This window comes from Schistocerca cancellata, chromosome 1 (assembly GCF_023864275.1).
Source record: "Schistocerca cancellata isolate TAMUIC-IGC-003103 chromosome 1, iqSchCanc2.1, whole genome shotgun sequence".
In the NCBI taxonomy this organism is placed as follows: domain Eukaryota; kingdom Metazoa; phylum Arthropoda; class Insecta; order Orthoptera; family Acrididae; genus Schistocerca; species Schistocerca cancellata.
Genome location: NC_064626.1, coordinates 380,478,895 through 380,550,983, shown reverse-complemented (window position 1 = coordinate 380,550,983; position 72,089 = coordinate 380,478,895). Strand labels below are relative to the sequence as shown.

Here is a 72,089-nt window from a genome sequence, read left to right as displayed (position 1 = left end):
TTATACTCTGCAACAGATTGGTAGTATACTGCAGTGTGGTTGACACCGAGAATAGTCACAAAAGTGGTATTATATTCTGGCAGACTATGAGAAAATACATGAAATTTTCATAATTATGCTCCTTGATGGTTTCAGCAGAAAAATGTCATCAATATATCGTTTTCTGGCTTTTAAAATCGGATATTGGAGCTGAAATCGAAACTATTTCTCGAGTTCTTGCAATCCCAGAGTCTGGAGATGGTCGTAGCTCGCTGCAGAGACCACAGCAGCAAGCAGGCCAGACCAGCAACAGTACCATTAGCGGACGTCTTTCTGCTGGGTGAACGAGCTCAGCCTTTGTACACCAGTTCGGAGAGTGGTCCCCATCTGCATCAGGGCAGCATGTGCGTTGGGCAGTTGATTCGTGACTGTTGGCCATGGTGGATGACCGACAGACCTTGAGGGAATATCTAGTGCTGTAAGTACTATATGTGGTGCAAGTGCTTATATTTTCTGTGGTCTGTCAGTCTTCATGGTATATGTACGAGTGCCTGGTGGTCAATAGCTATATTCAGGACGCAGAAGTGATGATTTTGTATGGTGCAGGATACGAATTGTGTTTACCACAACGATATGGTATGATAGTACAGTCATTTGTGGTGATATAGCCAGGATGGAGATCGGTTTCACGCCGAAAAATTGAAGCTTTCCTCGACAGTAGCAGAGCAGCGTCATTGACGCAGTGTCTATGGCGATAGTTTTCATTTTCCATGGTCTGTAGATCAATTCCTCAGGTCTTTATTTTCGGTGCAATATGACTGCTGTATATTTTTCCATCTGTTCAAAATAGTTTTCCACTGAAATTCTCATAATTAGTCTATCTATAGTTAGTGGCGGATAGTGCTCCCACACCAACAGCAGCAATTTGGCTGGTAAATTCAGTAAGAACCAATCAGAATGCTCTTTTCACAGGAAGTTCCATGACGTCCGAGAGTCACAAGACATCTTTTATAGGAGACGCAGGAGTCTCTGCAGTAAGTGCGTCTGGTTCATTCTGTCTGGGGCAGTGGAATAGGATAAAGCTGTCTCCCACACTGTATGCAGACTCTCACTCGACCTGCATTTGCGATAATATGCTAGGTGAATGGCGCTTGGGCACGCAATGTCCTGGTCCATCTGCACTGCGTTTGGTGCGAAGATGGGTTCAGCAGATTTTTTAACAAAGTAATTACATGCGGTGAGTTATGTCGATTTCGTGGCGGTATTCCTTGTGCGATTGGAAAAACCGACCTATTTAATTACTTCCTTTTGATGTATTTTACAAGATCTGTATCGTCAAAAGCTGCAGAGAATGGTGAGCTTTTCCTGACGAGTAAAAGAGAGATCCAACCCCTACAAATTGAAATTTATAAATAAACAATATAAAGGGTGAGTCACTAACTATTACGACCAAGAATTACTCTTAAAGTATGGCAGGAGCTGAAAAATTTGTGGGACAAAAGTTGCATGAGACAATGGCGAGCATAATATGACGTTGGTTTCTTTTTGTTGCTAGGTAGAGTCGCTTCAGAGACATGAAGGTCAACTTTGTTTTTTAAATGGGATGCTGTAGTTTGGTACTTATTTTCTGATAGCGGCTATCGAGACGAATTCTATGATGTGTAACACTAAGGTCTTTGAAGGTCAATGGGGGTCACAAAAGTGGCATGTACGTCCATTTACAGAAGGAGTTCGAAGTGACGAACTTTGGTATCAATGCAGTGTTGCAACCTTCTTATCATGGATTGAGTGGTATTCCTCATCACATTGGCACATATCGAAGCATACGCTCTGACAGTTCTCTCTCACATATCTTCAGATGTAGTTAGAACATCTTTATAAACAATATCTTTTACGAATCCCAACAAGAAAAAATCCAGAGGCGTCTAGTCTGGTGAAAGAGTCTGCCACGACACATCTCCTCCACGTCCAATCGACCGATTTGGGAATTATCTCTGCAACTCACTTCTAGTTACCAGCGAAAAATGTGCTGGATACCCATAGTGGTGATACCACATTCTGTTCCTTGTTTCTAAAGGTATTTCTTGGAATAACAGACCTAATGTTTCTTGCAGGAATGGATACGCCATATTCGGCGAATATTTACTATTTGCATGATATATGAGAGAGAATTGTCAGAGCATGTGCTTCAATAAGTGCCAAAGTGATAAGGAATACCGCTCAATCTATGATAAGAGTGTTGCAGCACTGCATTGATACCAAAAGTCATCACTTCGTACACCTTCTCTAAATGGACGTTCATGCCACCTTTGTGGCCTTCGTTGACCTTCAAAGACCTCACTGTTACACATCATTGGATTCGTCTCGATAGCTCCTATCAGAAAATAAGTACCAAACTATGGCATCATATTTAGAAAGCAAAATTGACCTTCATGTCTCTGAAGCGACCCCATATGGCAACAAAAAACCAACGTCATATTATGGCCAACATTGTCCCATGCAACAATTGACCCACAAATTTTTCAACTACTATCATACTTCTAGAGCTGTTTTAGGTGGGAATAGTTAGTGACTCACCCTGTATTATTATACATTCTGCAATGTAGTTGAATTTCCTATTGAGGGGTCCTTCCATTCCAGCACAGAGCAAGTCCTTTTCTCACCAATTTCCAAGTGAAGGAGAGAAGGGGAAGTGAGGAAGGGGTGGACTGGGGAGTCCCCTGGAGGGAAAAGAGGGTTATTAATTGATCAATTTAATTCGTTTGTCAATTAATTTGATATCAGAAGTGTGCTTGTATTGGCGACAGGGATGGGGAAGGTTGGAGATTTCCCAGAGGGGTGGGAGGAGGAGGGGGGTGGTGTTTCTCCTAAGGGTGAGCCAAAAATCACTTAGCATAACAATATGTCAAGGGGAGTGGGAGGGCGTCATAAATAAATCAAGTTTGACACTGAATTTATGTTTGTCCCTGACTGTATGCAACCCGCATTAACAAAGTGACATAGAATGAATGTTTCCCTACTGCTAGTGACTGTCTCTGTGTTGTGGCTGAACATAGCTGACGTCCTTGTGATGGTTGCCAGACAATGGAACAGCTAACTGGCCTCGTTTTGTTGGTTATTGAGCTCCTTCTGGAGGTAGGTGCCCTGCAGTTAGGCCATCAGCTGGTTCAGATTTCACCTCTGTGTGTCCGCTCTTGCCTCTCTCGTGTGTACCAATGACTGCAGTGCTGACCTATACACTCCACTTAGTTAGTTAGTTTTTCCATAGATAATGCGAACCATTTTTTTTCGAAACGATTTGAAAAGAGTGCTTTTACAGGGTGTGTATATGTTTAGTGTTAACATTAATGAACACATTATTATTTTTAATTGTACTCACACAGCTACATTACCAGTTTTTAAGTAAAAATTCATCAATGGAATAGAAAGAGATGGCCAGGAGAAATTATTTCAAATTAGATTTAAAACTCGCTTTGCTACCTGTCAGACAGGATACGATGAGAAATTTTTGAAGCTGCATATTTAACTCCTTTTGAGCCACTCACAGCTTTAACAATGGGTAATAAAGGTCTTTTTGACCTCTAGTATTATAGATGTGTAAATCACTGTTCTTCTCAAATTGTGATGGAATATTTAGGACGAATTTCATTAGTCATGTATGTGTTGTGTTGGTGCAGTTAAAATGCCTAGCTGCATAAAGAGGTACTTACATGTCACCCGTGGTTGAACACCACATATTATTCTTACTGCACGCTTTTGTGCAATAAATACTTTTTTTCTAAGTGACGAGTTACCCCAGAAAATTATTCCATGCGATATTACTGAGTGGAAATATGCGAAATATGTCAGGAGGCTGATTCGTTTGTTTCCAAGATTAGCAATTATATGAAGAGCAAAAGTAGCTGAACTTAACTGTTTGAGGAGCTCAGTTCAGTTTTTCGTCAATATGTATTTGGACCATTCTATCCTACTTACTGACTCCTGGTCCTGTGCTACATCAGTTGTTGGTGTGATTCTATTTGTTGTACAGAAATGAGTGTAATGCTTTATTTTCAAAATTTAGGTAGAGTTCCTTTTCAGGGAATCACTTAATAATTCTTTGGAAAATATCTAATGGAATTTGTTATAACACTAGTATCATCTGCAAAAAGTACCAGTTTTGCTTGTTTAATGTGAAGTGGAACCTCGTTCATATATATAAGCAATAGGAATGAACCAAAAATACAATCCTGTAGGACTCCGTTTGTGATTTTTTTCCCCAGTCACTAAAATTTTCTACCTTTTCGAGACTGTCTGAAATATTGAGCACAACATTTGTATTCTTTTTTTTAAGTATAGTTCCAAAAAACTTGAAAATTTTTCTAAGAGATTATCATGATCTACACATTCAAATGCTTTGGAAAGGTCACAAAAAACCAAATACAGATATACTATTATTTATGGCTTGTACTATTCGATGTGTGAATGTATAAATAAAATTCTCAGTTACGCAACCCTTCTGGAATCCAAACTGTGATATGCTAAGTAAATTTTTTGCACATTAGTGAGCAATTATTATTGAGTACACTACTTTTTCAAATATTTTGGAGAAAGATGTCAGTAAATAAACTAGATGGTAATTGTTAAAGAATGACTTATGACCTTCATTATGAAGTGGTTTAATTATTGCATATTTCAACATATCTGGAAAAATTCCCTGTGGCAGTGATGTATTTCCATATGTCGCTAAGAACATTACTTATTAAGTTGAATCAATATTTCAGAATTATGTTTGAAATTCCGTCAACCCCACATGAACTTTTGTTTTTCAGAATTTTTATAATCTTATTATTTCAGTGAAGGATGTTGGTGGTACTTCTAGCTCCTTAAAGTTTTGTGGAATGACTTTTTAATATGTTCTCTTGCTTTTTCAGCTGAACCATTTGCTCTTATATTTGCTGCTATGCTTAGAAAGTGGTTGTTAAAAGTATTTGCAACTTGTGAATTATCAGTCGCATCATTGTCATTTAGTTTAACTGTTGTGGAATCCTGTACTCTGACTGGGTGTCCTGTCTCTCGTTTCACAATGTCCCATGCAGTTTTAATCTTATTATATGCACACTTCTGGACATTTTAATGACTTTCCTTAAAATACTACTGTATTTTTGTGGTATGGAAGTAATAGTGGATCTTGAGTTACTCTGGCTTTTATATAAATTTACCTCTTTCTCTTACATGAAATTTTAATTCCTTTAGTCGTCCATGGCTTACTTGTCTTTTTTTATGTATCTTCTGGATAATTTTTTTAGGAAAGTAGCTTTCAATATTGACACAAATTAACTATCAAATAAATTCAATTTGACATTAGCATCTGTTACTACATTGGTTGTCCTCAAGAGCTCTCATTTGCACATTGGTACTATTCTACTGCTATACAGATTTCCTCATCGCAGAACTATGTAAATCCCCTTTAGGTAGTCTCTATGTTTGGTTTATACACTTTTCGCCACAAGTATTGATCTATAACTCATCATTGTATAATTTTAATGTTTGCTTTACATACATTGTGATTTCTATTAAGTTCTATGTAACTGTTTTATGACATACGTTACCTATGGTTACTTTTTCATACATCCTTTTTTGTTAATGTTAAACTCATATATTGGAACAAAATATTGTCATCCAATACAAGTTACTCTTTAATGGCACGTTTGGCCTCCTTCTTCTATCTGTGGATCTTCACGCTGCCTTCTTTCCTATTTTCATTCCATTAACCATCCTGTTATTCCTACCTTAACCTCCGTACTTTGTGTGGGACTGTCCGCTTTTTGGCGATTTCTTTCTGGTGCAGCTATCTCCTTCCTGTGAACATAATCAAAACAAAACATCAGTGAATTATACCGTCTTTTGCGATTGTATTGCCTGGTTTTACCTTTTAGTGTCGTGGATTAGTGGGATTCTCTTCTCGTAATTTATTCATTTCCATAAACAGCGGTCTATATGGCTTCCTTACATTTCACTATGGCTATCAGTAAGTCATGGACAGTGTATATACTTCTTCCATCTTCATTAGATATTTTCATCTCAGAACTGGGTAGGGCTACTCCTACTTACATGTAACAAAAAACAAACACATCCATATATTTAACTTACAAGAAATCGTCATCATATAGATTTTACTCCATTAGTCGAACATACATTCGTGCACACCACTTATAAGTCCACTTATTCTTTAATCCTTTACTTCTCTCGATTACTTTTAAGGCAAGACACTTGTTCACTATCTTCGACAATTATTGCAGTGCGACATACTCTCTGTAAACAATATCACTCCTTCAACCTTCCATATCAACAATTTACCACATGTACACTGGCCAAGGGCCACTCTGTTTACCCTTATTTATCAAGTTGTCACTCTCACATTGTTTGGACCTACATGATCACCTGTCACTCAGTATCCAAATGCTCTTCTTCTGTTTCACTTCCCAAAGCGACAGACCAACTTCCAGTCTACCTAAAGCTATTTGCATTCCTTTTACATCCACGTCCTCGACCTCCTCTCGACCCTCTTATAGGGTCTTATAATCCTCTTTGAAACATATCCTCACTTAACTCATATTTACCCTTCATTTCTATTATTCCTTCAATACTATCAGACCTCTGAACCACACACTGTATTCCCAAGTTAGTCTCCTGTTTCTCTAAGTCAACATTTACTTCTGCTCATATACTACCATTAATACGACCACATATTTTTTCAACTGATTCTTCTACTTTTGCCATTTAATGACAACATTTCTCATATCCCAAAGTCTTTGCTCCTTTTTTGTGTCATTCTCTAAACTGTGTTTTCCACCATATTTGCCAGTTTTGATCATCTCTACTTCCACGACATTGGCATGTATAATGTGCTGGATCTTCATTGGTCCATAACCCAGAGGAAATAATTAATGACAAACTGCCTTCTGTCTGCTTGATAGTCTATGCTACCATATTAAAAGCTTCTGCCCTATTTCATTGTTCTTTGTTTTCGCGTTTTTATCCATTCTTTCCTTCCACCTGGCCACCATTGTTCGTATTTTCTTCAGCGCCGATTCGATCACTTCTCTACGCCACTGGTATTGCCTGTTTGGGGACCCTTTCATTTGTGTGATATTTTCTGCTACTACCTAATTTCTTAGCACCATTACCCAAGTAAACTCTGTTGTGCTAAGAGTCAAATTGCTCATCACTTCCTGAAGGTCGTTAAGAAACACATCCCACAATGCACAATGTTTACTGCAGTATAATCGACAGACCATTCCCAGTACTCTCATAATGCTTTCAGAGTTATTTGAGGAAGGCTGGTATAGAAATACCAGTCGAATCCTATGTGTCTTCAATAGTGCTTTCCATCAGCGTTGACATAAATTAAGAACTGTTGTCCGAGATAAAGTTGTCCACTTGTCCAACTTGTTTCAGGTTTACCTTCTGGAATGTGTCCGAAACTTTCTGCAATGGCATCAAGATCATATATTTCAAAATCAGTTCTATCGTTATCAAAATATAATTGTAGCCCCTTCTCGTAAGTGACAACGGTCCCATTAAATCAGTTGCTGCTAGTTGTCTCAATCTATTTGGTAGGAACCGGCCGGTGTGGCCAAGCGGTTCTAGGCGCTTCAGTCCAGGTTAAAATTCTGATTCAGGCATGGATGTGTGTGATGTCCTTAGGTCAGTTAGGTTTAAGGAGTTCTAAGTTCTAGGGGACTGATGATCTCAGATGTTAAGTCCCATAGTGCTCAGAGCCATTTGGTAGGAAACAGCTGATCTTGGTTCAGTGTTGTCAGTGGTTTTGAGTTTTGGCATGGTTTCCAGGTGGTTAACACATTACATAATCTTGATATATAATGTGCATAACCCACATGAGTATACCATATTAATTTATATATGATTTGTTATTGTGTATACACTCTCCCCCCAAGTTCTGGCTCCAAAACGATATTCCTTTCTGCTGTATGTGAAACTGTTATCTGCTTCATCTAGTACAAACTTAACTGGTTTTCTTCTGTATCCTTGTCCTTGGTTTCTCTTAATCCTACCATGGACTGTGGATTGGCCACAATATTCAATACACCAGGCATATAGGTAACGGTGATTTGCTATTCTTACTGGTACAGCCATTGTAATAATGTTCGTGACTCAATCCACAAAATAAAAGTGACAGAGAAGCTAAAATGTGTTTTGAATTTTGAAGAATTGGGAAGTTTCTAATGTTGCATTCTGTCGAAGCTTAATTGTTTGGGATGGGTCTGTAGTGTTACATGCTGTTTAGACAAACGGGATTTCCCATCCCTGTTTATGACAAGGGAAGATAATCATGATAAAATAGTAAAGTAATATTAGGTAGGGAATAAGTCACGAAAACTGTGCACAGTAATCTCGTTTCATTCTAGGCCTCAGGAGAGATCACGTCCCTTGTGAATTCGGTGGACTGACGACCACCGGCTGTCCCACTTAAATTGTTTCTGTATTTCTCTTTTTAGTTTTTCCAGAGACAATTCGAGTAATCGGCAAGGCTCGACGACCTTTTATGTTTTGACGTCGCAGTTTGACGGCGTCTTAACTGTCAAAGATCAGACACCCTCTCAAAGAATGTCAACAGTAACGATCAAAGGAAGCTCTAAAAATGAAATGCCACTTGCTTCTTGTCGAGCCTTCAAGGCATATGTTGCTTTTAATTTGTATTGTATCTGCTCCAAGTTACGAAGTAATCGTGAACTGTACACTGACTAAAACAAATACAAGACAGTGAATGAAGAAATGTTGAAGTAACTACAAAATGGTTGGTTCAAATGGCTCTGAGCACTATGGGACTTAACATCTGAGGTCATCAGTCCCCTATAACTTAGAACTACTTAAACCTAACCTAACCTAAGGACATCACATACATACATCCCCGAGGCATGATTCGAACCTGCGACCGTAGCGGTCGTGCGGTTCATTATTGAAGCGCCTAGAACCGATCGGTCATACTGGCCGGCTGTTGAAGTCATTTCGTAATTAGAGTAGATATCGTTCTTTTCCTCTCACCAATAACAGCTGCAAAGGAGAAGAGCTGAGGTCTTTCTGGGGCTTCACACAGCTCTCCAAGACCTCCACATAAAGGTAAATAAACACACGACACTTTGGGTAACAGATCAAATGTGAGTGTTCTGACTCAGCTTCAAACCCGTGAGAAGATGGTCAAGAAAATTTCATTTTGGCATCTAGTGATCAGGACATGGAGCATTGGTGAGGCGGAAGGACATAAAAAGGCGTGAATCTTAAGTTTTCAAGATTTTGAAGATTAACAAGAAGATAGGTTATAGTGTTCCCAAGAGCAACAGAAAATAAACAGACTAAGAAGATATAAGTGGACATATTTAGCCTTATTGCTATTTCGAAATACTATGAGTAAAGTGAACCAATGTATTCTGAATAAGTAAAAAAATTTGAAAACAATAGTTGTTGACTAACTAATATATCAGCTGAAACAATTTCACGTGTTCCGAAAATAATGTCGACACGTGTAAATGTCGACACAATGTAAATTATTTTTGGCGGGTTCACGGAAGAAGATTTTTTCGGCGGATTTGGGGAAGAAGATTTCGAATCCTGACAATGGATGTGGCAGGTGATGCAGTGGTAGCAGAGCAACGCTGGAGGGGTGTTGCGATGCGCCACACTGCAGTCGAATCGCTTCTTTCGAGACATCGGCAGGGTCACGTGGCACAACACATTGTGGGGCATAGCATCATACACACTTCTGCGTCAGCTACACAATCTGAGGGTGTAGTTTGACAGAAAAGGTGAGCTATTAAAATTAAGAGCTATAAAAATTTTTGTGGAGATATTGTCACATTTTTTCTGTGTTATTATGTTAGTGTAAAAATGTGAGGTACCTTGCTGAATAGAAGATGATCAACAGAGAAGGGTATATTTGCATTATTTGTCGAGGCTTCTGACTGGCTACAAGCATTTATGTAGCAAATTAAGAATTTAAGCACAAAGTTAGAGTCCACAAAGGTAGAATTATCTAATACAGTATAAACAGTAAGCAACAAGTTAGATTCCACTAAGGAAGAGTTAACTAATACAGTAGAAACTAAGTTAATACATTTAGGAAACGCTTTGACAAAGTTACCTAGGAGTAGTAGTAGTAGTAGTAGTAGTAGTAATAGTAGTAGTAGTGGTGGTGGGCCAAAGACAGAATCACTCCACTCTGCACTGTTGCCAAATTTATTAAAGATGCGAGATCTAAGATGGCGGCCATAGATGTGGTAATGTTGCACGTCATGGTGGAAAGTTCAAATTTTGGCGGGAAAATAGGTCAATTGGGCTAATTCCACTAACCTAACTCCATTCCCCCTCCCCCTCTGCTCCCCTCCCCTCCCTGCCCATCTGGAAATTGGTGGGAAAGGTCAGGTCTATGCTGGGTTGCCAGATGGGATGAACTTAAGAATTTTGTATGTAATGCGGTATATTGTTCATTTAAAAAATTTCAGTTGTCATTGATCAAGCACTAGACTGTAGCTCCATCCAGTGTGTCCAACTTGCGGTCCAGAGGCCAACTGACATAGTTCACAACACCATGAGCAGAGGGCATTGTTGACCCTCCCCCTCCCCTCCCCTTCCCCTCCTCACCCCTCCACTTCACCTCTCCTCCCGTGACGTAAGCCAAGGTAGCGGCACAGGGATATAATTGTAGGACATTCGCACAGCCTGTGCTGAGTTTCCCATGAGGACAGACGTAATGCTTTACTGTGTACTATGTGTTCAACAGATGAGATGTCAGTGCTAGAGAAGGAAGAATTTAGTAGGTACACTAGCTGTAATCACGCACCTGAGAACTCATCCACCTGCAAAATGCTTGGAAAGCAATGATATTTGGTGAATGTATGAAGAAGACGAATATGCTTCTTCAAATCATGAGGATGCAGCAAGAAGGGGCAAAGTTACGCTTCACAGCTCATGCTGATAAATGCTTGTACTGTAGCTCTAAATCATTCGATAAAAGACCAGTCAGTCTTCTCAAGTGAAAGAGGCAAAACGTTCACCCATTTTGGCGCAAGGATCCATGTGTATAATTGAGGAAATCCTGGTGATGGGCAAGGATGAATTTCATAAGTGTACTACATGGAAGCACACAGCTAAGGACTGTACCCATAGCCTCCTACACAATGAGTGGAAAGAAAAGATAATGGATGAACATGTGGTGAATACTTTTCGGCAATTTGAGATGTAATTACACGTTTTATTCCGAAGAGTACCGCCACACTTGAACATTGACACTAAAAAGATCACAGCATACTTGTGAAACCTCTCAGGCTTCCTCCCTGAGACACTTTGGGGCGCTTTTTTGGGAAATACCACAGCTTTCACTTGTCTTTGAGCATAGGCTGCTTCAGAAATTATTAAATCCAATTGAATATGTCTCTAAATACACTTTCAAAAAGTCGCTGCATGGTAGTTTGCTTCAAGATGTGTCATAAATAAATCGTTAAACAATCTGCTGAGACATATTTCATAAATTGAATATACACTTGTGCAGTAGGAACTATTAATTAAAACTACAGAGCGAGACTGTTCTGCAATAAAACAGATTAGGTATAATCTTTAACGCCTCATTACATTTGCAAATGTTGCGTTAAACTATTTGTTTCAAATACATTCGCACACAAAACACTGCACTATCTTCCCAGGTGCACATGGAATGGAAATGCATTATATAAAAAGAAATGAATGCCAATACACTCGAAAATATATTGAGCGGGAATATTATTTATTAACTGAAACGAAAAGAAATGAGCGCAAATACACTACGTCGAAACTCTGAAGACGATCTTACATCACGTGAAAATATTGTTAAATACACTTTCTCAGTATTTTACACGAGGCATGCTCATAACAGAGGGATCTGACGACTGCGAGTGGGGGCACTCCAGCACAAATAACAGATCAATGGAACAAGTTGATATTTCCAAAACCTCACAAGCAAAAGCGCGCGAAATCCGTGGCCAGCAGACCAGCACCAACTTGTCCTGCTTGCTCAGACCAGCATTTATCAGCAGGTGGGATGATATGCAGCACTCCTATTGGCTCCTTGAAATGCTACACGGCAAAAGCAACACTAGTCGCCACATGAGAGACTGCAGCCACATTGAACTGCCAAAGTCATCCCAGCACTGCGTCTCTGAATCAAGCATCAAGCTACCAGCCCTCAGGCTAGCAGGTTAGGCCTGCAGCAGCAACAGCATCGATAGCCGTCGCCATAGCCAGGCTATTCCCACTGGCCTGACCTGGAAGCACCACCTCATCTTCCTTCTCAGCCTCGTCAGAATCATCGCCGGCAATGAAAGTTATTTGTGCCTCAGTACATACCCCTGTGCACCTCGCTGACTCCATTATCAACAGGATGGACATCATCACCCTCTAATAGTAGTATTGTTAGTAATAGGGATGATCCTGTTGATAGCAGCAGATCCCTCTCCGGTCCTTTTAGAGGACATCAGGTCAGTGACACCATACTGCAGGTTTTCTGGTTTCTAAGAGCGTGCCTTCCTGCCACGGAAACGGGGCTCCTCAAAGTAGTCAATAATCCACAGTATCTTACAATTAAATGCAGTGGGGTGCCTTCAAACTATCGCACCTGCCCCAAAGTTGCTCTGGTGCTGAAGGGACAAGTCTTCATTATCTTTTGGGGGAAATTATGCGGGACACAGTAATCACTGAGTGGTTTCGTGAATCCACCTTGAGTGCTATAATGGACTGGTTTCCTGAGATGGAAGTGAGAGATTCAGCTAAAGCACTCAGCCGAATACTACGTCTGGAGTCCACATGTCTATGATCTGGTAAATGGAAGTTCCAGCGCTCTAAGGATGTAGCTAATAAGATGGCATACATTAATGTCGAAAGCAGAAAGGATCAGGCTTCTTTTGCATGGTCAATCCTGGCTTGAGAGAGAAATTAGAATTAGAGGGATGATACTGATTGTCTTGGTACATACTATATAGGTGATAATATTAATTTATAACTTGAATGGTATCTAGTTCCCCATCAACATCGAGGACATATCTAAATTTGAAGCTCAGAATACCGGAATATCAGTTCATGTTTATGGTCTGGAGAAGAAAAGCAAGTGAGATGAGCAGGACAAGCACATTGTCGTTGGCCCCTCCAGTTCTCAAAATTTGCTGGTGAGCATAATATGCATGTAAACATGCTGCTCTTCTCTGATGGTGATAATTATCATTATGTTCGGATCAATGACATGTTCCAACTCCTTTCCGCCCAAGTGAGTAAGTGTTATAGTAAATGGAAATTTTGCTTAAGATGCCTCAATGCTTTTTCCCCAGACAAGTTATTAGCAATGCATCTAGTAGATTGCGCTTCCATGGTCCCAGTATGTGTTGCTATTCCACTGAGTAAAACAAATTCATAAAGTTTAAAAATGCTTATCATCAGGAGCGATGCCCATTTGTAGTGTATGACGACATTGAATGCCTCCTCACACCTGTGACCCACTGCGCAAGTGACCCTCTGATCTCATATACCAGCTTTACAGAAAAACATGTACCATGTGCAACACTGTACCAAATTGTATCATTCTATTAGCTGAGTCTTAACCACTACAAATCTTACGTTGGGGATAATCCTGCAGTTTGGATGCTCACTGAGCTGGAAAAACTTTCATGAGAGGTTGATAAGCTTTACAGTGACAACGTTCCCAGGACCAAATCGAAAGGGAATCAAGATCTGTGCAATAAAGTGGTTGCCTGTCATATTTCTGGGCTGCCACTAGATACAAGAGCAGAAACTCCTCATAGGAACCACTGTCATCTTAGAGAGATGCTCTGTGGCGCAGATCACAATTTGTGCAGTTTGAAGTACCAGCTACCAACACACTTACTCGTTTTCTTCCATAATTTAAGTGGGTATGACGCTCATTTTCTAGTTGAGCAGTTTTCTGATTTCGGCATAGAGGAAGATCAGGTCAGAGTCCTACCTGAGGGCGTCAAGAAATACATTTAATATTCCAAATGAATGACGCCAAGAATTATGCTCCGCTTCGTTGACACGCAACGTTTTATGCAGACACAATTCCAGAAGCTCATTGAAACTCTGCCTCAGGAGGATATGCATATCACTCGAGATGCACTGTCTGACAAGGAAAAGTTTCAACTTGTGATGAAGGACAGAGTTTTCTTGTACAAGTATGTGGAAAGTATGGAAAAACTCAACGACAGCAGGCTATGAGATATAACTGCATTCTCCAGCAACCTTACAGGTGATGTCATAACAGATGCAGAGTATGGGCATGCACTGAATGTCTGGTAGGAATTCAGTATCTCTGCTTTAGGAGAGTATGCACAGCTTTACATGGACACAGTCATGTGCTTGCTTGTGGAGTTTTTGAAAAAGTTGGTAGTCCATGCATGACAACATATTCTCTGCATCACACCTTTTATTACATGGCACCTAGGTTGTCTTGGGACGAGAAAGTGGAGTGTAGCATCAAATTATTGACCGATGCTGACATGCTTCTTTCCTTTGAGCGAGGGATCCATGTGGGACTTCGCCACTGTCTCCATAGACATTCGAACCGACAGATGGGGTGACAGGTTCAGTGCATCCCTTGACTTGAGTTACATCATGTAGTTGGATGTAAATAACTTACACAGGCAAACTATGCAACAATCACTGCTGATTGTTGAGTTTTGATGCGTACTTGAAGACGAATGCAAGGGATTGGGTGGAAAAATCATGGGGGTATAGCGCCTGATTCTGATGTAGGGTATATGATGAAGGCAGAAGTCACATACGCTATTGGTTTGCATGGTGCACACGCCGATTTCCCACTGGGTCCAGAGAAACTAGTTTTGCAAGGAGGCTCCACTTCAAAATTGATTACAAAACCGGTGAAAAAGCAAAGATACATTTTTCATTATCGCACTCTCCAGCAGTGTCTCAAATTGGGGCTGGAGCTGGCTAGAATCACGCGTTGTTGTTGCAGTGGAGATGGTGAAGAGTGCAGTAGAGTTCATGAAACCTATTTATGAGGCAGTGGCGAATGCAGGATACATATGGCAGGCGCTCGGGGCGCCCTCCCCCCGCCCCCCTTGCGGGGCCGTACGCATTACCGCCAGTGCAGCCCCCGCCACTCAGCCCGCATGCTACTCGTTCTTTTCTTTCGTCGATTGAGTCGACTGAATCGAGTTGTCGAGTAGTTGAACTTTCCCATGTAGCACATGTGTCCGCATCATCGTATTTTATATGTTTTTGTCTGGCACATAAATAGCTAACACACACCTAAGAGAAAAGTGGCAGCCAGTCTAGTGAACTCGGTACGTCGTGGAGGATGATCTACTTAACGGTTTAGCTCTGTTAAAGACTAAGCCTGACATTGATTGTCCTATTGACGATGTAATTAGCCAATATGCTGGGAAGGATAGGCGCACGGAATTCATCATTTAAGGAAGAGAACTACAATTGTAACTTTTTTATATCATAAGATGGCATTGTGTTGTATAAGTGTAAACTTTGCATGTGAAGTGATTATTTTTTATTACGGTAAAAGTAAAGGTAGCTCAAGATATCTTTAGCCCCCATTCTTTGAGGTCTTCCTGTGTCAGTCACTATTATGAGGGGATGTTCATACTAGACTATCCGAACTCCACATGTACAGCTTTCGTTATGAGTTTGCGAAAACTCATTTCATAGATTCTAAATTTATTTATACAGATACAGATAGCTTCATCTGTTGGGTGAAGAACTGTGATTCATATGAAGTGATGAAGTACCATGTTAATGAATTCGACGCATCCTCATAGACAGTTGATAATCCTTACGGTATTATTCCACAAAGCAAGAAGCTTATTAGCCTTTGAGCTATAAGGCGAATGGATTGCCAATTGTGGAGCCTCTAAGTCTAGGATAAAAAATGTATGCATATTGCACATTGGAATGTACCACCCAGAGGCGGGATAAGTGTGTGCATCAATTGGCTTTGAGAGCCCTCTCTGTCAAAGACTATTTGTAGTGTTTCTGCAGGGCTGTTCGCTTTTCTGCTCTACAGCTCCGCACATGGTACACCAAACTAGTATTCAATCGAGAGGACATGAGGTTTATACTGTGTTGCAGTCTAAAATCGACCTGTCGCCTCGTGATGATAAAAGGGTCATTTGTGATCACGGGATTGAAACTCACCCATTCTCACACTGCTCCCTTGTAGTGAGAGGGAGGGGGGGTACTCTGAATGAGAGGGAGAGAATCAGTGAGAGAGAGAGAATCTGCACAGTAGTAGTATGACCCTTTTATCGTAGTGTAAGTAATTTTGTGTGTGTGCATATGCTGCAAATATTTATTTATACCATGTGTGGAAAAAAACATAAAAAAACAAGAAAAAATGTATTCTTAGATGTACATGCACCAAATCTAGGAACTAATCGATTAGAGGATATGGAACAAAAAATTCTACTCAACTTACATTCGGAAACTCTTGGTTTCTGAGCTAGAGGCCATTTATCCAGTCATATTTTGTTACAGAGACTGTGGTGTAATATGCAATGTACCAATCAGTTACAGTATGCATGGTTTTCTCCTAGAGGGTTGTACTGTTATTCATATGTCAAGCCCTAGTGCCTTCTCCTGCTACAGTAATTGGTAGTGCTGTGTCCGATTCACTCCTCTTGCTTACTCATGTTGAAGTGGATGTGACACAGCATTGTACACAACGGTTCTGTATTTGAACTGAGAGCTTGCTGATATGGTGTTTGCTTACAGAAAGGCACATGGTAACAGGTAACGGGCAGTAAAGTTGTATCAGTTGTATCTCTGCTGTCTACAACCACAGCAATCAGTGTTTGCAACAGCGTTTCACCGTTTGTATCAGACAGGGTCGTTTCAGGAAGCTGGAAATCGCGAATGACATACCCAAAATGTTCCGATACCAGACTTGGAGGGAAATGTGATTAACACTGCGGAAGGCGACTGCTGTTTCAGTGCCAGGCATTTGGCCTGCCAGTGCAGGGTAAGCTGATGACCCTGTGTAACATTCTCTATGTCAATTGTTACTACACTTATCACTTACAGGGCCTGCTAGCAACAGATTTTCGACATGAGGGGCAGTCTTGTCACTGGTTTTTTCACCAGGTAAACACGACTGAAGGATTTTTGTCATCCATCCTATTCACAAATGAGGCCATCTTCATGCAGAGTGGTCTCGTCAAGTTTCATAACAGTCATCTGTGCGTTAGTATGCAGAACACCAACGGTATGATGACAGCAAACCATCAGCATCTGTGCAGTCGAAATGTGTGGGCCGGGATAATTGGCGACCATATTTTGGGACCAGTCTTCCTTCTATGTCGTCTAACAGCCAGAAGTTTCGCTTTTGATCTCAGCTATCAACAACAAAAGCAGTAGATTGTCTCTTTAGCAACATACATGAAGGATATGAGAACAAGAAACTCACTTGTGCAACACTGTTAGATTTAAGCAAAGCCTTTGACTCTGTCACACATGATATAATGATAAAAAAAGCTAGAACATTATGCTGTTGTAGATAAGCCATTACAACTATTTCAGTCATACTTAAGTAATAGAGCACAATTAGTAAAGGCCAACAGCCAAAATTCGACACCCAAGAAAACAAAGGGAGGTATCCCACGAGGCTCAGCACTTGGGTATTTCTTGATCATTGTGTGTGTCAATGACTTCCCAAATTACATGCCATTTGACAGTATACTATGTGCCAGTGACAGGACACTAATTACGGATGGAAAAAAATCTGCAAGATGTCTTAGAATACAACAGAGTAGTAACTGAAATGAGCAGTAACTGGTGCATGGACAATCTTTCATCTACAAATAAAATAAAAAACTAAGTTATATTATTTACCCTTCAAACAAGATACAAAAAATGTCAAATTACTGGGACTGCATGTAGATCAAAAACTTACACGGGGTATGTATACAAATTATCTATGCAGCAAACTTGCTCATACTCTCTTCCTACTACACAAGGTCAGACACATAATTGGCAATATTTATTAATTTCTTATTTTCTTGCAATCACATCTACAGTATGGGACACTGAACTGGGAAAGCTGCAAACATCACTTCAAAGAACTCAAGATGATGACACTGTCTAGTATGTCAATCTACACTTCTTCAATATATGCTAAAGAAATCTAAGGGAATTTTAACTGAAGGTCCCAAGTGCATGTCCATAGTACTTTATTGTAGATCTTCTGTACTCAAGACTGATATAAAAACATAATAGGTGTAAGTATCCATGTTTGAAACTTTATAACAAACTCCCAAATACACATAGCGATCTATCCGTAAATAGCTTTAAGCATGCCATAGAAGTGTGGCTCAAATGTATGCTGTACTACTCACTTGGTGGGTTTCTAAATAGCAACACACAGGTATATGCATTAAGCAGTCAATAGTATATCATGAACTATGCCTGTACATGTGTGAGATTCTGATGTATAAGCATTTACACTTTTTCTACCTGGTACTAACACATAATTATGTATGGTTCTATTGTATTTGTGATTAATATAATTTATTATTATTATTATTCCATTGTATGTATGGTTATTGCATTATCACTGTTATTTTATCATAGACCTATAGACATATTGCACATGCATATTTAGGTATCGTTTTGTGTATTGAAAGCACTGATGAAGCGAATTGTATGAAAAACCCCCCAAAAGGTAAATAAAGATTCTATTCTATTCTAACCTGTTCTGTAACTACTAAGGATACATATGTTGTATTTACAGATGACTTGCAATGTTTTGTAAATAGATATGCTATATTGTTTCTTTTTTCTACAAATAGCAATGTATGTTCTCTCTTGTTGTACTACAGTTGGCTTATTCCGTATATGTGACGGATTTATGAAATGACTTTGAGGATGGGTATGCCACAATGTTTCTTGATTCTAAAAATAGCAATGCATGTTCTCTTTTGTTTTACTACAGCCGATTTATTCCAAGTATGTGACTGATCTATGGGACGACTTAAAAATGAATTCGATCGATTGATATGTTGGTGTGTGATCTCACGATGTATTATATCCATGCATTAATGGCTATAAAACCCTACGAAAACACATCTGCATTTTAATGCAGCTGAAAAAGCGTGATTTGCGCAAATAAAGACAGAGTGATCCGAGCTGCTGTTTATGTTATTGCCCAAGTAAACCACAGACTGTGGCCAGGTTCACACATGCAACTATAGCCTGCTTCACATAGGAGGGCACTTCCATGCATAGAGGCGAAGTGATAGGGATGCATGGAGGGAATGAGGTTTGCATATGCGTGGCAGCAGAGAGCGGGCAAACGAAGTCCGTATTGCTGAACTGTGTTGCTGCAGACAACAATCATGTTCATTTGCCTTGGGTACATTATATTATACGTTCACATTTTAAAACCGACATCAATCATTTGTCTACATCATTACATTTGTTTGACAACTGCTTCTACTTCATATAATTTTTTAAATGTGTACAATGTGAGTATTTGGGTGTGATTCACTGCTGTTCAATGTAAAACACTACATGTAAAAACGAATTGCTGGTAGCAAACACTAGTGCAAAAGACTATAGAAAAAATTGTTAGTAGGTTATCATATTTTTCGGTGTCGACAGGCATTATGAGTTAAAATTAACTCGTTCCACACTACAGCAGGAGAACTCATTTCTGATCCACTGAGCAAGCTATCAGTTAACCATCTTTTGTAAATAACTCGACAGAATGCTGACCAATAGCGTCGAAAACCACCGATATCTCGACAGGTAGCCCTCCCTTTCGTTTTAAGGCATTTTCTATTTCTTGTCATGAAAATGGCAAGGATGTACACATCGAAATACTGGATTTTTGATGAATTTATCCAGTGTATGCAACTGATATGTTGACAAAAACATTTTTAAGCCGTAAGTCTTTAAAACCAAGAAAGATCATTACTTTACTTTGTTTCAGTCTACATCGTTATACCATCTGCTATCTGAGTCCATGTCCAAACCATTTGATTTAAATTTAGGATGATATGTTCAAGGCTTTTATCCATCTTCACCTCCCTGTGCAAGTCTTATTTTTGAAATTTTTCAGCGTGACACACAGTGTGCACACACTGATGGAGGCTGCTGTCTATTGCTTCATGCATAAGCCTTTCACTGTCTGTTATTTTGAATGTTTTGTTTTTTCCCCATATAGCTTGTAACCTGTGCACAAATTAATTATATAGGATTATACTGACAGTTATATGTGGGTACACACAAAGCTGTGTGACCACATTCACATGCAAGGAAGTCAAATTTATATATTGTGTCATGTGAATTATATACATTAACGAGCTGCAGGAGTTCAGCACGAGCCTGGCTTATATTGTCTGGAATACTTTTATTTTTCAGCCAGAGCACAATATTCCCTTTCCTGGTGCTCGTACTTGGCCATTGCTCTGTAACAGCTAAATGATAACTGGCACGGTAATTACAACGACTGACTTCGAAGCTATGTATGGCAAGAATGGTTCAGTGAATCACTTTTTGAAAGTGACAGCGATCATTTCGGAATGGTAGTCACTACTATTTCTCTTACACATAAATACAAGTTTACTCTCAGGAACCAAATCAGAAGAAGAGCCAGCATGCAGAGTAAATATCCGAGAATCTTTTCCTAAGGGTCCTTTAAAACCGCCAGTACCATCACTCACTTCCAAGCAGGTTTTAATGGAATGATCTCGATTCACTCTTGTTTAATCAAGGTAATACACTGTAGAACTACATCCTCTTTTTGTATTGTGCATCTTTATAATGGACATGCTTCATGCTGCTTGTATGTGACTTCTTTCAATTAAAAACCCTCTTATTAACATATTTAAAACCAATGTATTTTAAAATTATTTACATTGACTAATCGCCACCTTTGAAGCTAATTTGCTCAGGGATAATTCTAACATGTTTTTTGTGATGTTGGATATTCCCTTCTTACATGCATTCAAACACAGAGCGCTTTGAAACATCGATGTGAAAACCATCTATTTGTGTTACAGGTTTCTTGCGATTTCAGTGATTTTCGGGCAATACAAAAACACTTTTGTTTATTATTCTCTGTACAGTTCTCTTGCCAAAAAGTGTTTCTGCAGTTTGTTCTTGAGTCTTCAAAATGTCAAAAATAGAAAGTATCGGTTTCAGATTCACATTTGAAGATGTTATAAATGCGTGACATAAGCCTCATCGACTGCTTGTGAAACAGCTACATGATTACCCTGAAATTCACAATTAAGGGCATGTCAGAGCGTTCATAAAGCCACCTTCAAGCTATTTCTCTGTCATTGCCCTCTCGAACTGCACGCAGGAAACACAAACGCTTTTATCTTTCCTTATGAGCTCTAATTTCTTTTATTTTATTATGATGAACATTCCTCCCTGTGTAGGTGGGCGCCAACAAAGTATTTTCGCACTCTGTGGAGAAAGTTGGTGACTGAAATTTCATGAGAAAATCCTGCCACAACGAAAAACTCCTTTGTTTTGATGATTGCCACCCCAATTCGTGTATCATATCCATGGCAGTCTCTCCCCTATTTCGCGAAAATACAAAACGAGCTGCCCTTCTTTGAACTTTTTCGATCAATTCTCTCTGCTGTGGATCGCACACCTGACAGCAGTACTCCAAAAGAGGGTGGAAAAGAAAGTGTAAGTAGTCTCATTAGTAGACATGCTTTATGTTCTACCAGTAATCATAGTCTTTGGTTTACTTTCCACACAACGTTATCCATGTGATAGTTGCATTTTAAGTTATTCTTAATTGTAATCCCTTAGTATTTAGTTGAATTTACAGCCTTTAGAATCTTGTATTTTATCCTGTAAACCGGGTTTAGCGGATTCCTTTTAGTACCCATATGAATGAATTCAAAATTTTCATTATTTGGAGTCAAATACCACTTTTCTCACCATACAGATATCTTGTCTAAATCTTTTCAAATTTGTTTTAATTTATGATGACTTTATAAGACGGTAAATCCCAGCATCATCTGCAAACAGTTTAAGAGTGTGCAAACAGTTTAAGATGGCTACTCAGACTGTCTCCTAATTCGTTCATTAGATCACGAACAGAGGAGTGTCTATAATACTTCCTTGCAAACGCCAGATATCACTTGTTTTACTCGATGATTTTTCCCTCACTTACTACATATGAGCTCTTTCTGACAGGAAATCACGAAACCAGTCGAACGACGCGGACGATGCTCCATAGGCACGCAATGTAATTAAAGTTTCTTGTGAGGAATTTCACGTTTATTGCCATCACACGACATTTTCATTTGGAAATCATACTAAAACGTTTACAGATACACATCCACAGCTATACTGCGACAAGAAAGTAACATCGACATCTGAGTGAATAATTCGGGCTCTCTGTGAATGAAACTGCATGATCGCGAAATACGGCAAAGCGCAGCATGCCAGAGAGAGATGCTCGCAATCAAGTTTGTAACTCGCGGCTAGCCGCTCGGGGAGAGAATTTAAGTTATTGGCCGCTATCAGTTAATGGTGCTAGATGCGCAAAACAGCTGAGAATGTGGCGCCACAGCTTGGGACTTTCTGTAGAGTCATCATGAGCTACCGTTCACCCAGGGCGGCACAAATTCTACGTGGTTACAGAGCTTTCAATATGGCGTCAGTTGAAATCACATGGACGGGTATGAATGTGGACAGTGCAAGTTATGGGATTAGAAATGTAACAAGAGTTAAATACAAGGATGACGAAACCCAAATTCTGGATACGAAAATGGATTTGACACTGGGATAAATCACGGACCTCTTACACTTTATAAAAGAAATAACTCTCAGAGACAAAAATGCTATGTATAAAGATAAACTAACCAACAGCTGGCGTGTTATATCATCTGCAGACACGTCACTCTTTCAAGAGTTTGTAATTTTATTGCAGTCGCTGACATAGCCATTTCGAATAACTAGTTTTGAGTTTAACAGATGCCATATCACACTCGGGAGCTATTTTCTGCATATATTCCATAATTTATACAATGCTTATTCTCTCTCTCTCTCTTACACACACACACACACACACACACACACACACACACACATACTTCTGCAGAAAAACATATGTTGCCGTCCATGTAGTTCCAAAAGTTGCGAAATTTACCTGCCGAACACTGATTTCACTGTTTTTCAGTGATAAAATGAAAACACATAGAAAGCGAATTGAATAAAGCAGCAATGACTCCACGATGACAGCGAAAGGATACTTGTGTATCGAAATACTGCACCACGGAGCAGTGGTCGAAGGTAAGTGACGCCACAAAGCACAAAAAAGTTGAACTTCTTGTCGCATGACATGCAGCTGCAGTAGGCCACTAGCTGTGGCGACAGGTTAGTTGCGTGTGTGATCTCGGCTGTATCGATATAGTTGCAAAGATGTTTTACATCAGGAAATGACGTTCACGTGTGAAAATCTTTGAGTAAAGCCAACTCATCTGTGTTTGGATTTGATGCAATGCGAGTGGAAGTTAACAATATTTGACAGTGTGTTGTGCTATATACATGGTAGTTAGCTCTTTCTGTTACAGAAATGGATTTAGTTTATTTATTATTGGGCATTATAGCCGTTATAAGAAATGTAGAAGGAATAATGTGGAAAATGGAACCAAATACTCAAAAATGTTTGAGAGAAGAAATCCAGTCTGACGTTCTTGTGACGGGGGATTATGAAGTATCTCCAGCTCCAGGGCAGAAAGTGGATTATATAGTGGGTTCTTGACAGTAATGATAGAATTTACTATTAATTTGTGGAGTCACTCACTGATAAAATGTTTTCTGATTTAGGTTAGAGATTCAAAAGGTCATATTCTGTCACAGAAGGAGGATATATCGAAAGGGAAATTTTCGTTTGTGACTGAAACGTACGATAAATTTGAAATATGTTTCACATCACGTGTGCCACCCAGTAAGTATTCGAAACTCCATATGAAAATTGTAAATTATGAAAACCATATGTTGTGTGTGTGTGTGTGTGTGTGTGTGTGTGTGTGTGTGTGTGTGTGTGTTCGTTCGCCAGATTTTTTTTTTCTTTCAAAATACTCTTTTTGTACATGCATACAACTGTTGTAATACAGGTAATGAGTGTACTACTTTCGCTAAAGGCGCAAGACTAAGCCGTATATTTCAAAGTTCGTCGATGTTCACTCACATGGGAAGTTGGAACAGGAAAATTCACGTTGTTCCCTCAGTTTAGTAAAATTCTGCAACTACTGCTTTGTCCCATCGTACCTATTTGTAAATGATGTTGATAATTTTTTGTTCTTGAACATATTTCTATTCCTATTGTGTTACATTAGTTTCCCCATACAGAAAACGAATATATCAATATTCGTGTGAAGCATTTACAAATGGCAAATTATAGGAGTCCGGGATAGCTTCTTGAATGACTTTTGAAAGTTGCGTAGTGTACTGCAGAATGCATTCAACTTAATGTTTGGTGCACTAACAATTGTGCTGATGTTGCCTTCAGTCTGAAGACTGGTTTGATGGATTTCTCCACACTAGGCTGCCCTCATCTATACATAGCTACTTCAACCTGCAACCTATAGCCATCTGAACCTGCTCACCATACAGTACATAGGCAAGCTTTGGTCACTCCCTACAATTTTTTGTCCTGAAGCTTCCCTCTTTTAAGAAATTAATGGGGCCTTGTCCTGACTGCGACCCTATTTTCGTCCAAGTTTCGCTATTAATTTCTTTTCTCCCTATTACAGTTCCGCCTCATTAGTATATGTGTACCCATCTAATCTGCAGCATTGTACTGTTGCATCACATTTCAAAAGTTTACATTATTGTCATGGCTGAACAGTTTATCATCCACATTGCACTTACATAATAACTATCATGGTATGAAATTCAATACATAAACAGATTGACATGTAAACCAGAACATGTGAAAAGTCAGCTTTAGTTATGTGGGTATTCTGAAACACTTACGTTCAGAAAGAGATGCCACAAATATTTATTTTCAAAGATATTGCTTTTTGTATTTTTGTGTTGTTTCTGTTTTTGCCCTTGAAGGTTAAAATAGTTATGTAGGTTTTTTGTGTGGAGTGTTTGTCATTTATTTCTCTTTTGCTATAGATCAGAGGGGTGTAGTCCAAGAAGTTTCTCTTATTACCAAAAGAGGTGTTGAGGCCAGAAATTATGAAGGTGTAAGTATTTTGTATTAGATATGTTTCAAAAATGTGAAAAGTGCTAGCAATTTGTAATAACAAAACAGTTATGGAGTAAGAATGTCATCTCTAAAATATATCCATCCCTGTCTGTTGACCCTGAATAATGACAATAAATTTATATATGTAGAGAATGAGGTAATTTTAAGTACGTTAGATATTAAACAAACATTTCATCAGTTTACTTTATTAAGAAAGATATAAAAAAATTTGAGAAATAATCTTTTGTACTTATTGATTTATTTTAAAAATGCTGTCCTTCAGTTTTGGGGTGGGGAACTGGGATTAGTAAAAAATTTGATTCTGTGCTTGTATGTCAGTGTCATGCAGAGATCTAAGTCTCAACAAGTGACCAGTGGACATCATCACTAATACAAACTTCAGCAAATGACAAACGACAAACATAGTGCCACCACAGGAATAGGGGATTTGAGTGGGTGTGTTTTAGTCAAACTCTTCAAACTTGTTAAAAATTTGACAATATCAGTAGGAAGATAGTTGTTTTTCTCAGGGACACAAATGTAACTCTGGAAAGTGCAATATAAATATAGAAATATTATCATGACACATTCAGTGGTTTCACCAATTTGCAACCAGTCTTTCCACTCCCAATGATACCTAGACATTGGGCTACACTACGGTTCACTTTACCATGATGATGTTTGGCAGTGTAGTCACTGGTGGAAGCAGAACAGCGGTATCATAGTAAACAACACAATGTAAGGCATCACCCACAAGAACTAACCAACATATTGTTAATGGAACACATGAATGCTGTCTACAAGTTAAATATGCAAACAGAAAAGAAGACACTATCTCTGTGTCTCGTGATGTCACTCTTAAATTATTTCAGTGGCATGTGTATATTGCTAGTTCCGGGGAAATATGCACAGAAACAAATTTAAAAATCAGTATGTAATAAGACAAAATGTACTTGTGTGTTACGTGAAGCAGCAGTATGGCTATGATTTAATTACATATCTAGCTATCACACCTTAATTTTTTCTATTAATTACTACAATATTTTCTTTCATGTAACAATGGCCAATTTCTTTCATGATATTTGGACATTGTGTTTTTGCTTAGATAAGTACTTCTGGTATTAGGTACTAGCAAGAATGGAGAAAAAAATCCTATATTTTCAGTGTTAGAAAATATACTACTTAAATCAGTACAGTTGCACAGATATTTGTATTGTGCTGTACTCCTTCAGAATTCTACTGCTTTTAAAAGTGTTCTGTATAAAATAATTCACTGCTTTCTAGGTAGTAGTTCCTAGTTATTTATAATTAGGTGTTAGTACATTACATTTAGTTTTCTCGCAGTGTAGGAGATTTGGTGCTAATGTAGTGTCTGTAATGGAAGTCTGAGCATGGAACTGAGGAACGTACAGTTTGGAGAAGCTGTTGTTTTGGTTGATGAATCCAAATGGCATGTATGGAAATACAGAAGCATCCAATTCCACCCGTCTGCTTTGACCCGTGACATCACAAATATGGCGGAAACGACCATACACTATGACTCCAATATGGCCCCTATGATGCCATTATGTAAACATGAACACAAACACGAAAATACATTGAAAAACCAACACACACACACACACACACACACACACACACACACACACACGTTCCACAAAAAACCTAATGAAACTAACAGGACAAGCGTGGGAAATTGGGGGTTTTTGGGTGGGGAAAAAGTAAATATAAACAAATTTAGACACACACCACCATACCAAACCACACAAAAGACGAAAAAAACCGACAACACAAAACTCCCCAAATCCCAACACAATATCCTCTGGAATCTGACACTTTCCTTGACCTGTATAGCTCATCAGCAACTCCAGATACCGAAACATCCACAGTCACAACCATACATTGGAATCGAACACTTCCCTTGACCTATATAGGTCAACAGAAACTACCGATGCCAAATCATAAAACCCAAAACTACAACCACGTCCACAATCATCACTACCTCAAAAAACACAACAAGCCAACAAAATTGGAATTGAACACTTCCTTTGACCTGTTATCCTTAAGACATCTCCACATACAGCCGTCCCTGGTCCGAGATGCCGGAACTTTAGTAAGCCAACGGGTGGGATCGGACACTTCGGTCGACTCGCATGTATACCTAAACAAGCTGTCAAAGCAATTGGTGTTGTGATATGCAGGATGCACAAAAAAATTGTTTGCAAGAAGCCACAATTTGCTGGTGGCCATTCATATTGGTAGTCAACGGGTTTGTTATGCATCTGTAAAAATTGCTGTTGCATCACAGTTGATTATGAATTGGCAGCTTGTGCACGTGGATATTGTTGTAAAGACATACAGTAGGATGTAGTAGCAAAATGTGAGAGACGGGTCTTCTACCTGGGCAACTCGCAGGGAATTCACACACAATGTGCAGGATTGACACAGGGATTTACTAGGATGGATGAGGGAATGCAGTACAACACACCAGTTTTGACAAGTGATGCTGTCAACAAGGCAACTACTAATCTGCACTATTTTATCACTGCAGAGACTATTATGCTGAACAGTTGTATGTGTTTTAAAATCCAAATTATTGGACCATCCTTAGTACCCTGCAGGCATATGGAGGTTTCAGGCTGTGACATTCTTGGTATTGAACCAAACCTGTTAAAAACTTGAAAATATCAGACAACAGTGAGGAAAATGTGCATTTTCATCAGGGTTAAAGATGTAACTACAGAATACACAAAGATGGCCAATGTAATTGTTGAGATATGATATTCTAAGTTTCAACAACCAGCTTAATGGAAATGATTGTACCTGACTCGTGTAAGTTTGTGGATCTTCGTTGATTTTGACTAATCACACCTATCTTTAGTTAGAAAATTATTTAATGAGATGGATAAAAAAATCTACTCACCAAGCAGTGGCAGAACACACACATAAAAAGCAGTTGTAATTGACAAGCTTTCAGAGACAGTGGCTCCTACAGGCAGAAGGGTTTGAAGGGGAAGGAAGAGGGGTGTAGGAAAAGGACTGGAGAGGTCTAGGAAAAGGAGTAGATTTTGGGAAAGTCCCCCAGAGCTGCAGTTCAGCAGAGACTTACTATACAGGATGAGAAGGAAAGACCAGTTGTTGGGGACTGCATCAAACGAGATTTGATAACCTGAGAGCTTAAAGGTGGAAGAGATTACTGCTTACTCATCATGCATGATTTAATAAGAGTGAAAAGCAAAGTGCATTGTACAGAACAGAGGGGGGCAGTGAAAAATGGATGAGAAAGACAATTGAAAGATATAGAACACTGAAATGGAGTGAAGCAAACTGTAGTTAGTGAAGAAATGCTGAGACTGAAGAAATTAATGTAAACTAAGGGCAGGTGGGTAGCGAGAACCAAGGACATGTTGTAGTGCTAGTTCCCACCTGTAGAGTTCTGAGAAGGTGGTGTCTGGGGGGAGACTCCAGATGGCGCGTGAGGTGAAACAGGTGCCGAGGTCATGAATGTCATGTTGTAGAGCATGCTCTGCAACAGGATATTGTGAGTTGCCGGTATACATCCTCAGCCTGTGCCCATTCATCCTGATTGATAATTTGGTGGTAGTCATGCCGATGTAGAAGGCCAAACAGTGTTTACATAACATCTTGTGTACTTTTCCAACATTTGCGAACCATTTTGAAAGATTTTGGAATTTTTTTATAAAAAAATATGTTTGATTGTCGCATTCCTCGATTCAAAATCTTGAAAGACCATCCACTTATAAAGGAAAAGACAATAATGAATTCAAAATTAATCACACTGGACAAACAGTCATCTCCCGGGAGCAAGATGCTAATACTGTGTAACATCGCCTCCAGCTTTGATAACTGCTTGTTTGCAATGTGTGTCCACAAGTTGTTCCTTTAGATATGTAATATCCAGCTGAAACAACTCATTGATGATTAGATCCTGTAGAGCTATCAAATGATGGGGACATTGTTTGCTGTCTTTCACCTGTTCCACATAAGTAGATATTTTCTACAGGGTTAACATTGGGACTTTTAATGGGTCAATTGAAATACAGTAGGTTGCTCGGGCGTACCTCCAACCAGAACAACGGGTGTGCAGCCCTGCGAACACAGTTTTCATCTGCGAATACTAGAGTATCTGCAGCACACTTGTTGTGAACATGTATAGAAAGAGGAACACTTGTTTGCTAATAATGTTGAAATAAACATCTCATTTCATGTTGATGGTAACCTGTATGAGGGGACACAAGTCATGATGTGGAAAACAATCTCAAAACATGACATAACCAGTTCTGGACTGAACGGCATCCTCCATACTCTGTGGGTTAAATGCTTCAATTGGAGCATTCAGCATTCGAGGTTGCCAAGAATTCGGCTCACCAACTGTGACCTGATATGAGTGCCTAAGTGCTAAGACGGGCTTGCACATTTCTGCCACTGCCACATCATGCTATCTGAGTGCAAGGAGGGCGAAGTTGGGGAAACTGTGAACACGCCGCATTGAAAGGGCAATGCAGTTGCACTGCATACAACTTGGTTTTATGTTTCACATTTCTTAACAACATAGTTCAAAACCAAATGTTTTCAGTATTATTAAATTGTTTTTGGTGCACTGAAGACATAATATAGTTTTCATCTGCTGCAAACTGCCAACACACAGACAGCCATAATTTCACAGATTTTCACTCTCAGGTTGCTACATAGTTGTGATTTATTTAGTGTCATAATAAAAAAAAAGTGTCACACACGTGTTGGTCAAAATGTTGTAGCACTTTTGCAATCTCATTATGGACTTTAACATTAGAGGGATTAGTGTTTAAAATGGGACTTACCTTGCAGATTAATCAGCTACATCTGCATGTGCACGGGGTCACTGTCAACTGAAATGGCAAACAGTATCGAAAACAGATGTAAGTGTGGTTGGCAGTATCCGTATAATGTTCAGGAGACCTGCCATGCAATTCTTTCAAGGCCACACTGCATTGTTTGAACCTTAAATTTTCTTTAAGCCTAGGGAGTTTAGGGAACTGGACTGCATTTGTCGGACTATGTCCCTTCAATACAATTTTCTTTTTAAATATATCCCCATTAAATCATAAGTGGTTTCTCACCTTGCAGTGTCTTACTATGGGCAATTTGCAGTAAAGTCTGCTTAAAATGCAAGGTCTGCAATCCATTCTGGATGTTCTCATTTTCAATTCTGCACACCCTTTTTCCTAGCAAGTTTTAAATAAAAAAATTGTTCCAGGCATGCCCGTTGACTTAACCAGCGAACTTTACAGTAATATATAAAGTCTCCATACTCTTCTTTCAGATCCATTTGAATGCTCCTGCAACTGACAGTGGAATAAAGTGTGTGAATTCAGAAATTTTACTATTCGTGCCACCAATTTCTTCACATGTTCCATGCCTGCAAATTTAGCATAGTGATTTTTGATGTATAGAACAATGAATCCAGTCTGTTGATTGCATTTTCTGCTCTTTTGTTGTCAGCTAAGTCTTGGAATTCTTTCTGCTTGGTTTTGTAATGTCGTTTCATAGTGAATTTGCAGTACCCGTCACTTATGTGATTGCATAATACGTACTGAGAATTCTCACTCTTCTCTTGTCATTCCCATCCTTTTAAAAAGTCTTGCGATAATAGATCACTAAACTGCCTCTTTTTGTGTAGACAGCTACTGGACACATGAATGTCCTTCGTGCTACGAATAATGAGTGAAGGGTACAGGGAACGTTTCTGACACCACTATTCTGCGGAACTGTAGAGAGTTGTGCCGACAGACACTTGCAATATTTAATGAAATGTTGTACATTTCCGGGTACTTCAGAGGACTGAGCAATGCTGAAATATACCAGGCCTTGTTTCGCATGCCCTGCTTGCATCTAGTCTGGCACACCATGGCCAGCCCTGCTTTAAATCATATAAAAAGAGGCAAAATTGGACCACACTACATACCTTCAGACAGCTGCTGACCAGTTTTGTAGTTGTTTGTGACAATCATCTTTGGTCCTTGTTGGTTATGATCTTTCTGTGATGACAGATCTGCCACGTTACCTGACTGTGAGTGGTACTCCATCGCTTGCAGACACACAGGATAGTCTGCATTTATATACGAAATAACCAGGCAGTTTCATTCACTTTATGGTTATGTCCACATCAAAACACACTCTTTTCTGCCATGTCTCTAAGTCAACTCATCTTACTGTACTGATTCAATTCAGCCAACAGACATGCACATCTATGACATGAGACAGGAGTGGATGGTCAGATGAGTGTCTGGTGCCAGTTCTATACCATTCACAGCACTCTGAAGTGACCACTATACTGTTGTAAAGGAAGGACTGAAATTTTGCCAAGTGATCTTGCAAAAATATTTGTTTTGTTTTGTTTTAAACCCCACAAGTCATAGCCAGTTTCTTTTACAATTTTTGTTTGTTTAAATATGCATTCAATATGTTCTGGGAAGTAATTCTTTCTGGATGAGAGTTACTGCGTATGTCATCTAAGATATTGCCTTTAATTTGTAGGAGCTGCTTTGTCACTTTGGAAACTGCTGTGTACATGTTTACCTAGATTGGAAAAAATGGCTGGTGGGACTATCTTTACTGCACCATAATTTAATAGCTCCTTCATAGAATGTACAATCTCTGTATTCACATTAATAATTTCTTCGCACATAAATGTATTTGATTTCTGTGTTGAACAGCAATTTACATTTGGTACTGTAAGTTTAGTTCAGACTAGTGCAGAACTCTTTGGATAGTGGTGCCAGCTTATGCTGTATAAATGTTAGTGGTTCTGGGTGCTGTCTCATAATGAACTATTTGTTTATTGTGATTATTTTACTCTAATCAATCAAATTTTTCCCTTATGTTCCTCACTAATTTCTTGGGTTGTGTAAAATGTCATCTGTTTAATTTCTTTATTTAAATTCTGTTCTTTTTGTGTATCTGTACTCCTGATGTTAATATAAATAATGGAAGGAGTACAGATGACCACTCGTCATGTAGTTGAGCAGTTTGCAGGCACATAAACATGATTGAACACTTAGCTTGAACTCGCCATGGTGTAAGCAATGTGGGGGTGGGGGTGGGTGTGGGTTGCACACAGTGGAATGGAGTGGATTGGGAGGAGGAGAATGAAACAGAAATGGGAGATTGCTGAATTGGTAGATAAATATTCTTCGAAGAATTGCAGGATCCTGTCAGCGCAATTCAGAGAAGCCGGTATTGTTCAGGAGAAACTTGGGTTGACACCGATTCTGAAGTTTAGTTCAGCAGCATATTCTACCACTAGGTGGTCAACTTTGCTGGTGGCAGTTTGGCTGTGGCCATTCATTTGCGTAGTAGTCTGGATGGTGGTCACACCCACATAAAAGGCTGTGTGACATTGCAGTAGATTTGGTATATAGTACCACTGCTTTTTATAGCGTAGGATAAGCTGATGACAGAATTGGCGTAGCATGTGCTGTATGGACCATACGTTAGGTTTTATTCTACAAGGATATAACTCATGTAGCAAGGGGCTGGGGGTAGATGTGGCATAATGATAGACCAGAATATTTTGTTGATTAGTCCGCCAATATTTTGTTGATTAGTCCGCCTCTGTAGCGTAGCGTTACCGCCTACCATGCAGGGGGCCCGGGTTCGATTCCTGGCAGGGTGTTGTGTGTCCATCATCATTTTCATAATCATTGACTCGCAAGTCACCAATGTGCCATCACCTAAAAAGAGCTTGCAATACGGTGGCTGAACAACCTCGAGTGGTGTCTCCCGGCCAACAATGCCATACAATCATTTCATTTTTTTTGTTGATTAAATGGACAGTGGGATATAACTTTGGTGGGAAGGATGCAACATCATTTTCAGACATGTTAGTCGAAGTGCTGGTGTACGCTTTGGTGAAGATGTTTGTGTCCAAGGTAGTATTGGTTAATGAGAGGGAGTTACTCTGCAGTCGATTTGTGCAGGTACTTGGAGGATTGGGGGCATGGGAGATCTATTTGCAGCCTAGGTTCAAATGTTAATGCCTGTCTTTGAAGGCATTAGGAAGACCTCAAACCTACTGGATAAGGAAGTGTCCATCATTGCAGGTGAGCTGTCCACTGGTGGCTGTAACATGTGGGAGACACCTTTTGCATGGATGGAACAGCCGCCTTAAAAATGTAGATACTGTTGAAGATTGATGGACTTGGATGTTGTCAGAGTGTTTCTGGAGTAATCTGAGAGGGAGGTAAAAATGTATTCGTTGTCTCCAAAGCTTCGAAACCTCAGCTTTGTTTTCTATCATGTTTATGTGCATCAACTATACAGTGAATTCATTGATTAATTTGTTGTGTTCCTTCCTGTACTCCTAGCATTATTTATATCCCATCCAGGACTTCCCGGCATCACACTTACTTGTGACTCAGATGTAACTTCAATGTGATTTTTGAATGTTCCCAGAATGAGATTCTCACTCTGCAGCGGAGTGTGCGCTGATATGAAACTTCCTGGCAGATTAAAACTGTGTGCCTGACCGAGACTCGAACTCGGGACCTTTGCCTTTCGCGGGCAAGTGCTCTACCATCTGAGCTACCGAAGCACGACTCACGCCCGGTACTCACAGCTTTACTTCTGCCAGTATCTCGTCTCCTACCTTCCAAACTTTACAGAAGCTCTTCTGTGAACCTTGCAGAAGAGCTTCTGTAAAGTTTGGAAGGTGGGAGACGAGATACTGGCAGAAGTAAAGCTGTGAGTACCGGGCGAGTCGTGCTTTGGTAGCTCAGATGGTAGAGCACTTGCCCGCGAAAGGCAAAGGTCCCGAGTTCGAGTCTCGGTCGGGCACACAGTTTTAATCTGCCAGGAAGTTTGATTTTTGAATGTTTTGAAAATGTGTGGATGCATTCATACTTGTCTTCATGATGGTGTAGCATGTTTGAGATGTGGAATATGATGGGGAGTGTCTCGACTACTGCTTACAAAGAGAGATCCTGTGGCTGGGATCAACTTTCAGAAAGCGTCTATATGATGGTGTTGGCTAGGGTTCCAGATATCACACCCTGCAGCCATTTATCAAAGTGAGCCCTCATTTGCAAGTAATAGAAAAATGCATGTTGCACATTGCTTTAGAGCCTTAAAAATAATAAAATTAAATAGAGCAGCAGTGTAGCGTAGTGGTTAAAATACATTCATGACGTGCAGAGTTGTGGGTTCAAATTGCATCAGGTATTTTTAAATCTTTGTCGAAATGACTCTGACATTTTTTATACAGTTCTTTGGTTCTATTTTTTTATTTCTAATCCTTTACCACATCATTTTCAACAACTTACAGACTTTATTTGCTCTCATTTCTTCTTGTTGTACTATTTCATATCAAATTGTCCGTTTGATTTTGAATTTATTTATTTATTATGTTGATTTGATTTATTTCATTTTGGAATTTTATATTTTCATCCATGTTTTGGCATTTATTTCTATTCCTCATTTTTCTTGAATTTTCTTACATTTATAATCCCTTTCTCTGTTTAAATCTTCATCCGTGTTATTTTTTCCATAGTGCAATATGAATGTGTATTTTATTTCTTTGTACAACTATCACCGTCCAAAAAAAATTGTGTCTTGTAAAAAAAAAAAAAAGTTTTCAATGTCATTTCACAGCTAGAATATATTAGTCCATCTTTTATTCTCAACTGATAAATTGGCATTTTAAAATCTTTAAATGTTACGGTAGATAAATAAAAATAAGTAAAACCATAAACACAACGATTCAAAATGAAATGGTATAAAATGAAGAAAGAATGAGAGCAAATAAAAAAACAATACATTGATGAAAATGAAAATGGTGTGGCAAAGAATAAGAAATGAAGAAAAATTGCATTTTGACCAATTAATTTAATAAAACTGATTGGTTATTAAGACAAAGATTTAAAAATAAAAAATTTCAAAGCACCTGATGAGATTTGAACTCATAATTTTCTGCACGCCATGAATGTATCTTAACCTCTGTGCTGTGCTGTCACTCGGCTTAATTGTATTTGTTCAAACTGTAGAGGATCACAGGAAATTCTTTTTCATGGATTACTCACAAGCAAGGACCCAATTTCATAAATGATTGCAGGGTGTATTACATGGGACCCTAACATGCACCACTGTATAGATGCTTTCAAAAAGTTGATCCCATCCATGGGGACATCTCCCTGTTAGAATGACGCACTCTTTGGTGACTGAAAGGTCACTGTAATGAAAATTGGTAATCGATTGAAGACGCGTGCTGGGATGAACATTTCTCAGATGGCCCACTTGCTGCCGTTTTTATTTAAATGGTACAGTCACATCCCATACAAAGAATTAGGGTGAAAAGAAAATTCTGTGCTGGGGTCCTTACATTAGTTCATAGTTTCATAACCTAAGCAGAAGATTCTGGTGTACTTGTATAAGATAAATGCTCAATTCTGGCATGTACTGCTGTATGTATCATGTGTAAAATAGTCAAGAGCTTAAACTGTGAAAATTTCAAGGAGACTAACAGACATGTGACACACAGCACCAGAACTAAATGGTGATCCTTATTTTTGTGTGTATTGATCTGTATTGCTTTCTGGTTATTTAATAGTAGAACATCATCTGGTTAAGTATCCAGAAAGGACAATGATGTTACTTAAATGTTTTGTGTAATTGTGTTGGTAATTGTGGCAAACAATTCAGTGTACAAAACCACTGAATGTACAATGTATTTACAAAAGGAGTGCTCTTGATATTAAAGGTTCATGCGATATTTTCCATAAAATAATTTTGTAGCACATGATGTACAGCTGAAATCTCAACATAGGCTGTTCCATAACCATCAACTTTGTCTTATGACTAGAACCAATTTAATCAAAATATCCACGGGTGTACTGCCGGTCTACAGTGTCCAACGGGCACAATATTTCGGCGATCAAACATGCCGCCTTCATCAGGTGAACTGACGGACTGAGCTCCTGTGAATGTGCCGGCACGGAGATCCGTACGCAATGGCTGCCCAGGAGGAACTGGGTTCGGTGGCGGTGGCGGCCGATTTAAATACCCTCCATCCGCACCACGGTCGCGCGGTGGAACAGATTGCGACGGCATCTGACATGACGTCGGTGTGATGGCTCTGTCCGCCGTGGTCGTCACAACTATACATTTGCTCGATTTACTCTTGATTAACCCAATCACTGGGTCCCAAGCCTTGCTAAGATTATAGCCACAGTCACGGTTTATGAGGTCGTCATTGGTGCGAATTTCGATGGCCTCTCTAACAACGCTGTCCCAGTATCTCGACGTCTGTACCAGAATCCTCGTGCGTTCATACTCCATAGCGTGATTTTCCGACAAACAATGTTCATCAACCGCCAACTTGCTCGGATACATCAGTCGAGTGTGCCTCTGGTGTTCACGGCATCGATCCTCGACGGTATGCATCGTCTGACCAATATACGACTTGCCACATTGACACGGAATCTGGTACACGCCGGCCTTCCTCAAACCGAGGTCATCTTTGGCGCTCCCCACCAGTGCATGAGTTTTATTCGGAGGACAAAACACAGTTCCGACTCGGTGTTTCTTCAAAATGCGGGCGATTTTCCCCGAGAGTGCACCTGTATATGGAATAAATGCAGTGCCTACCTCCTCCCTCGTGATTTCATCCATCTCCACAGGTTGTGCTGTAGTGATTGGGCGGAGAGCACATTGAATCTGCCACTCTGAGTACCCATTTTTTCGAAATACAGTTCTCAGATGTTCCAATTCCTGGGGTAGACACTCTGCGTCAGAGATAGTGCGCGCCCTATGTACTAGACTTATAAGTACCCCATTCCCCTGTGAAGGGTGGTGGCAGCTGTCTGTGTGCAAATACAGATCAGTATGCATTGTCTTCCGATACACCCCATGACCTAGGGTGCCGTCAGCCCTTCTCTTGACCAAGACGTCAAGGAAAGGTAATTTACCCTCCGTTTCAGTCTCCATAGTGAATTTGATGTTGGGGTGTATGGAGTTTAGATGTGTAAGGAAGTCAAGGAGTTTATCCATACCATGTGGCCAGATGACGAATGTGTCATCCACGTAATGGAAAAAGCAAGTAGGTTTCCATTCGGATGACGACAGGGCTTCCTCCTCGAAGTTCTCCATGTACAAATTCGCTACCACTGGTGAGAGTGGGCTACCCATGGCGACTCCCTCCGTTTGTTCATAGTATTCTCCATTAAAAAGAAAATACGTGGAAGTCAAGACGGGCCTAAAAAGTTCAGCGGTCTTCTCGTCAAACTTCTGATTAATCAATTCTAGTGGCTCTCACAAGGGTACCCTCGTAAACAAGGAAACGACGTCAAAACTCACTATGATATCTGACTCATCCAACCTGAAGCTATCAAGGCGTTTAACAAAATCCACGGAATTACGGATGTGATGAGGGCATTTACCCACATAAGGACTTAATATTCCCGTCAGGTATTTGGCCAACAAAAATATAGGTGCCCTGATGTTGCTGACAATGGGGCGTAATGGTACCCCCTCTTTGTGAACCTTCGGGAGTCCATATAGTCTAGGCGGTACCGGACCTTGGGGTAACAATTTCTTAGCGTCACCCTCCGGTAAATCTGCGTCCTTGAGAAGCGACCTCATCTTGTTCTCCACCTTCTTTGTAGGGTCAACGCTGATCTTCCGGTAGGAATCGTCATTTAGCAGGCTCTGCATCTTATCACTCCAAGGTCACAATCAGTCTATCACAGACATCAGGCTAAACTACAGATCGGTCTGTCCCTACAACTTTCATTCCCAAAAAGCATAGGAAAAAATTGGAATTCATGGCAACTTTTATGTGATGTGACCATATGTAACTGCGGACACTTACAGATTTTTGTGCTCAAGTGAATAAAAAGTTCTTGGGTTTCCAACTGCGTCAAGTAATTAAAATTACATGAGCTTTCGGCCATTGTCAAGTGATATGACTGCCAGTGGGCTGCTGGTGCACTCCTTATATACACTAGCTGCCAGTTGTGATGTCACTTGTGCCCACAGCATCACCATAAACAGGCATATGTTTGTCTTGGCGTCCAATGCGCCCGCTTCAATCACACGATCACTGGATCCCCTACTGAGCTGCAGGCCATCATCTTTGTTTAAGGTGTTATTGGTGATCTTTATTTCAATGGCTGCTTTAATTACACAATTACAGAAGCCATTTGTATGAGCCATGACAGACGTATCATGAAGTTTTACCCGGTGTCCATTTTCTAGGGCTAGCATAGGTGATAAAACATCTTCTGCTCCTCCCTGCATCATTTCACAGTGCATACTGTTTGTCTGACAGAAGACTGGCCATGCTTACAAGTATCTTGTAGACCTCAGGTGTTCTGACACCTGCTACGTCTTTAACAGGTCTGAGTAATTGAGGCATTTTCGTTGGAGGCCTGAAATCGATTTGATCTTGTCACATCAGCAGGCGGCTTAGCTTGCCCAATACGGAGCGACAGAATGGCAAGAAAGCAGATTCTCTTCCTGCTTCTTGTCGGTCTTGTTGTGAGTCTTGCTTGATGTCACTTCATTTTTTTGATAGATGTTATAACTGTTGTTCATTAAAGACCTTCCATAGGTGGTTCAGCTCATGGGGGCAGGTTATCAGCATCTGATATCATTCTTGCACAATGCGCCAATGGTTGTAAAACGGTGCACTTCTGTCTGGATGATGATGGCTGATGGCATGCAAGTACAGATGTGCTGGATGAGAATCTTGAGTAAGGACGATGCATCATCTTTTTCTACCTCCATAGTAAACTGAATGTTACTGTAATGTCATTGAGGTGTTCCAACCCTAGTAGACTTCAAGTCCTTAGGGCCAAATGATGAACATTTCATCATATTGAAAGAAACAACTAGGCTTTAGTGGTGCCATGTCCAAGGCAATATCCTCAGAATTCTCCTTGAAGAGGTTTTCAACGGTTGGAGCTAACAGGCTACCCACTGCTGCAATGCTGTCTGTCTGATCGTAATACTGGCTGTTGTACAGAAAATAAGATAATGTAAGTGTGTACCTTAATAGCTTGTCCATTTCACTTACAAAGAGCTGGGGTACTAGGTTCAAACAGTCTTTGATAGGCACATTTGTAACTTTTTATTCAGTGTAACTGCCACGAGAGTATGCATTCTTACATTTGATACTCAGTTTGCCATTCTTTTCATGTCTCATTGCATACCTGAAACCTGAAACTATTCCCCCTACATATGTGCTGCCAGGTTGTGATGCTAGAGGCAAAGCCCACTTGTTGGCACCACCCTTGTCAACATTAGTCGATCATTTGTGTGTCAGGATGGAAGAAATATTACAAAGGGAATGCATAGAAAAGATGTTGAAAAGCTTAAACATTTTGACAAAATTAGCAGCTGTGTGCATATATTTATTATTAGGAAAAATATTAAATGGTATTGATAGTGACTTTGTCATGAGTAGTTCTATCTTAATTATATATGAAAACCATAAAGAGAGGTTAGCATTATATGTTGCCAATGTATTGCTTTTCTCCAACATACTCTGTAAGCTGGTTTGCCACGTTTGTCCCTTCAGTAAAAGTTTGTATATACATAAAAAGCAGGTCAGCTTACAGAGCATGTTCAAGAAGTTGTAGATTGGCAACATCAGGGTTGTAAAGAGAGAGTGGTGAGATAGGTCCGCCCAAGGGTCCAGGAAGGAAAGGATTAAGAATTAACAGTCATGTAGGACAGTGCTCCTAACTCTTGTGTTTCTGTCTTTTGCCTGTGAAAAGAAGCTGTTCCCTCAGCCCAAGACTGTAGACACTTGCTGTATTGATGTCATTTTGTCCAAGTAGTTCATAAAAAAGCAGCTGCTGCTGCTACTACTACTACTAGTACTCAAGAGGCATCCATTGCTAACATGGTTTTTGTGAGAATAGCATGCTTGGTTCACGCAGCTACAGCCAACACAGCTACTTATGTTCAACGACAGAACTCTCACTACTACTACTTCACTATGGTATTGCAAGACCTCAAAGGTTTTTGAAAGAATGCTGAAGCAGATAACGCTATTTGACCAAAAGCTTTTGATTTTTACCAATTTCTGATAACTGAGGACTGAAGCGAGAAGTAATGGTTGAGGAAGAAAGCAAAACATGTGGAAGAGATAATAAGCCTTCTGTGACTAATTATTAATATTGTTAGTCATTGCACCTGTAGACAGCTACACTCTGTTCATCTAACTTGAACCCTTCACCTACTTGACTACCCTGCAATTTGCAATTAAGGCTCTTGTGTAGAGAAATATATGCTGTGCCTTAGGTCATCAGCTGCAGTGCTCAAACATCTGGTGTAACACTACTTATGTGGTAGGAATTTTGTTATTCTAGAGCAAATGAAACTCCTACACACATTAAAGCATTGAAAGTCCTAAGTTTCTTTGCTATTCAGTGCTGGATGTTTAATCCTTGTAGGTCGTTTATAAAATCTCATTGGACAATTGGTTTCACTGCATCTGCCAGTTGTGCCAATAAGAAACAGCGTACAGTAGGTGTCGTAAACAATAAGATATAAATTTTGTTTTATTTTCAATGTTTCTATGAAGTTTACACAGTTCACAAATTTTTTACTCTAATGATACATTCATTTTTTGCGCAATATTTGCCAGCAGTATAGTACAGTCGAGTGACATTTTCTCAGTGGCGCTTCATTTCTGTTAAACCTACTCAAAATATATAAAATTTGCTAAATGTGCATAGAAGAAATTGCAGAAAAGTAATTTTATGGAGAAAGGAGGAGGGTGTACAGAAGAGTTTCTCCAGACCTAAATTTTGTTTTTTATCTGGATAAATTAAAAAAAATTATAATATGAATTACTTGGGAAAGATAATGATAAATATTTAAATAATACAGATAGCTGGAGAAGAGAAGATAGGACCATTTTGCTCCCACCAATGTAAGAGAGACTAGACTTAGAGTATAAGTATGTCCAGTCATTGTGTTGATTTCTACGTGACAAAATGTGGGAGAATGGAACCTTACAAGTGTCATTTTCAGACTTTAAAAGGATGATGGCCCATGTGGATGCACAAATCTAAGTGTTTCATGGACTTTCCTCATCGTTCACTTTTAAAACAATGCCTGTATACCAGAAGGAATAACACACATAGAAGATTCTGGTAGTTATATGTATACTGTTATAAGAGTAAATATTTCTTGTACTTCATACTGCACTGTGTCAACTGTAAATTTTGTTTTAGATGTATGTGTATCTTGACATTCCTTCACAAAGTGATATATTCTTTAATTACTGACAGTGTTTCAGTATTTAAGTTCATGGTTTGGTCACATGTAATTGGATCTCGGCAACTGAAATTGCATTGGTAAATGTAGACAGCTTATTCTGTTTCTTTGTTGCATATACCAGAATTTTTTAGCAATAGTATAAAGCCCACTGCATGCCAATGTTTTTACATTTGTTCATTTGTACTATATTTATTGGTCTTAATTTTTAATTTTATTTTTGTATCATCCGTGTTCGTGGCTTCCGGTTCTACAACTAAGATGGTAATTTGATTATTTTAGTCATTATGCTTGTGGGTGTGATTTTTTGACAGTGTGAACCTTACAAAAGTGTAAATCAATGATATGTCTTCCACTTAACCCCTTCCATTTTAAATAACCAAAATTTTTGTTGTATAAGAAATCTGTCCTGTCTGTTGTTGTGCTGCATGAACATTTGGTTTTAAGACTGAGTATAGTCACCAGTTTTGATACCCAACACTAACATGTTACATTTGCACTATAAGCTGAGAGTTTACATTTTGAGGAGCACTGTACCTGAAAATTAATTTTTTATTCTTGGCTTGCAAATATTAACCTATATATGGAAATATTAAAAATTGTCTTACATCCAAGTCACTCCCTCTTAACAAGTGATAGTCTTTAATTGGCATGCTTATAAACATTAATTATTTTTAATTTTAATAAGTGATACAAAATTTCTTCTGTGTGTTACATGACACATCACAATGTATGGTTTTAGCTTACCCTTAGAGATGCCTTCTTGTGTCTGCTTTCCAGTAGCAGTTCTTTCTTCCCACCTCTAAATTTCTGCCAGTGTACCACCATTAACCATTTAAAATGCATCATGAGTCAGCTGTTTTACGAGAGTGTTGTGGCATTTCTCTAATTATGGTTTATGATAATTAAAGATGTCCAATACGTCAGAGGGAAAGATTATCTTCCATTTTGTGTAAAGTTGAATTTAATTTAAAAATGGGTGAATGAAAATGCAGATGCAGTTAAGAATAGTTAGTGAAAATGTCTTACAGAAATCATTGTAATAGTTATAGTAATGCAAAATATTTTAAGTATTAGTCTGCCATGTGAGAGGGTGAAGGTAGATCAGCTGATTTGTATTTCAGTTAAGTTTTACCTTGCTGCACTCAGTAATATCCTTTAAGTAGTATTTCTTAAACACACAGTATTCAAGGTCTTAGGCTGTCAAGTGAGAACTGTTTGTTTGATTTTTAAATTAGATTTTGATTTAATATACTTTCGAATCGTTGTACAGTCAACACTTTAGTTTCATGTTCTCATAGTAGTGTGTGCTTTCTTTTGTTTACATGTTGTTCACTGATCGCTGTAAGCTGCATATAGCAGCTTTACAACTATTTTATATGTGCTTCGCTCCCACCTTTTACCAAGTCAGATGTACAAAGAGCCATGTGGCGCAGTACAACCCAGAACTATCCATCCTTAGCCACAGAACTAGTCAAAAGATTGCATTATCCTGATCATTCATGCAAAAATTACATATGTAGTACATCAGTTGACTAAGTGACTTGCTTCTTCTGTGACATTATCAGTACACATTTTGCAGTGTGGAATTTGTTTCCATGTACTTGCAGAAATTGCAAAACTCATCTGTGTGTGAAGTTCATAATTGCGAACATTTAACTTCTTTATTTACTTATTGACACACTGCTGCAAGGTCCACCATTCTAAGTATGTGGAAAAAGTCAAGCCGTTGGTAGCTCCTTTAATAATTATGTATTGTTAATTTGCTGTTAACTGTATGCTTACTCTGGCTCATATTATTGCAATAAAATAAACAGAATAACAAAAATACTATGCAAATGATAGATTGTTATTCACCATATAGAGGAGACATTGAGCTGCAGACGGGTGCCACTCCCTATAGTGGAGACATCATTTCTTAGGACTTGTCAGATTAAGCAGAAGTGCTGGCAGCTCCTGAATGCCCTCTGCTGCCTGAGCAATACCAATTGGAGTGCATATCACTCTACTCTCCTGCAACTCTACAAAGCTCTTGTTCAGTCCCACCTTGACTACGGGAATTTGGTTTATGGTTCAGTGGCGCCCTCTGCATTGTGGTTACTAGGCCCAGTGCACCACCGGAGTTCAGCTAGCGATGGTAGCTTTTAGGATGAGTTCCATGATCAGCCTACTGGTGGAGGTGGGGTCCATCCATTGCAGATCAGACGCCAACTGCTCGCTGATTACGTCACACACATTCGTAGCTCTCCTGAGCATCCAAATTACCATCGCTGTTTGCATCCGATCTCTTCTCTGTGAACTAGAGTCCTTTCCTTTACCACCTCCCCTCGGGACCATACACGTACACCTCCATGGTGTATCCGTAGGCCGCAGCGTCAGCTTCAGCTGAAACTTTTGCATGGCCCTAAGGACTCAGTCCCTCCTGAGGCTCTCCGCTGTCATTTCCTCTTGATTCTTGAAGCATCTCAGGGCTTTGTCATAGTCTACACTTAAGACACTGGTGGTTGGTGGTCACATTGGCTTCGGTTATGCTCAAGCAGGACAATTGAACAGCACTACTTGCTGGATGGTTGCAATGTTTTCACTGCAGAGCTGGTGGCCATATCCCATTCTCTTGAGCATATCAGTTTATGCGCTGGTGTCCTTTGTCTGTAGTGACTCCTTGAGCAGCTTACAAGCTGTTGGCCCATGTACCCTTGCCATCCTTCAGTAGTGACCATCCAGGAGTCCATCTTTTCCCTGGAACAGACCGGATGTTCAGTGGTGTTTGTTTCGCCCCTGGGATGTGTCGGAATCCCATGAAATGGTGGGGCCAAATAGGCTACTCAGAAACCATTTGTGGAGATCAGCGTCACTGAAACTGACTTGCGTTCGGTATTATGCCACAATTTTTTTGGGATTTGGGATATGGAATGTCATAATCTAGATATGCCCAATCAACTGCGTGCCATAACGGAGACTACAAATGTGCGGAAGTCCTCCATACGGGCCTCTTGCAAGGACTGTGGTCCTCTGCCAGCTTAACATTGGTGATGCATGGCTGACCCATGGCTATCTCCTCCACTCCAGTGTAGGTACAACGGCCAGTTGATGGTGGCCTACATTCTGTTGCAATGTCCTACTTTTCAGTTACCAGACTCGTTCCCAATGTTTTAGGTGACAATGCCTCATCGACTGATTTAGTTTTACATTTTATACATGGGGGAGGGGGGTGTTCATTGTTCCATGTAAGTTTTAGTGCATGTCCTTTGTCAATCTGTGTTCTCTACCCTAATGCTTTTAGGTTGGAGGTTTTATTGTGTTGCAGAGTGGCTGGCTTATCCGTTTTTGTTCTTTTGACCAGCCAGCCGCAGTTCTCTGCTCTATTGTTTTAATCCCTTCTATTTTTTCTTGCTTCCTCTGTGGTCATCTTATCTCATTTTGTCCATAGTAGTGTTGGCTACCCTTCTGTAGTTCTTGTGGTTTTTCTTTCCTCCAGGTTTGGTGTGGTAAGTCTTGTTTGTTTCATTCTTTCCCTTGTGGCCTTGTTTTGTAGGACCAAGAGACCAATGACCAAGCAGTTTGATCCCTTCCCTCTCCTCCGCCCCCCCCCCCCCACCTCCACTTTTTCTTAAACCAACCAACTAGAGTTTAAGCTGGTTAAATTGTGGCACAAAGCACATCTATGGGCTTCTCTGGCCAATACAAAGAAGGCTGCAAAATATTCAGGTGAATTATCCCTGAAATTGCAGCTGGCAGATTGAAAGTAGGCCCGGTTATCTCGCAAGCTGTTCTGTTAAGTAACAAACCACTCAAATTTAATTCTAGCCTTTGTGCTGACATAAGCTTCCCTTGCTCAAAAAAGTAGCTGCTACTATCATCTCGTCAAAGGTAGAGTACAGCCAATGTGCCTCAGCCTGCTGAAAGTACAGTTCCAGCTTGATCACTTCTTTATTGTGTTCTCTTATCTCCTTTTGTCCCATTAGCAATTTTACTGTACAGAGATCCTGTCCCTCTCCTTGTCATATTCAAACATTGTGATTTCCCCTTGGTAGCATTTTTGTAACTTTTTACATATTTTCCCTTGTCTTTTATAATTAATAACAATTATTGCTTTCAATATCCCCCACTTTTCACTCCATCAGTTCTCATTGATGCTGTGAGTACCTCGAAATAAAAAGGCAAGTTTTTGTGCTCTGGTTGTAAAACCAACCCCAACTCTGGCAATAGTTCCTTCTGTACTATCCATAGACGTTCTTAATATTGATCTGCTGACAAGAAGTCCACTCCTAGCTGACCTCTTATAGCCTGCTGCATAGCCTCTTGTAGTTCCGTTACTTTCCCTCGTGCTTCCCAAACATTATCTTTATGGACTGCAAACATTTTGTCATTACTCCTTCCTTATCTAAGACTTGTAGTTCCCTGATACTCTGATTAAATGCCTCTTCTGTAGCTCTGGCATACCGCATTACTTCACCAGTCAGTTGTCGTAGTAGTCGTTGTGTTATGCAATGTGTACCTCTCTAAAGTTGCAATCTGTTTAGTGTGCCATTCATTCACTGTTTTGTTCCCTTTTTCCCAGTGCTTAAACTCTTCTGCAGTGTCGTTCATCCTTCGAATGTCTTCCTCATCAGTAGTGCCAAATATGGTTTTCATAAGCCAACCTCCAGCGGCCATCCAACCCCGCTTTCTTCGCATATGTGGAATAATCCCCAGTACCAGGGTCATCTTGCTCCTTAATTTCTCGTACGCACATTGTACACTATTACACACCCTGACACTGTGCCTTTCTGTTCCCTTGCAGAATTTGCCTTGTGCTTCTTACAATCTTCTCGTTTTGTGACCAATCTCCCATGTATTGAATATCAACTGTATCACCCAGTGATGACTGGTGATCACTAAGTCTTCATGCTTGGCAAACAGCACTCCCCCTTCCAGATGCTGGTTTGATAACACTTCCACCCTGACAAAGATCAGTTGTCTCTCAATGAACCACAGCATTTCCCCTTCTGTGCATCTCATGTGCAGGCAGGAAAACCTATTACTTTCCACATCGTTAAATTCATTGCTGCTCCACAGCTGCTTATATTAATTACACTAAATCTATATCTAACCGCACAAAAAAATTAAATGACTATCTCCCAGGCCTTCTCCACACAGGTTCCTCATCACTTATTCATTCACAACCACTTGTTTCTTCCAATATCTTTCTTTTCACTCTCTGTTTGCGGTCCGCATCTCCTACCTGCAAAATAACTTCCAGACTCCCTTGAAAAGATTTCAGCCATCCTACATGCATGATTGTCATTCTTGTTGGCAAATGAATCTTGATATTTTCTGGCCCCTTATACTTTGCAGAAAAGTTCTTTGTTTTTCCTTCAGCGCATATGAAGTTAATAGCATCACTCATTGATCAAATTATTACTGTGGCGTTAGTGCCATACAGCCCACTGCTTCTTCCTGTTTCTTCAGCGGTCATGTATTTTCCCTCTCTACTGTACTCTAAATTTCCTTATTACACTGGCAAATTCCTTAACAGACTCTCCAGTCTTCCCATTATTTGTTTCCAATATGTCAAATGGTGATGGCATTTTACGACAGTATACTACTTTATATGGTGATAATCCTCATATGCTGTTTTGAGTTGTAGACAGAGACGATGTACTTTAGACATCCCAGTTGGTGTGATGTGCGTCAGTGTGGTATCTAAGCATCTTTCGAATTGTCCTCTGCACTCCTTCAGTTCTTCCCTTGACTTGTAGATGGAGAGGACTCGTCCTTAACTACTCCGCATTCAGTAATTTATGTTATTCCTTGAAAGATCTGACATGAAGTTCGATCCATGGTCTGCTATTATTGTTTCAGGCACTCCGAACTTCAGTTTGCAATTATTCACACGTGCAACAGTGACTGTTGCTACCTGCTGGTTTGGTATCGCAACTATTCATACGTTATCTTGAAAAATGATTGTGAGTAGGTATCTATTCCCTGCAGGTGTTTTATTGAATGGATCTAAAGCATCAAACCCCGGAAATTCGAATGCTGCTAATGCTTCAGGGAATCTCTGTGATGTTACATTTGCTTGACACAAATCTGCTCTCTGTGCACACTGGATGCAATTCAGCACATATTGATTTACAGCCATCTGTCTATTTCACCATCAGTACCTTTCTGCTATGCTTCTGTTGGTATATCTGCAACCTCCATGACCCACTAGTATGTGATTATGAGCTTCTTGTAGCGCTCTATACCTTAGCTTCGCTGGTACCATTACCAGTGGTCCCAACTTGGTTTTGCTGCATAGCAACCTATCCTGCATACAAAACTATGACTGCTTAAAATACTGCTTATGTTCGTCATCTGCTCTTGTGTAGTTTGCCATTCCTTATGCTCACTACCCCCAATTCATAATACTGCTAATTTTCTTACTTAAGCCCTCCTCATTTCTGTGTTTCTTCCGAGGTTTATGCGCAACTTTGAAATCAAATTCACTTACTCTTACTGCCCATTGCATCAACCTACTAGAAGGATTCTTTAGCCTCAACAACCATTTTAATGTCACATGATCTGTTAGTACTTTAAACCTTTTACCGTATAGATAACATTTTAAATATGTGATTCCATAAATAAGGCTTAACATCTCTTTCTCTGTTGTGCAATAATTTCGTTCTGCAGAATTTAGTTGTCTTGACGTGTAAGTTACCGGATGTTCTACACCTTCTACCTCTTGTGGCAACACACAGCTGAGTGCAGGGTTTGATGCATCACATGATAAAACAAATTACCTATTCAAATTGGGAAATACTGTATTAGACTCAATTTTAGTTTCTTTTAGATCCTCAAAAGCGTGCTTCACTCTTCTGACAACATAAATTTAGTACCCTTTTTTAACAACTGTGTCAACTGTCTGGCAATATCCGCAAATCCTTTTACAAACTGGCGGTAATAGTTTGCAACTCCCAAGAAAGACTGCAATTCTGGTACAGCAAATTCACACACAGCTCTAATTAATCTTGGGCCTGTCTTAAACCCATCTTTACTTATGATACGACCTAGGTATGCTACTCTTTCATCACAAAATTACACTATTCTGCACTCGGTATTACTTTCGCTGCTTTTAGCCTTAGGAATGTGCTGCTCCATATCACTCCGATAGACAATTATATCATCAAGATACATTAAGCATTGCCATGGTTTTAAATCTTTGATTACTCTGTACAACAATCTCTGGAATGTTGCAGGTGCATTTTTTAGGAATGTTGCAGGTGCATTTTTTAATTTGAATGGCATTCTTCTGAGTTGGTAGTGTCCCCAGGGTGCCAAAAATGCTGTTTTGTATCAATCCAGCAGTGCAACTGCTATCTGGTGATAACCACTCTTCAAACCCATTGTTGAAAAAATTTGCGTTGCTCTAATTATCAAAGGTTACTGTGATGTTTGGCAGAAGGTAAGCGTCCGTTATGGTTTTCGAAGTTAGATGCCTGTAATCATAGCAAAATCTGTATTTTTGTTTTCCATGTTTGGCATGATGACTATTCCAGCTTTCTTCAATTATTCCATCTTTCATCCGTTAATTGAAAAAATCCTCCAAAATTGGCTACAAGTATCTAGGTGTTCTGTATAGTTTGCAGTAAACTGGTGATTCATTTCCTGTTGGTATGCGGTGCTGTGTAATATGTGTAGCTCGTAATGGCCATTTTGGTAAAAATAAATTCTTAAATTCCAAAAGTAATTTTTCCATCCGTTCCCTATTGCTTCCCTCTAGGTGCTCCACTTTTTCTTTCAGTGGTGTCTGGCAATTGTCCATGTCTGAAATCCCTCGTGTCCGATTCTTCTGCCTCCAGGATAACCATACTAGTGATTAATAACCCCATTGTTAATCGTGTGTCCTCAGCACTAAAGTTAGTTATAAGAACAGGTACCTTGTTTTCACCCTTTATTTCTTGAACTCATCCAGTATCTCTTTTGAACTAAGCAACCCACCTGGTCAGATACTTCATTCACTTAGAACGGTTCCACCACACACAAAATTCCCATCGGCAAGCTAGACTCAACACTGATTGAAAGTGATTTCCCAGTACCCTTAGGAACAGAGGAACACAGTTGTGCAAATAGTCTTAGTGTGATCGTTCGCAGTTTGGTTTGTCTATCATGACACTCCCCTCACAACATCACTAACTGAAACATTATCCTGTCTAAGTCCACCCTATGTTGCTGAAGATAGATTATGACACAATGATGAGATAAGAACTCCAATCCTGGAATCACATCACTCACATGTTGCACAGTTTCTACACATTGTTTAAATTGGACCACATCCAGGCAATAGTCTGTGTCCACCAATCCTAATGATGTGATACCTTTATCCTCCATTCCACACAGTCTTGATTGTGGTGGTTCCCATTGCTTATATTTCACCAGATCACTACTGGCAACTGACACATGCACCCCTGTGTCCAATAACATCCTGCAATCCTTTTTTCCTACCATTCCTCTTATCACACAGTTTCATAGCATCCACTATTACTGGAAATGATCGTACATGGACTTGGGATTCCCGTCTGTGTTTAACACTTTATTCTTCCCTGGTCCTGTTCTTGTAAAACTATTACTTCCTCTTTATTCACATCACCCTGAGGCTGGTGACAGTGCCTCCTTAAATGCCCCGTTCATCCACACCTGAAACATTTTATACCAGCTGCAAATACTGTCCGTCTACCCTGCCTTCCAGTCGACAGATCGATATCTCTCTTTATAGCTAACTGCACTGCTGTACGCAAATCCATCTGACCCACTGTCTGTACACATCTTTCCATTTCCACATGCAATCCTTTTTTAATTATTAAGCACCCTCTGCTCAGCTCCTTGCAAAATAATTTCAGTGATTGCAGCATCCTGTCCTAATTCATAGGTACATCCATTAATTTTCCTTGTCCTATCCACAAATTGTTTCACAGTTCTGGGTTCTTCTTAGTTATTACCCCCCCCCCCCCCCAATTGTTCCCTGTGGTGTCTGGCACTATTGTGTTTTGTATATCTCTGAATTAACGGTTGTTTAAATCCTTTGGATGCCATGGCTTCCTTAAGAGCTTCTATATACTCTACATAAGTTTTAGCTCCCCATGTCAGTCTCAATTTTGCAACACTCAAGAATTCCTTATCAGACCAACCTTCCATCTCAGCCAGATTTCCAAGTTCCCCCACAAAGCCCTGCACGCCCTCGATTGCCTTACCAGAAAAAGGAGCATAAATCTACACCCTATTGTGACAATCGCAATTCTACCAACCTGCGCAGTTCTGTGTTATCCGCTGTTAATCATGCTACCTTTCCTAACAATATGTGTACTGCTTTCAGTTCTCACACGCCTTGCGTCTCTTCCCTTCTGTTGAAGCTTTGTCATTGATAACACTCGTTTTGAGAGCTAACATTCATAGGACAAGAAAACAAAATGCATTAACATAATTATTTTGTCTAATCGTGAGCCACCTCAACTTCAGACATTGCCTAGCCATATGCCTCTAACGATTTCGTGTATACAATTTTACTGGAACTGATTCTGTACGTGATACTGAGTGGCCCTCAAGATTACACTGAGCCCATCTAACAGTCACTAACCAGTCGTGACTTCCATTACCACTAAAACCAGATAAATCTGCTGCTTCTCTACTCGCAGTAAAATCTACTTTATAAAAGGCACGACCATCAGATTGTTTCTCCATGACCAAAATACAGTTAAAATTTGTGGGACTCAGTGTACCGTAGACTGCAGGTTCAGAAGTTGCTTTAAGAAGGCAATGTCAGTGATCTGACACTTATTAGGTGACCTTTTGAGAGTGAAATGAGACATCAGGGCAGCAGTATATTTGTTTAATTAACTTCTTGATTCTGGCCCTTGGCGTACATCAGGAAAAGCTTGGTGGAGGTGTGTAGTTGCCTCATGCAAAACAATAGATGTCCGGCATTGCTGACGGCACAAAGAGTGGGGCCAAACGTTGCGTCACTCAAATGCCACTGTCAGTGTTGTCTCCAGCTGCAACCATAATGACAGCATGGCAGTGCAGCTGACAATTCTGCAGGGGGTGGCCGTGACTTGCCTCCAGAGTGTGCGGCTCTGCTCTGGCGGCGGTTGCCTTTTGTGACTCAGGACAGGCTGTCCTGTTCTGTGATCGAACAGTGGACCCTGTACAGAATTCCAGGACATCACTTCGGGTGTCGCAGACTCGTGGTGCAGGCTGTGATACAGAGATGAAAATATTTTAGTACATGAATGAATGGCAGAGTACTTATATGCTCCAGACTATGTCTGTTTTGGGCTTAAGGCACGTAGTCAAACACTTGTGTGGTGGCAAGTGCAGAAAGGTTTTCATCCTTCCACTAGAGTACTGGAGCATCAGCCGTTGGTATACCGCCCCCAGCTGACTCTGCTTCGCAATACCTGTCAGTCGTGTTTTACTTCCCAACAAATAAAATACTTGTCTGTTTGCATGTGGCTCTGTTGCAAATCACTTCCCCTCTGGTGTACTTATTGATCGAATGTGTTAGATACTCTAAACAGGGAAAACATGTTACTTAGCCCTTGCATTCACCATACCGACCTTGGACATAATCATACTTTTGAATGGTGGCATTTTTATTGTGGCACACTCATAATGGTATGTCCCTCAAACTATTACAGCCCATCTACTATTCACCATAGTTGCAAGACCATTGGGATGATAGGCTGCTATCATGTATAAAGATGGTAAAAAGCATTGTAACACTGCACTGATCGGGCCACATTACATGTTTCCACTGGTTTATAAACAAGATTTTGTGCTTCTTGTTCCACTGGAGTCTCTGCAATTATGTAGTTTACCAGAGATTGGCAATAGCAGTACAACTGTGGAAGTTTTAAGTATGCAGTTCCAGTACCAGTCTTTTTATTTGGTGTGTTATATACATATAGATATGACACACCAAATAGCAGATGTGCTGGTGACTGTCCACACTTCCACGGCTGTAACAGTAAAAGGAAAGTTGAAATGCACAGTATTGCTGGGGAAGAAGATAAGTTACAATTTCTATTAATATGTTTAGTCCAGTGCATTCATATTATTTGGCTCAACTTCTGCCAGGCATTGTTGTGCACAGAGGTGTAGAACATTAAACATCTCTTAAATGGTATGACCTGCAGAACATTGTAGTATGTAGTTGGTAAATAAGATGCAGATAGCATCAAGAGTGTGTGACGAGAAAAAAAATTGAGTTAAAGGTATGGGGAAACTGGATTGATAAAGGATAAACTAGATGAGGTGAATGATAGTATGCACTTGTGAACTGGGAATTTGATACTCTGGGAGGCCGTTTAATAATAATAATAATAATAATAATAATAATAATAATAATGCAACCTTCAGAAGTAAGATGTTGGAGTGCAGTTTTGCAATTTTAAGACATGCATAACATAAGAAAGTAAATAAAAGTTAAGCTTTCAGAGGTGAAAGCTATACAGATCAGATTACTTCCAAAGGTGTAACCAGTGATTAAAGTAATCAGACATGGGTGAAAAGTATATAATGGCTACAAAAAGATACTAACTCAAGGATGAAATTTGATGGGAAGATATTAAAAAAATGTAAAAGGTAGTGGGTATGAAATGTCAGAAATATAAACAAAAGTGTGGTAAACAGTACTTATAAATTAATAGTAGTAATAATAAATTAATATCCCACTGTATTTTCCATAGGATAATCATTTCTAGCACTAAGAATGACCCATTTATATGAATGGTGGGCTCCATGTGGTTCACAAGTTGTGCAGCGACTGTAAACCATAAAAATACGAAATAAGCAGCAACCAGTCGCAAAATCATGTTTTCTTTATTTACTTTTGCAAATCGATTTTAGCTGATTAACAGCCATCATTGGTGCTACAAATACAAGTATAAAGATAATTAATAACAGTGACCAAATGAATAAATGTACATAAAGCAATGTAAAACCAGTTAAATGTATATAGATGCATTAAACCATTTAAAATGCACATACAAATTTACCTTGCAACGAATATGTGCCCTGACTAATAACACTGTCTTAAGCAGAGGTCAAACATAAAGTGATACATCGAGAATTGACTATGAAAACGAGAAATCATAAGGGGGCACTGCAAAGCAAACCCGCCCTCTATGCGAAAAGATACAGCTAAAATAAAATAAAAATGATAAGAAGAACTGACATACAAAGTGAGGTAAAATATAATGATAAAATACTGAAATGTTTACAAAAAATGGATATATTGACAAAGATTTTGTCAACCACATAGTACAGTTATATACGCCAAAAAACGATTGTACAAATTTGTAAAAAAGGAACAAACATAGGTGAGAAGCACACTATAGAAAAAATTTTAAAATACTTTTTAAAAAATTTTAAAATTATTTATCATATTATCAAAGAGCAAAAGTTAATCATAATGCCAAAACGTAAAACAAGTTTTCGCATCCATCTAGCGTACAGTTAATGATATTCAAGAAGATCGGATATTTATTTTTTAATTATTTATTTATTTTTTTGCAATGTGGCTCCATCTGCCGGAAAAAAATCCAATCCTCCTGAATATGTTCGTTCCTTTTTTACTAATTTGTACAATCGCTTTTTGGTGTTTATAACTGTACTATGTGGTTGACAAAATATTTGTCAATATATCCATTTTTTGTAAATATTTCAGTATTTTATCATTATATTTTACCTCACTTTGTATGTCATTTCTTCTTCTTCTCTTTTTTTATTGTAGCTGTATCTTTTCACATAGAGGGCGTTTTTGCTTTGCAGTGCCCCTTTATGATTTCTCGTTGTCGTAGTCAATTCTTGATGTATCACTTTATGTTTGACCTCTGCTTAAGACAGTGTTACTACTCAGGGCACATATTCGTTGAAAGGTACATTTGTATGTGCATTTTAAATGGTTTAATGCACCTATATACATTTAATTGGTTTTACGTTGCTTTATGTACATTGATTCATTTGGTCACTGTTATTTATTTTTATTCTTGTATTTGTAGCACTGATGATGGCTGTTAATCAGTTGAAATAGATTTGAAAAGTAAATAAAGAAAACATGACCTTGCGACTGGTTGCTGCTTATTTGGTAACCCATTTATATGTAATGTATGTAAATCACTTTGTTGGTCTTGAGCCTGTGCCATTGAAATGAATATACATTCCTTTCGTAGGTGTCACAATTTCATACATTATGTATGAGGACTATTTAACTGGCTAGAGAACATGTATGGCAAATGTTATTTACAGGATTTCTATACTTTTGCAAGTATTTTAGCAAACCCTTAACTTTCATTTCAGATTGGAGAAGCAGCTAAACTCAAACCTCTAGAGGTAGAATTAAAGCGCCTTGAAGATTTATCTGATGCTATTGTTAAAGACTTCTCTCTTATGAGGAAGCGGGAAGAAGAAATGAGAGATACAAATGGTATGGATCAATATAATTTAAAGCATTTTTGATTTGGAAAGTATTTTTCAGTCCTGGCTTGAAGGTCACTCTCAAATTCTTTTTCTTTTTACAAGGTGTACAACTTTGCTTCCGCCGTTTTTTCCCCAACATTTGAGGCTTTAATGAAACAAATTGGTTACACATATATCATTCAAAGTATTTTCCATCACTGGCCACTACTTTCTCCCGTCTTTTGGGCAGCGTACGAATCCAGCGTCAAAAAAATTGTTCATCTTTTGAAGCAATTCACAAATCGATCCACTTTGAGACATCCTCATGAGATCGGAAGTGTTGGTCAGCCAGGCCATGCGCCATTGATATAAACAGGTTATAGTCAGAGGGAGCAATGCATGGAGAATACCATGGGTGGGGTAGGACTTCCCATTTTAACGTTTCTAAGTACATTTTGACCTCTTTTTGCAACATGAGGTCGAGCATTGTAATGCTGCAAAATAACTTTATCATGCCTCTCGCTGTATTGCCGCTGTTTGTATTTTAATGATCTGCTCAAACACATTAATTGCATTCAATAATGAGCACCTGTAATTGTTTCACTTGGTTTTAACAGCTCATAGTACACAACGGTGTGCTGGTCCCACCAAATGCAGAGCATGATGTTGGAGCTGTGAATATTCAGTTTGGCCATCGACGTGGAAGCATGGCCGGGATATCCCCATGATATTAAGCATTTACGGTTATGGTAATGAACCCATTTTTCGTCCCCGGTCACAATGCAGAAATCCCTTCTATTTTTGCCTCTGAAGCAACTATCCACAAACACACAAACGCCATTCAACATCTCTTGGTGTCAGCTCACACAGGACCAAAGTTCCTTTTTTCTGAATTAAAAAATCCAAGCTAACTGCATGACATCTGCAATCTGTTTCTTTTGGCCGCTGCTTACCGTTGTTGCTACCTATCGGCAAATGCCGGAAGCAAAGTTGTACACCTTGTATTTGTGTGTTTCATTCTACAGTGAATTATTACTTATTTGGGAATAATTATGTTTAAAGGTAATTTGTAGCTGCAGAGGTTATTAAAACAAATTTAACAGATGATGTCTTTTAGTAGGTGACAACTTAAATCACCCACTATTGTGGGACACACATTATTTGCAAGTACATAAAGTGACTTTATTTTTCTTGGTTAGCACTAAATAGATTCCCACTTTTCCTAGAACGCCTTGTGGCAGATGTTCACGTCATTCTCGCATGATATTTCAATACCGTGCTTTGCTGTCTTCTTCAGGTGCTACCTGAGACTGGTCCTTGGGTCGATAGAGTCCAGTATTTATGCCTGGAAGGAGCTGGGCATTTCCCAATCGGTCCGCGCCAAATCGAGTGTTCCGTCTGTAGTCGGCGCCCGCCAGACTCTGCTTCAATGGACCCCTCCACTCGCTAATGTTCCGACTGCCGTCCACGGCCGTTTCGGCTGTCCTCAACGGCTGTGGTCGTCGTCTGAGGTGAGGTGTGTCAGACCCGATCTGTGATGTTGGGTACTCTGTATCACGACTGTTACTATGATTTCCACTTCTGTTTCGTGCTGGGCACTCCATAATCAGTCCACGCCACGTCGTACGTTCCGTCTGCGGTCCACGCTCGCCAGACGCAGCTACATTGGCCCTTTCTGATCGCCGGTGTTCCAACCGCCATCCGCGCCTGGTCTGGCCGTCTTCTGAAGTCGAGTTCATGATCTGGGGTGTGTCAAACATGGTCTCTAATGTCCGACACCTTGTCTCACGGCTGTTCTCTTGGTCTCCACTTGTATTTCTTGTAGAATCCCGGAGTGTCCTGCATTGAGTTTCCACAAGCTCAAGCGCTGGATTCCAGGCAGTGCTGATTTGGTATCCTGCGTCACGGTTGATTAGATTGTTTGTGACCTTAATCTCAATGGCTTCTTTAATGACACTGTCCCAAAATCTTGAGGTCTATGTCACAATCTTGGTGTCATTGTAATCCATTGAATGACCAAGTTCCAGACAATGCTCTGCTATGGCTGATTTAGTTGCCTGTCTGAGTCTGGTATGTCTCTGGTGTATGTCGCTGGTATTCACAACATATCATGCCAGTGTGGGATGTCATACATTGGCCAGACCACCAGACTATGGACATCAGGTGTAAAGAACACCAGAGACGTACCAGACTCAGACAGGCAACTAAATCAGCCAAAGCAGAGTATTATCTGGAACTTGGTCATTCAATGGATTACAATGACACCAAGATTGGACACAGACCTCAAGATTTTGGGACAGTGTCATTAAAGAAGCCATTGAGATTAAGGTCACAGACAGTCTAATCAACTGTGACTTGGGATACCAAATCAGCACTGCCTGGAATCCAGCGCTTGAGCTTGTGGAAACTCAACGCAGGACCCTCCGGGATTCTACAAGAAATAGAAGTGGAGACCGAGAGAACAGCTGCGAGACAAGGTTTGACACACCCCCGATCATGAACTCAACTTCAGAAGATGGCCAGGCCGGGCGCGGATGGTGCTCTGAACACCGGCGACCAGAGAGGGCGCGGACCGCAGACGGAACATACGACGCGATGCGAACTGGTTACGGAGTGCCCAGCATGAAACAGAAGTGGAAATCATAGTAACAGTCATGATACAGAGTACCCAACATCTCAGATCGGGTCTGACACACCTCAGATGACGACCACAACCGTTGAGGATGGCTAAAACAGCCACAGACGGCAGTCGGAACATTCACGACTGGAGGGGTCCATTGAAGCAGAGTCTGGCGGGCGCCGACCACAGACAGAACACTCGACTCGGCGCGGTCCGATTAGGGAACGCCCAATTCCTTCCAGGCATAAATACTGGACTCTATCGACCCAAGGACCAGTCTCAGGTAGCACCTGAAGAAGACAGCGAGGCACGCTGTTGAAATATCATGCGAGAATGATGTGAACATCCGGCTGGATTCCTGAATGGCGAAGATGTCAACAGATTGCCGGGAAAGCGTGAAGAATTACAACCCAGATCACGTCTCTTACGTGATCTGGGCTGGTATGACAGATTTTTGCTGTCATAAATATGTCAGGGCTTAGAAATATTGATCAGTTCCTAAGCAATAAATGTGTTGCATGCTTGTGATATTGTACACATTTTTATAAAGGTAAGTGTGAAGTCCAGTAAATAAAAATCTGCCCAAAATTTAAATTACTGTTGAAAGCGCTTTTCAATTACATATATTATGATTGGAGAAATAATTGATTGGTAGAAAAGCCGCTGTGCTTTAATTTGTGCAAAAACATACACGTGGAAGTGCTCCATTGCCCTTGCGCGCTGACAAATTAGCGTGCTGTATCATAATTCTTCTATATGATACTCCTGAGCATTTTCATATTGTAACTCATCCACTGTGCTGATTATTTAAAAAAAAAAAAATCATTGTCGTAATAAAGAGCAAATTAACTAGCTAAACTAAAGATGTGTGAGGGTGGACTTATAATTCTGCTTAATTTATTAATTTAATGGTAACTTTCCAACTGATGATATGTTTTTTGCAATACGACTTTTCAGCTGAAACAAGTTTTCGGTAGCTATCATTGGTGGTTCACATATGTTAGCTAATTTTGTGTAGATAAAATTAACATGTTTATTGTGTAGTGATTGTATGTTGTTACAGTTCTCATTGGACTGCTGTATTGGTTTTTAACATACACTGGAAACCTCATAGAGTGGTTTTTTTTTTTTTTTTTTTTTTTTTTTAATTATTATTTGAACAGTTGTTGATACAATTCGTGATATTGTGATGGAAGACAGTTGCAGTGAGAGTGTTGAAATGACAGTCATGTAATATGAATGGTAACATAATATCCTGAATGAAATTACATCAATGAAAAACCAGAATGTGTGATGTGATTGTAAGTGTGCAAGAGAGGATATTTGAGAATCAACTCTGGAAAAAACTGAAATTTCTTTTTTGTATCATTATTTGGCTGCAGGTGAAATGGAGCTTTGTATTTATGACTAATATTAAAGGACCTTTTATGTAATGAATTGAAGCAAAAGTGCAAAGATTTACTTCCAAACATGGCTTTGCACCAGGCCAGTACTAAAAGCGTAGTCTAAATGACTCTCGATGAGGTGGCCGATGAAGAGCTAAATAGATAGAAATGTAAAGCGGGTATTACACAACTATCTGCCGTGAACAGTACTGGTCTAGCGCGACAGCCATCTGGTGGTAGATATGTTGAAACTACGAAAATTAGCAGACACATTGTCCACGTGCCAAAATAGAGTGTTCTAAACTGCCATCAATCCCCACTTGCGCAGTAGGCAGCGATAGCTCATTTATGTGCAGAAGGGTGTACCATAGTGCTTTCTGCTTGTTGTGTGGTTATTGTTAGGAGGGTAGTGGCTAATTACAGATTTTCATGTTGGAGATTTTTCTGGTTGGGATCTTCCACATTTTGTTCTTCAGTAAGAAGGTTTCATAAATGCAGGAAAGAATCTTTTGATAGTTTCGTATTCTAGAAATCAAGTAGAGCAAAGAGGTGTTAAGCGTCTTAAATCAAGCATACAGCGAGGAAAGGTGTGTGTATGACCCACTGTATCATAATAACGTAGTCGGAATCGTTTATTTCTGAGTAATATGTATATAACGTTATACGGTGATTTTTGATTTGTATCGTAATGCCTTAGTTCACGAAAGTTCAGGTTTGATTTGATTGCATCTCTTCCTTGATTTCAGCATGCCAGAAAAGAGAAACTGGCAGTGAAAGGGAGAAAGTCCTTGCAGTTTGGCCCAGTGAAACAGACAAAGACTTCAAAACTCTGAGTGGCACATATCTGTAGTCCAAATTTGGGAAAATAACACAAGTACACCTTTAAGTATTGGTCCTTTAAAGTGTTGCAAATTGCAGTGCATGTATCCACAACTACTTTTGAAATGGCGGGCTGTGCCTAAAAGCCAGACTCTTTAAGATTACCCAGTTGCCATGAAACGTAATGTTACATCCAGCCTGCAACTTAACAGAGCATTTACCGGTAGTTTATTCATGATATAGGCTGGTATAATCATATGATTTAATTCATACTTTTGAGAATGTGAGACAGCCTCTGTCATGACTGTGTCACACTTGCTAATTCCATCTTCTATCACAGACAACAGCTTCTCCAAACAGGCCACATCCATCCTCACGAAGCTCCGAAATTCATGCGGATCTTAGAGCCTCAGTTCTTTCATCTGCAATGAATATAATACCCTGCCTTTGTCCCTTCTTTACAGCCAGGATCAAACTCAACATCATCTGGCTTTTTGTTTTCGTCATCGCCCTGCCCTAATCCAAAGATTGTCACTACCACGACAATAGCTTCAAAAACAAGTGGTCCTCTGTGTGCAAAATATTGTATAAATACATACACATGTGTAAGAAAGTGTCATAATATAAAACTAACTGTTGAGTTTGTAATTCAGAACAGTAGTAACCTACATAAGAGAATAAAGATTACTTAATAAACAATAATAATAAACATTTTCTTATGAAATAGGAACCTTGAGTCACATAAATAATTTGAACGGATGACGTTTCAATATGTCACACAGTCCCCTTGTGTTTCGTGCGGTAGAATGAACGACTTTACAATAGATCAGACAGTTCTGTTCGCGTTTTGTGCATCATCACTGTCTACTGCACATGCGTGCCAGGTATATCCCGCGTGGATGGTGGAATAGGTCTACGTGAACCGGCCTGTAGTTACAGGTATGCAAGCTAGGGGTTCTGGAGCATAGGTCTACGGGTTAGGCGCATTGTGTAATACGGGCTTAATGACAGTGACTAATGATATTGACCAATTTTCACTTATTAACAATGTCAGCCATCAGACAGCACCAATTGATGTGTGTAACGTGTTCTATGAATAAGGTGATTCCACACTGTCAACATTTCACCAATCATTACTTTCATGGTATCCCAGCATTCCTAGACTTAGATGTCCGAAACACGATGTTATCTGCTTGCTACAGCTGACAAGCAGCAAGAAATCTCTCAATACATGAGATTAACACGATGTTCAACGTTTTTAGATTCTTCTGCTTCATCCATCTTACCAAAAGTTTTCTACACTTGCTCACATGTGCCTGAGAAGGTCTTTAAAATAGCTGCATACTCTTGTTGTTTCAAAATTTTTGCCTAATTCTGTTTCCTGATTAAAAAGACACATTGCTTGGCGGGCCATGGGGGTGGATAATTTTGTTACATGAAGAGGTTATCATGCTGTCAGTGCAGAAATGTAGACAAATTTCTTTTCCAAGGAATACAAAAAAATTAGTTTTAGTAGATCAGATATATTGAGCCTATCAGATTCGATTGACATGTTTTGTAATTAAAATGTTGTTTACAATTTTTTGCCAAATCTGTAAATCCATCCTCCTGTATGGTCATTTGGGATAAGTGATTTCTGTAAGAGCATCACAAAATATAGTCATCTTGATCCTTATTCTCATGCCATTTAAGTTGTTTGCAGTTTATCAAAAGTACAAAGGTACACTCTTAGGTAACTTGATATGTGGAAAGTTCAGTGCCTACATGACACAGGAGATAAGAATGTACAGTGGAACTTCATTTATCTGGCCCTCATTAATCTGGATCTGAAATTCATCTGTCCTGTTTATAGAAACTACAGTAACTGTACAGTATTGGATATTTCGGAAGTAATAATGGCAACAGTTGATGATGAATAGACACTGGATTACATGCATTTGCATATTTGGCTGCTTTTCACCAGTTATTGCATATTTTAACTAAAAACTTGTGACTAAGCATATTTTCGCTCTGTTTACAATATTTTAAAAATTTAGGTGGGCGGTCTCTAGTTCGATCTAGTTTTGATCTCACAGATTTACCACAACCTAGAACTGCGTGCAGTCACTAACCGAGAGGCCACTGCCCAGCGAAAACATTACAGAAGAGGAACAGGAACAGCCAGACAGTCAGTGCTTCTGCACCCATGCCCCTGGTTAATACACTCAGCTGTGATACCATACACATCGGCAACAATTAAGTTAAACTACACAAGCTTTGAGTCACACGTCCATTGTTTCAGTTTAGCTTTCTATTTACTTGTACACAGTTGAACGTATTTACGACGTGTAGTGTGTAATGTGTTGTGCGCCATGCCACCCGAAAAAGAATGTCGTTTCGTGGATAGCTGACCATGTGGGAATGTTGACTGAACTGTTTTACATTGTGAAGTTTCTAATAGACCAGAATGTCAAGACAAGTCTTCATATCGCAGGAATGCAGAAGAAAGGCCTAAGAAAACAACTTCTGACAACAGCAATTTGCAGTAGCAGGGATTTGTCCAAAGGTAACCAAAAAAAAGTCAGTTTAACACGGATCTATGTGAAGTATTCATTTGCAAGCAATATTCCTCTTCACAAACTTACGAACCCTGTCCTCAAAGGCTTCCTGTGCAAATGTTGCTTAAATAAAAATATACCAGATGAATCAACATTGCATAAAAATTACATACCGACAGTTTACATAAATGTTCTGAAAGAAATACGCAATGAACTCAAGGACAGCATTATCTGGATTTCAGTTGATGAAACTTCACACACTTGTGGCTGTTACATTGCAAATGTATTTGTTGGTGCTTTAAAAGATGAGCCTTCTTCCTATTCAGCGGCCTGCAAAGAACTTGAAAAAGTAAATCATTCTGCGATCGCCAGATTTGTGAATGAGGGCATTAGAAAAATATTTCCAGAATCATCTGCAGATAATAGGGTGTTCGTGTTTATTTCAGTTGCACCTCTGTATATGATCACAGCAGGAAAATCCCTTTGAGTATTTTATCCCAATTTGATTCATGTGCTGTACTTTGCTCATGGAGTACATCACCTTGCTGAAGAAGTATGTTCCACGTTTGTGAATGTAAACAAACTGATTTCATCAACAAAGAGAGTGTTTCTGAAGGCTCCTGTCCGCATCAAAACCTACAAAGAAAAACTACCAAATGTTACCTTCCGAACCAGTGGTAACTCGTCGGGGTACCTGGGTCGAAGCTGTGTTTTACAATGAACATTTCAAGGCCTTCAGAGCGGTAGTAAATGACTTCAATAGTGCAGAGGCCTTGGCAGTTTGCCAGTGCAAGAAAGCTTTTAATGACATTGCTGTGATTAGCACTCATTTTCCCATGTACCTGCAAGTATTAAAAAGCTTGAAACTCAGGGTTTGGCATCGAATGAATCTATTCAGTTAATGAATAAAACTATTCTAGTGAACTCCCCATTGCCAGAAATATTCCCAAGAAAACTTGAAGAAAAGTTTGAAAACATTTTAAACAATAACCCAGGCTTTGAAGCCTTGTGCCAAATTGATAGTTGTATTAATGGGACAGGTGAACTTTCACCAGAAACAATGAATGCCAACATAACACCCGAATTCAAATACTGCCCAGTTACCTCAGTTGATGTAGAATGGTCATTTTGTGCTTACAAAAATGTTTTGAGTGATCAAAGACAAAATCTCACTACTGAACATTTGGGACAGTACTTGGTCGTTTGTTTACAATAGTAGAAAAATGTAAAATAAATTGTAAATAATGCTTTGGTCTAATTGTATAAATTAATAGTTAATGCTGTTAAAAAAATTCATGATTGTATGTTGTTTTTTAAATAAAATATTACAGAGTTTTTGAGCATGCCCTTCTGCATGTGATATATCTCGAAGTTGCTGCTTTACATATCAATTGTTTAGCTGCAACTCACTTGCATCGCATCTGCTTGTTACCAACAACAATAGCAAAGAAGGAACAATTCTTGAAACACGGTGTGCATCCCTGATTTGCAAATTTTTAAAAAATAACCCCAGAAAGTCCCTCTTCCTAAACTTCAGAAAATTATATCAGCATTCTAAATGTACCGATCTTTTGCATGTCCAGCACTCTTCCTCATAATTGATATGTACAGGTCCGACTTTGAGATATAATGCATGCAATAACTGCCATGTTTTTCTATTATTTGATCTTGCATATTTCGGCACTTTTCATGCATTTTTAAGCATATTTCATGCATATTTTAAAGTTTTTATGATGCATGTAACCCGGTCTCTAATGATGACAATCTTTAGGTTTAAATTCAACCTATTGCCATACACAGATCCTGGTACAGTGTCGGTCAGTAAGTTAACATTGAATTGTGCGGTACTGTATTATTGCCTTTGTTCATTGCAAGTGTAAAACAACATCAAAGAGACAAAAAGTTGGTAGTGCCCATGGATGAAAAGATACTCTGCATAGAAAGGATGGAGTAGTATTCTTTAAAAGCATTGCTGCCGAATTTGGTACTGTAACTTCAGTGATTAATCTATGACCAGTCTTTTGTAAGTCCACTATACAATTTGTACATTTAATAGTAAACAAATTCAACTGAACTACTTGACCATAAACCTATGAATCTAGCTCAGCAGAAAGTTGCTGATTATGTCAATGTATAAAACTGTTTTTTCTTCAATATATGCTTAAAATGTGTGTTAAAATTATATGTAATTAGTGTGTTTGCATGACAGTGGGTGTGTTTATGGCACTTAAACAATGTCGTCTCTCTCTCCCTCCCTCCCACCCACACACACACACACACACACACACACACACACACACACACACAAAATCACTCTGTCTTCCTCTCACCCTTACCCTTCCTTCCCTTCCCCCATCTGTATAGAATTTAGTTCCTCTTATTTAACCTGTTGTGAAGTGTGACTTTATTTGAAGAATATGAGTAAGAAATGTTTTGATTGTCCTGTAGAAAGCAGTTAATAAAAAACAATAAGTTAATTTATTTCATCAGAACCCACAGAATTCCCTACAAATAGAATTACACTGTAAATTCTTGCAATTTGCACAATGAAAGCACATTGGGTATGAAAGAAAAAAAAAAATAATAAATTTTCCTGATATGATCAGGACAGCAAACAACATAGGATGCTGTCACGTTTACTGTATGCCATAGACATTGTAACTGGATTTAGAGTTTTGTTACTTTGCTCTGCTGTTGTCAGTGTCTGAATATTTTGCTTTTTATGTTTTGGTGGTATTATTAAGAAGCACGTCTTTTCTTTTGCAGAATCAACAAATAGCAGAGTCCTGTACTTCAGCATTTTCAGTATGTGCTGTCTTTTGGGTTTGGCGACATGGCAGGTTTTGTACCTACGAAGATTTTTCAAAGCCAAGAAACTTATTGAATAATTGTCGTCATTGGTGATTTGGTGTAAATTAACCATAGTGGCTTTGCAATCCTCATGTCTGCTGTTTCTCACTACAGCAGGTGAAGAACTCTGGCAGCACATGAACTTGAGTTGTTTGTGAATTTGATGTGACACGTCATCCATGTGAGTTGAATTGCATTGGACTGTGTGACTTCTTTTAATTGTTTGTTTCGTTTCACTGTGTTGTGCGGATGAATTGTATGATTGCATTGTCACAAGTTGTTACTTACTCGACTGTAAATGTATTTGACAAAACATTCTTCAGAACTTGTGAACCTCATTATCTGTGCTGTCTTAAAAGCTGTTTTGTACAAAAGAACTGAAATTTACAATATTTGTTACAGTGCACATTTTCTTAAAATGTTTGTAACATGCTGTAAATTATTAAAAAATATTTATTTAAGATATTTCGATTTTCTCCATCCTGGAGGTTTACGCACAGTAGTACGAGCATAAGTTATGTACAGTAATTGCTTTGCTGAAGAGACTCTTAGTAACGAGACTGATTAGTAAAAAAATGAGCACATGCATTTGATGTCAGAGATTAGAAGTAAGTCAGCTTATGTAAAAGTAGGGTGGCAGATTATGTCAGGTTACTATATTTGAATTGTGCCTTGGCTGAAGAAACTACTAAAGAACAAGAGAGGTGTTATGCATTTACTGTTAAAACCATTTGCATTTCAGGAAATCGAGCTACGCACTATGTCTTCCCATACATATCTCATGAAATCACCAGCTGGCAAAATGAAGAAATTTGATCTTATATAAAGGCTTAGCAATAGTCTTGCTCCATGCGCACCATTTGTGAATTGAACATGAAGGCAGACTATTTAGTTGCACAGTGTATTGTCATCCACTTTTTGTGAGACACCTTGTGGTGTATAAATGTAAATAAAGTTGATCTTTCTGAATTATGTCTGAAGTGTCCCATACTGCACAACATTCACATTCATTTTCCACATTTAAGTCTGGCTTACTGATGAAGTGCCAGACAACAGATCCAAAGGTCTTGCCTTCAACCCCTAGTCAGTACTAAGATTTTTATCTGTCACGTAACAATTATTTCACACCCGACAGTATGGGTTAGTGTGAAAAACATAAAGTTGCATTGTTGTTTCGAGTCCACACAAAACTCTAGATTCCCTTGTAACTAGCTGGAGAACTCAGTTTGAAGGTTGGAGGAAGGCAACAGCATACCACTTCCAGTAGGACCGGACCATGCCTAGTAAATCCATGTGAAGTTGAAACCAAGCTTTTAAGTGTAAGGTTTTTCAAGGTACACCATTTGATATTATTTTTGTTGGAGAGGGAGTTTGTATTTTTTAGATGGATTCATTGCTGTTCTGGGCTCCTGTGTCTTCATTTATGTTGCTCGTTTAGTTTTTTCAAGCTGTTATTTGGTGACATGTCCTGATGATCTTTGTTGCAGTGCAGGCTTCTGTGTTCCTCTTGATATTAACACACCAACATTAAAGATGTGAAACAGTTTCATTTCTTGCATGATCCATAAAAAATTAATGTTGCTATTTTCAGTAGTTTTACAAATTTTTCTCATTACATGAAACTAATTGTTCTCAAAAGAGGTATCAACCCTGTTGAATAAAATGTACATTATGCTGAGAAATAAATACTCATGTGATTTATATTTTCCTAAAATTTGACATAAAAAATTAACTTGAAATTAATCAGTATTTCTTAACAAAAGAGTGACAATGAGAATAAGAGAAATATTACATGGAAATAATAGTTAAATTTGAGTCAAAGATTTATTACATTACACTGTTAATTTGCTCTGCCTTGCAGACAACTACATTGTTCCCTATGTACAAAGATACTTTTAAGGTATGACACTATCAGCGGAACTACTGTTTGTAACTGTAATAAGGGAATGAAATATCAAAATTAACCTAAATATGACCCAGTCTGCAGTAGTGAAATATCGGAGTTCAAAAGTTTTTACCTACAGCATCAAGTCAATTTGAAATATAGGCATAATTTTATCACCACTAAATGTGTGGCACACTTATACCACCTTCCATTATGGCAACATCTACTACTACTAATTATTATTATTGTTTCTGCTTCCAATAATGGCACTAAATTTTTCAACTATGGCTCTTTGGAGACAGTCAACTTCAGTTACTATTGAGATGAGTCAACTATGTGTGATGCATTGGGGTCCTCAGAATTCCAGACTCACTCCAGTGTAGCAGTGAAATTTTCCAATTAATCACTGCTTTACATTGGTAGGTAATGAGTGTTACAGTGTGCATATGAGAACTTAAGAACTGAATGTTAATGGGCCTCTTCAAGACACAATTTTCATCTTTAAGAAGGATGAGAAAGTTTTAAGAGGAGTTTTTGTCTAAATCATGAGAAATCCTACGTTTTGTCCTAATTATTGATATTTGGGTAGTTCCTATCACTATTTCACCCAAGAAAGTAACAGTGGTTGGCGACTATACCATTGTGCGTATTACAGAAAACCACATATCTTGTTGTCCACTGACAAATGGCTTTTATGAATCTGTATATCAAGACAGTTCTGATTAAAAAACTTACAATGTATGCTTATTGTGCAGCCAAATGGCCATGTTTGAACTTAAGACAGTTTAGGTGTGAATAGGTTAGAATAACCACTATACCAGTGTCTTATCATCAACAAACATGGCCTTTACAGAATAGGCAATATTGTCTGACCCATCTGATGAAATCGGGAAGGATAGTAAATTTCAGTTTTTGTATAAAAGTAGGCAGTTTCTGGCTGTGAATATATGACTGAATCTAAATATTGTTAGATTAAAGCAGACCATTGAAAAGCAGAAGTGTTGAGTTGTCAATAGGTACACACAGAAAGAAAACTTGTTACCTTTCAGAGTAATCCTTTTCCAAGTTTGAGTAAAATAACACAGAAAACACACAAATGTAAACACTGCTCTTTGATTAATAATACCCAGTACATTCATAGAGCTATGTCACATCTCATGCTGATGTGTGTGGTGAAAAGGGCACACTATCTATATTGAAATATATGAATATAATAGAGGGAAACATTCCACGTGGGAAAAATATATCTAAAAACAAAGATGATGAGACTTACCAAACAAAAGCGCTGGCAGGTCAATAGACACACAAACATACACACAAAATTCAAGCTTTCGCAACAAACAGTTGCTTCGTCAGGAAAGAGGGAAGCAGAGGGAAAGACGAAAGGATGTGGGTTTTAAGGGAGAGGGTAAGGAGTCATTCCAATCCTGGGAGCGGAAAGACTTACCTTAGGGGGAAAAAAGGACAGATATACACTCGCTCGCGCGCGCGCGTACACACACACACATATCCATCCGCACATACACAGACACAAGCAGACATTTGTAAAGGCAAAGAGTTTAGGCAGAGATGTAAGTCGAGGCGGAAGTACAGAGGCAAAGATGTTGTTGAAAGACAGGTGAGGTATGAGCGGCGGCAAATTGAAATTAGAAATTAGCGGAGATTGAGGCCTGGCGGATAGCGAGAAGAGAGGATATGCTGAAGGGCAAGTTCCCATCTCCGGAGCTCTGACAGGTTGGTGTTAGTGGGAAGTATCCAGATAACCCGGACGGTGTAACACTGTGCCAAGATGTGCTGGCCATGCACCATGGCATGTTTAGCCACAGGGTGATCCTCATTACCAACAAACACTGTCTGCCTGTGTCCATTCATGCGAATGGACAGTTTCTTGCTGGTCATTCCCACATAGAAGGCTTCACAGTGTAGGCAGGTCAGTTGGTAAATCACGTGGGTGCTTTCACACGTGGCTCTGCCTTTGATCGTGTACGCCTTCCGGGTTACAGGACTGGAGTAGGTGGTGGTGGGAGGGTGCATGGGACAGGTTTTACACCGGGGGCGGTAACAAGGGTAGGAGCCAGAGGGTAGGGAAGGTGGTTTGGGGATTTCATAGGGATGAACTAAGAGGTTACGAAGGTTGGGTGGACGGCGGAAAGACACTCTTGGTGGAGTGGGGAGGATTTCATGAAGGATGGATCTCATTTCAGGGCAGGATTTGAGGAAGTCGTATCCCTGCTGCAGAACCACATTCAGAGTCTGATACAGTCCCGGAAAGTAGCCTGTCACAAGTGGCGCACTTTTGGGGTTCTTCTGTGGGAGGTTCCGGGTTTGAGGAGATGAGGAAGTGGCTCTGGTTATTTGCTTCTGTACCAGGTCAGGAGGGTAGTTGCGGGATGCGAAAGCTATTTTCAGGTTGTTGGTGTAATGGTTCAAGGATTCCAGACTGGAGCAGATTCGTTTGCCACGAAGACCTAGGCTGTAGGGAAGGGACCGTTTGATGTGGAATGGGTGGCAGCTGTCATAATGGCGGTACTGTTGCTTGTTGGTGGGTATGATGTGGACGGACGTGTGAAGCTGGCCATTGGACAGGTGGAGGTCAACGTCAAGGAAAGTGGTATGGGATTTAGAGTAGGACCAGGTGAATCTGATGGAACCAGGCAGACAGTGTTTGTTGCTAATGAGGATCATCCTGTGGCTAAACATGCCTTGGTGCACGGCCAGCACATTTTGGCACAGTGTTACACCGTCCGGGTTATCTGGATACTTCCCACTAACACCAACCTGTCAGAGCTCCGGAGATGGGAACTTGCCCTTCAGCATATCCTCTCTTCTCGCTATCCGCCAGGCCTCAATCTCCGCTAATTTCTAATTTCAATTTGCCGCCGCTCATACCTCACCTGTCTTTCAACAACATCGTTGCCTCTGTACTTCCGCCTCGACTTACATCTCTGCCCAAACTCTTTGCCTTTACAAATGGCTGCTTGTGTCTGTGTATGTGCGGATGGATGTGTGTGTGTGTGTGTGTGTGCGCGCGAGTGTATGCCTGTCCTTTTTTCCCCCTAAGATAAATCTTTTCGCTCCCGGGATTGGAATGACTCCTTACCCTCTCCCTTAAAACCCACATCCTTTCGTCTTTCCCTCTCCTTCCCTCTTTCCTGACGAAGCAACTGTTTGTTGCGAAAGCTTGAATTGTGTTTGTATGTTTGTGTTTGTTTGTGTGTCTATAGACCTGCCAGCGCTTTTGTTTGGTAAGTTTTTAGATATATTGAAATATATGAAGTATTATAAAAAGTAGCCTGTGCATATTAGTGGCACAACAGACACTGAGTACTGCACTGTATGTAGAAATCAGTCAATAGAAGCCTGCCAAGTGTGTAATTTCCTCTGCTCTACTTATAATACCAAATTCATATGAGGCAGAAGAATATTTCACTTCATCTCTAGGTATACTTTTACTGAATACAAAATCCACAGACTGACCGTACATCCATCCAGAGATGGGAAGGCAGTGAAATACGCAGGTATTTGGCCATTTTTGTAGCACCACTTTATTGTGCGTAACGATCTTCATAATGTATTTGAAAAAAAGTAAAAGCAGTATTATTTGGTGTATCCATAGAACACCTTAAGATTTTTAGCAGTGCACAGTATAGGATCTGGTGAGCCCATCACATTTTTCAATTTCCATCTCAGAATCATTTGGATAATTGTGAAATGGAGTCTCATTGTGCAATGAGAAATCCCTATTCAGTTTCCTCATCACACTGATTTTCACCAATTGTAGTAGACTCCAGCATCCAAAACTTTTACTACTTGTAGTTTCACCTCTGTGTAATATGAGGATAATTCTTTATTAGAATGAACTTCACTGCAGCAGACAGCATAACAGAAACTCTCTGGTTCAAGTAAGATAGATAGGGTATGAATTTCTCAGTATCTTATGAGGTGCGATTATCGTGTCTCCTTTGCCTGTTTAATTTCTGAATATATATAGAATGGCTTATTTAGCAGTATTAACTATGTATGAAATACTGAAACACACACTGCAATGGAAGGCTGTAGGAAAATGATAAAAATTTTACCAAACTATCTGAAAATGTATGCATACACTTGTAAGACTGGGCGATTACAACCCATTGACAGGAATGTCACTCAAATACGTAGTTTATGTAATGTTCTTTACAGTGAAGTGTATCTTTTGACATATTACTCTGGTGAAGTGATGTGTTGCACAAGCACTTTTTGAACCGACAAATGATGATTGCCACTATAAAAAGTTTTTTTAGTAAGGAACTGGATAATGTAATGTTTGGATGTATATTTTATTTATTCACGTGCATCATGAAATGGATGGATACAGCGTATCTTCAAGCCAGTACGATGATAATGTTGTACCATGTTTGCAGTGCCTGTTGGTTGGGCAGTTTATTCCATGTTGTCAGTTCCTGCCTTGGAAATAACGGTGCACGCCATAGAGGAAGAGTGGCTGTGACAATGCTTATGACATCACAGGGACAAGAGAGAACTTGCTACAATTAAGCAATGTGGGAAAAGATAGATTGTTACTTACAGTAAAGATAACACGCAAAGTTGCAGATAGGCACAATTACGCACACAAGAAAGCACACCTCGTGCATACATGAGTGCAATCTCTGGTAGCTCTGGCCATAATGCAGCTATCACATGGGATGATAGCAGCAATATAGAGGGGCGAAGAAGAGGAAGGTATAGCAGTGTATGGGTGGAGGAGTGCTGTCTGGCAGTCTGCAGGGACTACAGTGAAAGCAGGAGGTTTTGGGGCATGGAGATGGGGAAAACAGGGTGAAAAAAGAATGGACTGGAGAAAGATGGGTGGGTGCACTGGGAGAGAGTGGCAAACAGACTGTAAGAGATGGGAATAGGGGGGAGTTGATGTGACAGTGGTTGGAAACTGGTGGGTGGAGGGTGTTGGGTCAGTATCTTACCTTAGGTTGAGGCTAGGATATTTATGGGAGCAGAGAATGTGTTGTAAGGAGAACTCACATCTGTGTAGTTCAGAAAACTGGTGGTGGAGAGAAGTATCCAGATGGCTCAGGTAGTGAAGCAG

General features: G+C 39.5%; 1 protein-coding gene across 1 annotated transcript; it reads left to right on the top strand.

Moving 5' to 3' along the window:
* Positions 1-23,462: 23,462 nt before the first annotated feature.
* On the top strand, positions 23,463-65,586 carry LOC126175084 (transmembrane emp24 domain-containing protein bai). The gene is made up of 5 exons (XM_049921625.1): positions 23,463-23,764; positions 23,842-23,962; positions 25,141-25,211; positions 54,812-54,938; positions 65,038-65,586. The coding sequence occupies exons 1-5, from the start codon at positions 23,588-23,590 to the stop codon at positions 65,157-65,159; spliced, it is 618 nt and encodes a 205-aa protein (XP_049777582.1). The 5' UTR covers positions 23,463-23,587; the 3' UTR covers positions 65,160-65,586.
* Positions 65,587-72,089: the final 6,503 nt, after the last annotated feature.

What these genes read in the sequence shown, in the direction of transcription:
- LOC126175084 (XM_049921625.1), top strand. Translation starts at nt 23,588, where the DNA reads ATGGATTTAGTTTATTTATTATTGGGCATTATAGCCGTTATAAGAAAT. An exon ending in CACATCACGTGTGCCACCCA is followed by an intron (nt 23,963 to 25,140) that starts GTAAGTATTCGA and finishes CTTTTGCTATAG; the next exon opens with ATCAGAGGGGTGTAGTCCAA. An exon ending in AGGCCAGAAATTATGAAGGT is followed by an intron (nt 25,212 to 54,811) that starts GTAAGTATTTTG and finishes CTTTCATTTCAG; the next exon opens with ATTGGAGAAGCAGCTAAACT.